A 68,856-nucleotide genomic window follows, 5' to 3' on the forward strand; every position below is an offset into this window, starting at 1 on the left:
CACTTAACACAAAACTACCCAGGATGTTTACCAAATTTCCTAGTTGGATGAATAAAAGAACAACATCAGAGATGTGACATAAGAAACAGAGCCATTGACTAATGATATATATCTTGGTTGACTCAGCTATGCCAAGGCCTGCCTGTACCTTTTCAGTTACCATATGCAAGTATCCAAGTAGCTTCTTAGCCAGATATCACCATTGCTGGCTCTCCCTCTGTGGCAAGAGACAACCATTAATGATGAAAGCCTCACAATGACTCACTTCTCCCTTCCACATATTCCTGTGAATAGCAAGCTCTAGAAGAAAAAACAGTGGACTGCCTCTCCCTGAAACCCCTTGGTAGTCTACTAGAGAGAGATCCTTGTCATCTTCTCTTACTCAGAATTTGCAGACCACTTCAAAGACAAAATGCATAAGTGCATCTCCACTCATGTTGGCTAGGCTGGTGTCCAGATCATCAATGCCTACTGGGAACTCTAGTGCCTGGAACATGGTATCTAGGTTTTATGTTGTTTTTCTAGTATGTATACAGTGGTCTGCCTGTTGTGAGCCACCATGTGGTTAATGAGAATTGAACTCTGGACCTCTGGAAGAGCAGCCAGAGCTCTTAACCACTGAGCCATCCCTCCAGCCCCCAGAACATGGCATCTAGCCTGATAGACAGATGCCAGTGACAAGACCATTAGGAGAGAAGATGACTCCTTCAACACCTTCTTCAGATGCTGGCAAACATGGGCCCCAGGCTATGTTTATAGACCTGGAACCCACAGTAATTGATGAAGTTCACACTGGTACCCACCTCCAGCTCTTCCACCCTGAGCTTCTCATCACAGGCAAGGAAGATGCTGTCAATAATTATGCCCATGGCCACTACACCATTGTCAAGGAAATAACTGATATCCTATCTTGGACAGCCACCTGACCAGTGCATAGATCTTGAGGGCTTCTTGGTTTTCCACAGCTTTGGTGGGGGAACTGGCTCTGTGTTCATCTCCCTGCTGATGGAGTGGCTCTCTGTTGATTATGCAAAGAAGTTCAAGCTGGAGTTCTCCATCTACCCAGTTCCCCAGGTTTCCATTGCTGTAGTTGAGACCTTCAATTCCATCCTCACCACCCACTCTACCCTAGAGCACTCTTATTGTGCCTTCGTGGTACACAAGGCCATCTATGACATCTGCCGTGGAACCTTGATATTGAGCATCCAACCTACACTAGCCTTAACTGCCTTATTTCGCCAGATTGTGTCTTCCATAACTGCTTCCCTCAGATTTGATGGATCCCTAAATGTTGGCCTGATAGAATTCCAGACCAACCTGGTACCCTACTCTGGAATCCACTTCCCTCTGGCCACATATGCCCCTGTCATCTCTGCGGAGAAAGCCTACCATAAATAGCTTACAATAGCAAAGATCACCAAAGCCTGCTTTGAGCCAGCCAACCAGATGGTGAAATGTGACCCTTTCCATGGTAAATGCATGGCTTTCTGCCTGCTGTACCATGCAGATGTTGTTCCCAAAAATGTCAAGACCAATCGCACCATCCAGTTTGTGTACTGGTGCCCCACAGGCTTCAAGGTTGGCACTAATTACCAGCCTCCCACTGTGGTATCTGGTGGAAACCTGGCCAAGGTCCAGAGAGCTGTGTGTTCACCTAGATCACAAGTTTGATCTGATGTATGTCCAAATTTGATCTGACGTATGCCAAGCATGCCTTTGTGCACTGGTATGTGGGTGCATGGAGGAGGGGGAGTTCTCTGAGACCCATGAGGACATGGCTGCCCTAGGGAAGGATTATGAGGAGGTTGGGGCAAATAGTGCAAAAGGAGATGGTAAGATGAAGAATATTAGGCCATTTGCAAAAATTCTACACTTCATTATCTTGTATTTGTCCTTGTATGTGTGTGTAACTGTCCTAAACTATCAATAAAAGTGTTTCTGGTTTAAAAAAAAAAAAAACAGTGAAGTAATGGTCAGAAATTAGAGCCATTTTCTCTACCTGTGCTACAATTTTTCAGAGAACAAGACTAGCTAGCTTTGAGAAGGATCAAATAGAATTTGAAAATCACCCTGCTTTATGTGGCAAGAGCTCTAAGAATATCAAACATTTCTTGCCATTTGCAAGCAAATGGGTCAGAAGATTCTTCCAAGATTATCTCTTCCAGAAAATGGCAGTTTCAAACCACAGAAAATGGATGTTACCAAGAAAAAGAACCTGCTTTAAGAAGACAAAACCAACTCTGAGATATCTGGGAGACAGAGGTGGGATGATTTTCCCCTCCCACATAAGGGAGTTCAAAACACAAGAGAAGCACATTTCAAGCAGAAAGCTCCTTCCAAAGCACAAATATTGGGAAAACAGACCAAGACACGAGTACATTCTAAACACAGCTGTGTTTGCCCACGCCTCCTGCCTGCTAGGCCATGTTTGATTTAACCTGGCAACTAAGGGGGAGGGGGAAGCAAAAGGCCTCCACCTACCCAACCTGTGACTTATCTTCTCCGATCATTATTGTTGATGTTACATATAGTGAATTGACCTCTTATTAAATGCCACAGCCAACAAATAGGCTTTAATAATCTTTTGAGTTTCGCAGTAAATGTGCTTTCAAATGGCTGTAATTTGTATTCATTCCAAGGACAGAGATGCCCAGCCACCTGCTCTGAGTGTGACAGAACGTTCCACCAGGGGATATTGCTGCCCTTCCCAACCCAACATAAAACATGTGAGTCACAATACATTCTAGGAGAATGTGTTCATTAGTTCTGGAAAACAGGGTGTAGGTTTGCCTAGCAGTTCAGAGAGGATAGTTTTTAGCTTCCAGAGTCACCTGAGATGAGGGACCACAGAAGTTGTCATCGAGTGTAAAGCCCCAGGTTATCATCGGAATAATGAGCAGGTGCCCAGGCTGGACTGGTTATCTTAGGCATACATCAGGAGGCTAGGGAACAGACAAGAGAATGCTTGTGGTACAGTATCAGCCCACCCCTAGTTAGGGCCCTGAGGGTAAAACCGGCTGAGCATCAGTATCCAATAGATAACAACAAAAGCCATTATCTCTCCCTGGCTGGGCTGCCAAGTGCAGGGGCCAGGATTGCCTGGTGTTTGCGGTTTCCATAGCAGCGCTGTTTTGTTCTAGCTGGCAAAGTACACAGAGAGGACAGGATCAACATTGCAGCAAATGACACGAACAACCTGAGTCCTGAGCCTTGGATCTCTCAGCAGGCTTTGCCCTTTTTGAGTCAGTGATGGGGGTGAAGATGGATGCTCTCCAAGAGATGACTGGAAACTAACAGCTCCTTCAATCAAGCTCAGCAGCTGGCTGAGCACTGCCATCCATCCAAGGCCACCACTCTGAGACTCTCTAACTCATTTCCCAAAACTCTGGAAGGTACTCAGTGTCATTAACATGGGAGAAAGCCCTGCACGGGCAGAAGAGCCCCACTGTTGTCTCGTACCTGGAATTTTTGAAGCCTTTCTCCTCTCTCAGCTGGCCAGGGAGGCTCCCTGAGTCCTGGTCACTGACGAAGAGCATGAGCATGATGGGTGGCAAGTGTGCCAGAGAGCAAAAGGGAAGGCCCCACAAGAACAGAGGATGCTCAGATCTGCTATTTGCTGGACATAGAAGTAGTTAGTACTTTGTGTTTGTTCCGATTTTGTTTTTCAAGAGAGGTTTTCTCTGTAGCCCTGGCTGTTCTGGAACTCACCATAGAGACCAGGTTGACCTTGAATTCAGAGATCTGTCAGCCTCTGCCTCCTGAGTGCTGGAATTAAAGGCCTGTGCCATCACACTTGGCTACATAAAGCTATTGTTGCTCCTGACTAAAAGGAGAAAATTCTTGGTCTCAGTCTTCGCATTACCCACATAATTCGCAACCAATCTAATTGGCTTCCATTTTACTTATGATCTATTGGACAGACATTAAACCTGTTATCTTAGAATAGAAAGTAGATTTAGCTCCAGCATCAAGGATGCCTGGAAATTTCTTAAATGTTAAAAAAATTACATTTTATTTAATTTGTGTGTGGGTATGCATGTGTGTAGTTCAGCAGATAGCTAAATTGATCCTCCTGTCCCTGCTTCCCCAGCACTGGCACTACAGGTATGTGCTACCACACTCAGAATTTTTTTGTTTGGCTTGTTTTGGGGTTTTTTCTGCCCCCCCCCCTCCACAAGGTTTCTTTATGTATCTTTGGAGCCTGTCCTGGAACTCTCCCTGTAGATCAGGCTAGCCTTGAACTCACAGAGATCTGCCTGCCTTTGTCTCTTCACTGCCCAGCCTCACACCCAGATTTTCACATGCGTGCAAGGGACCCATACCCAGGTCCTATACTGACCTTCTGAGACATCTCACCAGCCCCTACTTTAAGGATACCTAGTGATGTCCAGGCCTTCATTCTCTGTCATTGTCATCACTTCACACTGACCAATAAGACAAATTAAGAGGTTCCATTAAACTTTGCACTTGTGAAAAGTCATGTCAGATTAAGCTCCAAAGCCCAGCCACAAACTCAACCCACAAGTCTGGTAACTGCCTTTTTTCCTGATCATCTCTGACACCAAGGACTTACTGCAAAAAGACTGGGTGTCTGCCTCCTCCCTGTTCTAAGACAGGGCTGTTGTAATGTTACTTCAGCTTGTGGGTGAAGCTAGATACAGCCACAGAACTCAGAGCCATTCAGTGTGTGTGTGTGTGTGTGTGTGTGTGTGTGTGTTTTCAGGCTAACGACCTTAAGTGCTTTTTATTCTGGTAACAGAGACTGAATGCATGCATATATGTATGAATGTATGTTATGTATATGTATATATGCAGCTAGGTCTAAATGTCAAAATTAAAAGGGATTGGAAGACAGAGCTGATATGGAAGGAGTTGCAAAAATCCACTTTTTAAACCCAGCAAGGTAAACATTGGACAGATGTCTGAAGAATTGATTTTAGCTTTGATCAAAAGTCAGACTTCATTGATCTTTGTTTCTCCAAATCACGAGCAGTTGCCGGGCACACTATAGGTAATTATAATTATGTGTTGAATTAATGATGTGCCCTGAGCTCAGCATCAGAATAAAGGGTCTGGAATGTAGCTTAGCACCTGAGGCTCACACTGCTTGGCCTTTGACCCCTCCTGCAGAGTCCTGGGAATGAGTCCAGCCTCTAAGCACCCTGCTTTCATGGGTCCTTGTCCTGTTGCTGCAGCTGAGGCTAGACAAAAAGGCAGGTCATGCCTTGAGGGAGGAGAAGCAACTGTTTCTACCCTTTGTTCTGAGACTAGGCGAGGACTTATTTTTCCTAATTATGAATTGAAAACTGGGCTGCTTCTGTCCCTGCAATCCCTCAGGAAAAAACCTGCCGCCATCCACACCACTTCATGTTCATGTGCAGGTCTGGGTCTGAGTTTGCACAAAGCACATTCAAGATTGATTCAGTAGATAAAAATAAAGCCTAACAAAAAGTCTCTAACTTCCAGGCTTTGACAGTCCAATATTAGCCATCATGTAAGAGTTTAACAACTTCTGTGTACTACACTAAGCATGTTATTAACATCTAATTTATTCTTCATACTTATAAAATGTACAAAGTTCAGAGAGGCAAAGTAGCTTGCCCTGGTTCACACAGCTAGCAAGAGCCAGAGCCAAATTTGAAATGAGGTTTGGCCAACTGGATTCCAGCCGGGCTCTTTCCCGTTGTTACATTAGGCTGCCCCCTCCAGCCTAGGGCAAGAGACACTATTTGATGTAAAAATGACAAATGAGTCTGAAGAAGTGTTGCAACTGCCACTTTTAGACAGGCAGGAGGGGAAATAGTATTGGAAATGCTGGGAATTTTTTAAAATGTTTTTGGAAGGCTAAACATTTACGGGGGGAGTGGGGGACCTACAGGACCAGAATGAAACAACTTATTCTATCTGATACCCTACCGGTTCTCTTGAGAGGTAACTACTCTATCAGATCTTCAGGTATCTTCCAGCCTCCCTTTATGCAAATACAGTGCATATGAATGAATGTGTGTGAGAGAGAGTGTATGTGTATGTGAGTGAGTGAGTGTGTGTGTGGGTATGTGAGTATGTGTGTGAAAATGTGTATGTGTGTGTGTATGTGAAAATGTGTGTGTATGGATTTGTAAGTGTGTGTGTATGTGAGTGTGTGTGTGAAAATGTGTATGTGTGTGTATGTGTGTGTATATGTGTATGTGAAAATGTGTGTGTGTGTGGATTTGTAAGTGTGTGTGTACATTTGTAAGTGTGTGTGTGTGTTTAGACAGAGTCTCATGCAGCCAAGGCAGACTTTGAATTCACCATATAGCTGAGACTGGCCTTGATCCTCCTGCCAAGTGGAAGGATTATAGGCATGTGCCACCACACACATCTGAACACGTATTTATGTTCTTGTTTTTCACAAAATGTAATGCATTCCACTATTGTCCTATACCTTACTGTTTTTCCCCATTTGTACTTTCACTTAAACCAAAGTTCCCCCATGCCAATTCGCAGAGACTTTCATTATCTTCCATTCTACACTGTACTGCACCTCTGATGCCATTGTACTGATGCACTATAGCTTAATCTGTTCAAAAGTGATGAGCAGTGGATTAATTCTGACTTTTTGCCATTACATATTATATTAATATGCTATTCCGCAGGTACACCAGCATACCCATACAATAAACTTCATACGTGGGTGACTGGATAAAAACTGACTGTGTTTTGCTAAAGATGGCCATTGGCAGTTGCCCCCGTGAGAAAGGTACCAACAGGCATTTTGCTAGCAGTACAGTAGAGTGGCTGCTTCCCAGAGCAATTAGCAGCAAGAGTATGTCAAGGCTTAGAGAGGCTGTCATCCCTGAGCTAAACCACTTTCTTGACCCATGTGGTATTAATTTATATTAAGAGGCCTTGTATTTCCTTTTGAAGAACTCTGTTTTCATGAGCCTTGACCCCTTTCTTTTCTGTTCTGTAATTTTCCTTATTTTACAAAAAAGAAAAAAACAGCACTAAGGCTTAGAGAACAAGAAAGCATGCTTGGGACAGTTAATCTTACCTAGTAGGACTGGAACTGAAACCTAGGTCTGTCTCCTCTAGACCCTGAGAGTTTAACCACCAACATGTATATTCTTGTATTATTTATCCCTATTATTGTTTACGTTTTAGTTTTTGAGACAAAGTCAAAAATAGCCCAGGCTGATCTTGAACCCATCATGCAGCTGAGACTGGCCTTGAACACTTGATCCTCCAGTCTCCACCTTCCAAGAGCTAAGATTACAGACATGTGACACCATGCCCATGTTGTTTATCAACAGAAGTGGCCAATAGAGTCATCTGTTTAGAGAGGGTAAGGGGCCTGAGGGACACTAGGTAGAGAAAGTCATAGGTGACAATGTTTCCAAAACAAAGCAATCTGTGCAGGGGCAGGAATGGCCTGCAGCTCCTCCCCCTGGTTTTGCAGAGCCCATCTTCTGCATCTGCCCATCCTTCTCACTCTGATATACAACCAATCTAATCCTAAAGCTTGTTGCGATAACCTGTGTGAATTCAATTCCATTGCAATTCATTTTTTTTCTTCTGAGTTTTGAATTTATTCCAGATAGAAAGCAAGTCCTGTTGTAGGTGCTCTGACAATATGTCTTTGAGACCTTAGCTGAGGGTTAGGGATATGACCCAGTGGTGGAGTGCTTGCCTGGAAAGTAAACACAAGGCCCTGGGTTCTGTGCCCAGTAGTGAAGGCAAAACAGACCTTAGCTGATATTGATTAAACAGAAAATTTCTTTCAGCTCACCTTAGAAATCATCCCACTTTTGAAGAATATGAGAAGCAAAAGATGGGAGGAAATGGGAGCACAGTTTTTCCTGTTGTCTTTTTCTGTGCAACAATATCATCACGAAGTTAGGAGCCTAAAAGACTCTGGGCATGGTGTCACCACACTGTTCCGGTGGAGTTGCAAGGCTACATAGTGGGGGCATGTGGTGTACACCCACATCTAATCCTAGGACTTCAGAGGCTGGGGTATAAAGGTGGGGCATTCAAGGCCAGGCTGGGCTACATATTGAGACCATTTCTCCAAAACTTTAAGAGTTGACTGAGCCTTTGACCTCATCCCAATCTACCTAAGAAAGGTTCTACTTGCGGTAGACTGTTGCAGGATGCAGCTCCTGGTTACCACAGGACAAGAGGTGTCTCCCCGATTTCATGTACCCCACTGCTCTCACCATCTTCTCCCTCTTATCTCACAGGCATATAACAGGATTTAGTAGAGTGGTTCATAGGCTGTGGTCCAGCTACTCCAACAATGGCTGCCTCCCAACTGAAAGTCTAAGAATCCATTAGTTTTTCAGTACTAAAGGCTGATGTCTCAGCTGGTCTTCAGAATACATTGGAACCCTCAGAAAGCAAGCTTTCGTGCCACTGGAGAGAGAGCAAAGGCAAGCAGGCAAAGAGCAAAAGCTACGTTCTTCCGTGTCCTTTATATAAGCTGCCAAGGGAAGGTGTGGTCCACATTTAGGGTTGTGCCCAGTGAATTGGTTAATTCCAGATGTAGTCAAACTGACAACTAAGAATAGCTATCACAGCAAGTAAAGGTGCTTGCTGCCAAGCCAATCAACCTAAGTTCAATTCCTGAAACCTACATTGGGAGGAAATAACTGCTTTGAGCTGTCCTCTGACCTCCATGTGGGTGCTATGGGACACTCACAAACACAAGCACATAAACAATAAATTTGAACAGAGGATAGCTAAGACTACACAAAGGAACTCTGTCTCCAAAAAACAAAATTAATTAGTTTAACAGAGAGAACACCATTTGTCTTTCTGAGTCAAAGTAGCATCCATTTTCCTGCAAATGTAAATGTTGTGATTCTATTTTTCTTTACAGCTAAACAAAATAGACAGACAGACACACACACACACACACACACACACACACACATTGCATTTTATTTATCCATTCACCTGTTGGTTCCACTTTTTAGCCCTTGTGACCAAGGGCAGCAATAAACACAGATATGTATCTCTATGGTGTTTTAACTGAGTTGTTCTTCTGTTGTTATACACAGGTATGACATATAGTCACATGTAGTTCAATTTTTAGTTCCTGGAGAATCTCCACAGTGACTCTCATGGAAAGGATTGCCTCTTTGGTTTCAAAATATAAGGGGGTGGGTGGCAGTGGAGATGGATAGGGATGACATCCATCCCCTAGGTTTCCACAGGCTGCATTGCACTCTGGGAGCGGCTGAGGCAGAGCTACTCAGAGCACTCATTTTGTTGCACTCCTCCTCCTTCACCACTGACTTTAAAGACAACAGGAAGCCACACTGAAGAACTCTGTGAGGCAAGAGTCTGCAGCCAACAGAGATGATAAGGCTGATAGCTCTGGTCAAGAGTCAGCAAAGAACTCAGGAGGGTCCCGTGTTCAAAGTCCAAAGCCCACACAGTGAAAGGAGACAGCTAACTCCAAAGATGTCCTCTGACCTCCACACATATACACAAAATAATAACTAATCTTTAAAAACAAGAAAAGAAAGAAGAACTCTTGGAGAGGAGGTAGGGAACCAGCAAGAGATGGATAGTGCCAAAGGAGGAAGGCAGTGAGAGAGGGAAATGAGTAAGAAAATAAAGTCACACACACACACACACACACACACACACACACACACACACACACGAATCTATATATGCTCACTTAAAAAAATTTTAAAACGGGCTCCTCATCTAAATATCTAACTTTGTTGCTTGTGAGCTCTGCCTTCCAACAAACACCAGGCCGTGAAAGAACTCCAAAGGTGTCCCCTCCAATTCCAGTGACATACTGCTCCTTCCACCCATCTGAGACGTCACCAGAATAACCTTTCCCTTCTTATTCTTTCCAATACCCTATTCAGGATTACTTATGCATTTCCTAAGAAAACTGAAGCTTTCTCTAGAGATAACTTCCTGTCTTTCTGAGCCCTTACCAAACACCATTTAGCAGCCAAGATACACAGCAATCTTAGCTTTCCTGAGCATATATATGCCTTGCCCTCAGTTCAAGGCCTCTTTGACAAGTTTAGGTATTTGTTACAGCCACACCCCACTTTCTTGTTACTGATTTCACTTCTGGCTGCCTAGACTATCACAATGAAATTCCATTGCCTGGAGCCAGTGACATGGCTTAGCAAGTAAAGGTGCTTGTCTCCAAGCCTGATATCCTGAGTTCTATCCCCAGAGCCAACATGGAATGTAGTCGGATTTTCTTTTGGAGTGCCAGATCTCAAAGAGTAACAGAGACTTCTTCCTGAGTATGAAAGCTTGGCCTTAGCTTAGCTCTTACAGATTAAATTAACTGTTTACATGAATCTACATCCTGCCATATGGCTCATTACCTCTCCTCAGAATTGTATGCCCATTTCCTATGTGTCTCACTGGCAAATTCTTTGTCTCTCAGATTCTTCCCAAAGTGCCTATCTCTTCCTGGAAATCCCACCTGTTTTCTCCTACCTAGCTATTGGCCATTCATCTCTTTATTAAGCCAATCAGAAGGTGCCTCGGCAGAGACATAGCCTCACACTATACAAAAAGTTATCACACAACAACAGGAGAAGGAGAAGTGACTCCTGCAAGTTGTCCTCTGACCTACATATGTGCACCATGGCATGTGCCCATACACAGAGGAGACACACACACAGCAATATAAAAAAAAAAAATTTAAAAAACTAATAGACTGAGTAGTTAAGATAGCAGAGATACCTCTCCACAGATCTAGAAGACTGAAGTCTAAGATCAGAATGCCAGTCCCCTAACTTGTATACAGCCCCTTCATCTTCATATGAAAAAGAGAGCAAGCTTGGATCTATCTTAGTGTTCTATTGTTGTGAAGAAACACAATGACCATGGCTACTCTTATAAAGGAAAGCATTTAATTGGGGCTTGTTTACAGTTTCAGAAGTTTAGTCCATTATCATCATGTCAAGGAACATGGCAACACGTAGGCAGACATGGTGCTGGAGAACTAGCTAAGAGTTCTACACCTGGACCTGTGAGCAGCAGGAAGAGAAAGTCACTAGGCCTGGTTTGGTCTCTTGAAATCTCAAAGCCTACCCCAGTGACACACTTCCTTCAACAAGGACACACCTCCTAATCCTTCTAAGCAGGGCCACTCCCTGATGACTAAGCACTCAAATATATGAGCCCATGGGGGTCATTCTTACTCAACCCACCACATTCCACTCCTTAACCCCCATAGGCTTGTAGCCATATCATATTGTAAAACTGCATTCAGTCCAACTGCAAAAGTCCCCATAGTCTCTAACAATCTCAACAGGGTTTTAAAAGTCCAAAGTTCAAAGTCTCTTCTGAGACTCATGGCAATCTCACAACTATAACCCCTATAAATCAAAATCAAAAAGCAGATCATATGCTTCCACAATATACTGGCACTGGCACAGGACACACGTTACCATCCCAAAAGGGAGGAAAGGAAGCATAGTGAGGAAATACTGGGGCAAAACAAGACTGAAAACCAGAGGAGCAAACTCCAAACTCTGCATCTCCATGTCTGCTGTCAGAGAACTGTCTAACTCCTTTCAGCTTTGTTGACTAACAACATGCTCCTCCCTCTCTCTCTCTCTCTCTCTCTCTCTCTCTCTCTCTCTCTCTCTCTCTCTCTCTCTCTCTCTCTCTCCGATCCCTGTTAGCAGTTCACCCTGGCAGGTGTCCCACCACTCTGGCACCTCCAACATCCTGGGGTCTCCAAGGCAACCCAGGCTTCACCTTCACAGCTTCACATAATAGCCTCTCGGGGACTCCATGCAGACACCCCTGACACATGCCTGGCCTCAGATGCTTTCCTTAGCTATGATGAGAGATTCCCCCAACCCCTTTATTGTATCCATGAATGTAGAGCTGGAATCACGTGGCCAAGGCTGCCAAGTTCTACCGCTTACTGGGGCTGGAATTTGCCCCACCCATGTTCAAACACATTTTCACCCGTTTTCTGTTTTTGATGGTTTCTTCCAGTGCTTAAGTTTTTCTTTACTTTCTCTTCACACGTTGGAGGCTTCGCTAGATGAGGTATTGACTGAGGTCACCTCTCCTTGTATTCCACTTAGCATCGGGCTTTTCTTTAAACTTTTTATCCCCTTGAGCACTGGACTTGGCCCCATTAGACTTCTTGGTGTTCCTTTCCTCTTCCTATTGTACATTTGTGTTTTTCCTTGCTCAACTTTCTCCTTTTTATTATAGATCTGCATAAGAGTGGCCATTAATAACTACATGGTAGAGTCAATACTAGACTGTCTTCAACTCTCCTCTCCAATGCCATTAATCCAAAACTCTCAAATTCAGCCTCAGGCAGATTTTTTTGGACAAAAAGGTGGCAGAAAACAGCCACCTTTTTTGTCAAAATGTCACAAGGATGATCTTTAAGTCACTTATTAATATTCTTCTCCTCTGAAGCCTCTTCAGCCAGGCCATCTTAATCTACATTGCTCTCAGCACCACTGTCTTCCACATTCCTACTAGTATGGTGTTACGAGTAGGTTTTCCCCGCCACTGGTCTGGTCCCAATTAACACACAGAGATGCTGTATTAGATATAATTCTGTTGGCCAGGTGCTAGTTTCTTATTGGCTAGCCCCGTCTTAATTATTAACCCATTTCTATTAATCTAAGTATTTCCACGTGGTCTCATCTTACCTGAGAGTGGGCCCGGACCTCTGTTCTCCAGTCTCTCCAATATGGACCATATCTTAGTTAGAGTTTCCATTGCTGTGAAGACACATCATGACCACAGCAAATTTTATAAAGGAGAACATTTAATTGGGTGGACTACAGTTCAGAAGTGTAGTCCACTAGCATCATGGTGCAATATGGTGGCATGAAGGCAGACATGGTGCTGGAGAAGGAGATGAAAATTCTACAACTTGATCTGAAGGCAACAGGAAGTGAACTGAGGCACTGGGTGTACCCTGAACATAGGAAACCTCAAAGCATACACCCACAGTTACACATTTCCCCCAAAAAGGCCATACATACTCCAACAAAGCCACATCTCCTAATAGTGCTGCTCCTTATGATATTATGGGGGGGGGCAATTACATTCAAACTACCACAGACCATGAAGCCAAGCTTAAAGCATTCAACTGCTTTCCTAATCCAAAACTTCAAAGTCCGAATTCTACCAACAAGCAGCATGGTCAGTCTTGTCACAGTAATACCCCACTCCTGGTACCAATGTCTGTCTTAGTGTTCTATTGCTATAGACACCATGACCATGGCAACTCTTACAAATCCCTTCTTCATATAGGTACATAAAGCCCCCACACTCCTCATTTCACCTAAGCCTAATTGCCTCCAGCTAGTGTTGGGATAGGGTTTCAGTGTATCTACCTCAAGGTCTATGTGATGAAAGCTTGGTACACCATATTTATTAGGTGGTAAGAGAACCTAAAAAGTGTTCCTTGGGCCACTGTAGTGTGATTACTTGGCTTGTTCCCATATCCCTATCTGCACCAGGAGGCAATGTACCCAAGAAGCCACCCTCCATACAAAACCTGCATTGTGCCAGTGGGACTCTCAGCCACTGAAACTGAGCTAAATAGACCTCTTCTATCATCATACATGGCCTGTGTCAGTATTTTCTTATAGCAACAAAAAGCAACCTACTATACTTCCAAAACTCTGTTTACAAATATTACCTCATGCATGAAGAGACTCAACACAGTGTTCTGGGGAAATAAAGACATGTTTTCTCTTGCAATTCTGGAGGTTGGTAGGCCAAGATCAAGCTGTTTTTCTCCTTGCCTTGAAGATGGCTACCCTCATACTCTGTTCTCAGAGAAAAACCCTTTTCCACATCTGGCATCTCTTCCTCACCTTCAAATAATACTGGCCTATTGAACGTTGAGCATGAAGCCTATAATGCAGGTGACTGGACAGGAAGATGGTGAGTCTAAGACCATCTGAGGCTACATAATTAATTAAATCAAGACCAGCCTGGTCCTAATGAATTCCAAACCAACATGGGCTACTGAATGCATCCCTGTTTCAAAAACCCTTAAGAGGAGGAGGAAGAGGACTAGCTGTGCTGGATTAGGGTACCATCCTTAGGACCTCATTTAACCTTAATTATACCCCCCCCATGATGGCTCTATTTTGGGGAGAAAGGTATTGCTGGAAATTGAGGCTTCAAAGTCCCAATTCCTCTGTCATTGCATACACCCCAGGCCTGACCCTCTGTCATGGCACACACTCCAGGCCTGTTTAAATACTGTCACATCAGCAGGTAGAGCTTCTACATACAGATTTTGAGAGACAGTTCAATCCCTAACAATGGCATGCCTTCACCAGACACAATGACATCACCAGGCATCAAGACACCATGAGCACTTGAAGGGCCCTTCTGGTTTGCCTGTTTCTTGTCATACCCACCATCACTAGGTGCTTTTATCCTGAATACATTCACAGGGCCTGCATATACATGTGTATCTGCGTGTGGTACAAGCTCCAAGGCCTTGTAACAGAGATGATGTATCCCCACTGAAGAGAAATGACAGTCAGAGCAAGAAGAAGGAGCCAATTTGTCACTTAATGCAGAGCCTGCTCGTTCTGCAGCAGGCGCCTCATACTGGGACTGATTACAAACAAGATGACATTTCCCTGTGGGCTGCCTCACGCATTATTATAAATAAACACCACTCCCTTTAGCATCTGCACGGCTATCGAGAACAGATTCTCCTCTTGTTGCCTTAGGTGCACAGTAAATATCCCGGGGACCACAATGGCCTTCTTCAGTGTATAAGAAAGGGGTATTGTTTCACATGAGACAATTTCATAAAGTGAGACTGTCACACAACTCATGAGAACAGAAAACATACACAGAGTTGGAATGACGCTAGGAATTCATTTCCAAGAAATGTTAGCTTTAAACTGTGCTGGGAGTTCTGTTCCAAAGGCTTAGGCAGCTGGATACAGGCCTGGAGACTTGTGATCCCAACACTCAGAAGGACCACACGTTCCAGGCTTGGGATCCATAGTGATACCTCGCCAAAGAAGAAGAAAGCAGGAGAAGGAATAAGAAAGAGAAGAAAGAACTACACAGCCTATAGTTCAACAGATGTTTGGAGTTTGTTTTGGTTTGTTTTTTCTTTTTTAAGTATTTTTTTTTTAATTTATTTCTCATCAGCCCAAGAGAGAATCAGTGTTTTCTGGAAGTGTTTCCTGAAAATCACAGTGGGATTTTCAAGATGGAAATAAATCTGTTAAATTTTTTGAATATCTCTCTGGCCTTGCCCTGACTGTTCCAAATCTATCATCTTATAAGTTTCAAATAAATACGTTATTTTAACCAACGAAATATAGAGCAACTGACTTCTATTTATTTCCTTATGCTTTCCTTCGGTGCAAGGGTGAATTTGATCTGCCTGTGGAATTTTTTTTCATTTCAGTATCTATTCACTCATTTTCTATCTGCCCTTCCCCCACTTCTCCATGCTTTTTTGTCTTTTCGATCTTTCCCTCCTACATAAACCTGGGCGAGTTTGCCATCTGTCTGTTTCAGGCGTGACGTGAGTGCCCCCTGCTGTCAAGAATGGTGAACAGCTCCACAGCCAGGCAGGTTCCAACCAATTCGGCAGATAAGAAAAAAACTACATCTCTAGGCAAACACTGAAAGGATTGTTAAAATGAATAATTTATTAAATCGCGATAGTTTATTGACCGGCCTTTCATTATTTGCTTTTCAGTTATTAAACATACCCGTGAAGCTTCTGGGTGTCAGCCCTTGGCCCACTCCAAGCTTTTTTCCCAGGCAGGGATGTTTCCAGCCCCTTGTTTCTCTCTACCCAAGACATTTTCGATCTCTTTTGTCAGGTCGGGGTCAAACTACAGTTGTTCCATGATGACTTTATCAATTCTCAGTTGATAGACTCTAAATGAAAAACTGCCCGCTGCTGCCTCACAGCCACTTAAGAAGGGGGTTATCTATGTAATGTTCTGTCAATCGAGCAGGGTCTGTGACAGACACAGGGAGTCAAGTGAAATAGGGAAAAGATGTTTGTAATGCCTTTTATTAGTTAGTCCCTGTCCCCCACATCAAAGACTAGCTGACATCCATCCTGGACTATCCTTCCAAATCAAAAAGCAAAGGGAAGGAATGCGTGCATGCATGCCTGTGTGGGCACATTTCCCTTCTGAAGGAAGGAAGTCAGCAATATGTGCTTTAGATAATTAATTACACTAATCTGTGCCTTTCACCTTGAGGTAGGTCAAGGTCAAAAGCAGCAGGCTACAATGGGAAGGGCACATCCCAAGAAGAAAATCTCCAGATTTGAAGGGAATATGCTAGTCTGTACCAGGGAGTCCTTGATTCTAAAGGACAAACTTTTGTTTAGTTTGGTTTTAATACAATATGTTCTGACCCTACTTTCCCTCTCTCCCAGCTCTTCCCAGCTCCTCAATTTTACAAAGCAGGACTTCAGAAAGGTGTGTGTGTGTGTGTGTGTGTGTGTGTGTGTGTGTGTGTGTCACCCAAAAAATAATAACTAAGCCTCAAGGCAAAGAACAGAGAAGAGATTAATAAATTTCATTCTACAAACCCAAATTTTAAAACAAACCAGACCAAGTGAGAAGGTTCAGTGGGTAAATGTGCAAATGCCTCAAGAGTTCACAGCGAAAGGAAGGAACCAGCTTCTCTGGTTTTCACATTCAAACCCAAATCCCATCACAAACAATAACAATAAATAATGTTTAAAGAGGAAAGAGAAATCCCAGTTGGTAACGATGGTACTGAAGCTATTCACAAACATAAGTCTCTCTCTCTCTCTCTCTCTCTGTGTGTGTGTGTGTGTGTGTGTGTGTGTGTGTGTGTGTGTGTGTGTGATAAGTCAGTTGAGTCATCAGGGATCTACACCGGTATGAAAAAAATATATTATCATATATTTGAAAAAGTTAATGGTAAATAAAATTAGAAATGTCATCAAATTATATTCCCTCTCTCAAATTAAATATGACTTTCAAGTACAGGTTACACTTTGGCATTTTTCTTTCTTAACACTGAGCATTTACATGCTTTGCATGCAGAAAGCTCAGGAAAAATGCAGAATGGGACCAGGAAAAGATCTTTCCAATGAGAACTTCTGTCCATCCTGCAGTCTGCCTGCTACATGCACCTCTGATGTCTAGGAATGAGGCTGGACATCTTTGTGGGCTGAATGCCATGTCACAATGACAAAAGGTTGGACAGCCTTGGCTTACACCAAATAGTCCAGAAAGTTCGTAAGAGAAAACTCATTTTAGTAGCCAAGAGCCCTGATTCACTTGAAGTGAATCTGATGCTCTGGCTTGGGTTCCAGTTGTGGTTTCTCCACATGTCATATGTGAAGCTTTAATTTCCTTGTTGGTAAATGAAGCTGGTGTTTCTTCCTTTATAAAATTAAAAGGGGGTCCATCCAGCCATGCATATAAATATCTAACACAATTAGTGCCATCAACCATGTGTGATACAAGTGCAGAGCTTTCTACCTTCATTCCTTTCTCTCTGTCCCAGAAGCCATCATGCTCAGGAAAGGGGGAGTTCTGGCCACACATGGCAATGCACACCTTTAATTCCAGCACAAGGAAGGCAGAAGCATATGGATCTCTGTGAGTTCAAAGCCAGCCTGATTTATATAGCATGTTCCAGGCCAACCAGTCTACACAGTGAGACCCTGCCTCAAAAATAGCTGGGGGGGTGGGGGCCTAGAGGACAGAGATCCTAACACTAAAGAGGATAGAGGAAATAATCATTACCTCCTAGGCCATGGATTTCTCCTGATTAACCATTTGCCTTCCAATGTTTGCAGTGAGCTGGTGAGTTCTCTCTAAAAGGCCAAGGCAGGTACTCAAATTGCCTTCACTGATCACTCCCTGCCCCCACCCCACAAGAGCTAGGGATGGAAGCCAAGGCTTCTCTCATTCTGGGCAAGCATAACTCCAGCCCTGCAGTCAGTGGGTTTTGTTTTTGGATTTGTTTTTGTTGTTGTTGTTGTTGTTTTTGTTTGTTTTTTTGGATTTGTTGTTGTTGTTATTGTTGTTGTTTTGGTTGGGGTTTTTTTTTTTTTTTTTTTTTTTTTGGCCTTTTTTTTCTGTCAAATAGCTCCCCACTAGGGAATTCTTCACTAATATTGGTTTCTATCTGTTCAAGCTAATAAAACAAGAAATAAAGTGAAGGAACTTAAATGCTAAGTTAGAAACCATTATAACAGAATTGTTCTAATCTTAGCATTGCACTACAATTGAAACTTTTAGTCTTTCCATTAAGCTCTAACAATGACTAATAATTACCCAAGTAACAACAAGCAACACAGACAGCTAGTTTTTAAATGGTCAATGCAATGGTGAAGGTGTGTGCATAAGATTATGCAAGTAGCAAAGAGGAACCCTGTCCTGGTTGAAGGGCTGAAAGGGAAGAAGGAAGCAAGTCAACCTTCCCTAGAGACCCAGCTGAGCCCTGAATCTTCCTCTTCCTCTTCCTCTTCCTTCAGCTCAGCCCTCCTCTTAACTTGTAATAAGTCTGGGCATGAATATGTCCAAACCTGAGGAAGGGATTATAAGGGAGACCCCCCCCCCAAAAAAAAAAAACCACACTTCAAAGAGCACATTGTTACACATCTAAGAACCAAAGTCACCTGCAAGCAAAGTAAGTGATGGAAACAATCAGGCTTGAGACAATTTGTTATTACTTCAAAGCAGCGCAGGATTAAAGGAGAAGAGTGAGACAGAGGTGGGAAGAGGGCGACAAGGGGGAGGCACAGATGAGGAAAGAAGAGCAGGAAGGAAGACTGAACTAGTAGCCCACATAGAAACCCCACATGCACATTTATACAGAGACTTTCACTTCCCATAATGAATCTGTCCGCCCTGATCAGAATTGACAGGGAGCAAATCACCATGAACCCCAGCACTTCTCATGATTTGTATCAGAGGAATGGAGGACATTTATGCTGATAAGTGCTTTGAAATTTCCTGAGCGATGATGCTAAGTGCAAGATGTTGCTATTATGTCCCCTGCGTCCTTCCTCGGTCCTTCAGGAGACTTTCGGATGTTGGAAAAGGTATTGTAATGATGTGGGGTCAAGGAAAATAGTAGGCAAATGTTGGTACAGACATCCACAAACAATACCCATGTCATCTTTTCAAAACTACATTTCACTCACTCCACAGCAGAGGAATTTTTGATAAGCTTGGAGAGAGTGCAGTAATGCAATTGTCTGGCAGAGGCTGCTTTCTTCCCCGCCCTCTATAGGGATCTATTAAGGAAGCAGGAAATGGAAAAAGAGGCAGTGCGTGTGATGGATGTCACTTAACATTACTTCTTATGAAGTTCTTCTGCAAAGGCCCTTGGTATAGGCAGACATAGAACAAGGTAAGCACATAGATAAACGATCACCCAGCATTCCGGGGTTATTTGCCTCAGCCCTTTTTGTGAACTTGCTGGGACTTGGTGAGGTTGCAAGAGAGATTCTAGAGAGAGTATAATATGATCTTGTCACAGTGCCAATATGTGGAACATAACAAAATAACAACAACAAAAAGAAAAAAAAAGATTTGTGGCTTTTGTCTGCAAGATCTGATGGATTAGAGTGTTAGATTCTTCACTGTTGGTAGGGGAAAATGAAGGCTCCAATCCCCCAAGCCTTTGTGACTGTTTCATTGCACTTTTATGGATGCTTTTGTTCTGATCTGGAGAGTCAGTAAGGCTCAGACCCTCCACAGGCCAGTAATGAAGCTATGAGAAGCCACATATGGCCATGCTTATAATAAACCGTGCTGATCCACATGTCACCAGGGAGGGTGTTTAGTAACAAAACAAACTCCCAAACAAGTGATCACAGTGCCTTATGCTTGCACAGTGTCTTTTTGTCTAGAAGCTTCTCCAAGCATTTTACAAACTTGTATAAAGGGTCCCTCACCAGTCATTGGGATGCAGTTGCATCTAGGGCAGAATAAAGGCAAAGGCTTTGCCAGAAAATGAAGATGCTTTCAAGAAAAGTTACTTTGTAGGCTAGTGAGATGGCTCCTTGGCTCCTCCTGCCAAGCCTAACAATCTGAATTCCATCCCCAGGACGCACTTGGTTAAAGGACAGAATTGACTCCTGCAAGCACACAGATGGCCCACACAATACATACACACAAGTGTGTGTGTGTGTATGTGTGTGTGTGTGTGTGTGTGTGTGTGTGTGTAAACAGGATTTCTTTGTGTAGCCCTGGCTGTCCTGGAACTCACTCTGTAAGCCAAGCTGGCCTTGAACTCACAGAAATCCACCTGCCTCTGCCTCTGCCTCCTGAGTGCTGGGATTAAAAGTGTGTGCCATCACTGCCCAGCTTAATATAATTTTTTTATGTTAAAGAAAAAGGCTATTTTGCAAGTGTAGCTATAAAATCTTCTAATTTTTCTTTTTCAGGTGGTGGGGGGAAGGATTTCAGCTAGTAGACACAGAGCACAGGACTGATGTCCTAAGGAACAGCATTAAAGAACTGCCACACACTCTTCACCCATCAGGCTGGGTGACGGAGGCCACATTTTCCTGGAGACTAAGACGGTTGGATGTGTCATCTGTGGAAGCCCCAGACTCTTTTTCAGGCCAGCTAGCAGAATCAGTCTCCTCAGAATCTACGCTTAACCCACAGGGCCTAGCCACCAGCAAAACCTAGTACAGAAATTCTCCACAGGGCTAGCTTTGTGTCTGAACCTACAGGAGAGTTCTGGCTAAACAGGGGCTTCAAGGCCCATATGGGCTACGCAAGACACAGGCTTGAAAAAAAAACAAACAAAATAAAATAATAATAAATCTCCTCATGACTTCCAGCAGCATCCCTCAAGTCAGTATGAATAAAGAGTATAGCCTAGAGTCCTGATTTCTTAACTTAAGACAACCGTTCTCTGTAGATTTGCCTCAAACTCTTAAAAATCCTAACTCGGCCTCCTAAATCCTAAGACTACAGTTATACGCAACCACGCCATTTACCAAACCTGTTCAGGCTCCTAATTGAAATGTCATTGTCCTAGTTTTGCTCACTGTCCTAAAAACGGTGTCTAAAGTCCCCTCTCCTCAAAAGCAAGGTCTAACGTAGGCTTGATCCTTCCACTAAGAGCTGTGTCTACAGTTCTTGTTAAACTCTGGCAAGACCTCATGTCCACGACACACTAATATGCAGGCTTATTCTCCGCATTCTGTCCTGGTGGCAGTAATTATTATAGACCCCAGCCAAGACTCACTCCCTTATCAGTCTTTCCAATAATTCTCACCTGCAAAAGAGGCAGTTTTATCCTTCTTCCTGGCAGAGATTTTGAAGCCAAGAACTCCAGTGAATTCTCACCTGACAGAGTTTACTGCATTTTTCTGAATATACTGCAAGACATTTATTAGTAGACTATGAAGTATTTATAATGGTAATTAAAACTAAGCTATCACGAATGGAGTAAAGGCAGAGTCAGAGGTAATGCTGTTACTTTTTATTGTGTATTTGCTCTTCCTGTAATCTAATATAAAAACTCCTTCACTAAGTTGCTAAGACATTTATCTTAAGGCTGGTGTTACACAAATCTTTTTCCCACAAGTAAGACTCATAACATACCCAAAGTCACTATTAAAAGAGTTCCAAGGCAGCAATGCAGAGAACTGTGTGTCTGTGTGCTGCTGGCAGATACAAATATAAATTTTCTGTAAGACAAAAAGAAGGCAAGCCAGGCAATGGTGGCACAGGCATTTAATCCCAGCACTCGGGAAGCAGAGGCCAAAGGATCTCTGTGAGTTCAAGTTCAGCCTGGTCTACAAAGCTTTTTCTAGCCAAGGCTACACAAAGAAACCCAGTCTCAAAAAAAAAGAAGGAAGGAAGGAAGGAAGGAAGGAAGAAAGAAAGGAAGGAAGGGGAGGAGAAAGAGGAGGAGGAATGAGGGAGTTATTCATGACCCTAGCTTGGTAGCATACACCTTTAATCCCTGAATTTGAGAGACTGAGGCAGGGGGATCACCATAAATTCAAATACAGCCCATAATACAAAGTAAATTCCTGGCCATCAATCTGGGACACAGAATGAGGCTTTAAATTTATTCTTTTTAGTCTAGGTATGTAGATGCCCCTCATCAAAAGAATGGATAAAGAAAATGTGGTACATATATACAATGGAGTACTACTCAGCAGCTTTTTTAAAAATGACATCTTGAAATTCGCAGACAAATGGATGGAACTAGGGAAAACCTTCCTGAGTGAGGTAACCCAGACACAGAAAGACAAACACGGTATCTACTCACTTATAAGTGGATATTAGACATAGAGTAAACAATAACCAGCCTACAATCCACAACCCCAGAGAAGCTAGGAAACAAGGAGGACCCTAAGAGAGACACACATAGACCCCCCAAGAAGGGGAAAGGGACAAGATCTCTTGAGTAAATTGGGAGAGTAAATTGGGGGAAGGAGAAGGGAGGGAGGAGAGAAAGAAGGGGAGAAGGTAAGGGGGAGGAGAGCATGAGGGATCAGGAAGATCCAGTTGGGGGAAGGACAGAGAAGGACAGCAAGGAAAGAGATACCTTGATAGAGGGAGATAGTATGTGATTAACGAGAAACCCAGTACTAGAGAAATTCCCAGGAATCCACAAGGATGACACCAGCTAAGAATCTAAGCAATATTGGAGAGGCTACCTTAAATGCCCTTCCCCTATAATGAGATTGATCACTACCTTAAATGCCATCATAGAGCCTTTATCCAGTAGCTGATGGAAGCAGAAGCAGAGATCCACAGCTCAACACTGAGCTGAACTCCTAGAATCCAGTTGTAGAGAGGGAGGAGTGATAATATGAGCAAAGGGGTCAAAACCATATAGGGGAAACCCACAGAAACAGCTGACCTGGGAGCTCACTGATTCCAGACTGACAGCTGAGGAACCTGCATAAGACCAATCTAAGCCCTCTGAACGTGGGTGACAGTCTGGGGGGGGGGGGCCTGGGCAGTCTATGAGGTGTTATGAGTACTTTCCCACCAGCCTGGTCCCAGAATCACATCAGTCCCAAAATAACATAGAGACTCTTATTAGTTATAAATCTGTTGGCCAATGGCTAGAGCTTGTTATTGGCTAGCTCTATCTTAAATATTAACCCACTTCTATCAATCTAAGTGTTTCCACATGGTCTTATCTTACCAGAGAAAGGGTTCAGACCTCTTACCTCTCTCTTGTCCTACATCTTGACTCCTCTCTAGTACATCTCCCAGAATACTCTTTGTCTCCTAGCCCCACCTGTCTTGCTTTCCTATAGGGCAACAGTGCTTTATTCATTAACCGATAAGAGAAACATATTTACAGAATGACATCTCCCATCAATGGGACTATGTCAGTGGAATCTGTATTTGTCCTTAGTACATGAACTGGCTTTTTGGAACCCATTTCCTGTGGAGGGAGCTCTTGCTCAGCCTATATACATGGGGGAGGGCCTCGGTCCTGCCCAAATGATGTGACAGACTTTGATGATCCCGCATGGGAGGCCTCACCCTCTCTGAAGAGTGGATACGGAGTGGATGGGATAGGGAGATGGTGGGAGGAGTAGGAGGATGGGAGGGACAGAAAACTTGGACTGGTATGTAAAATAATATTGTTTTTAGGTTTTAAAAAATAAATAATTAAAAAATTAAAGTTAAAACAACTATTAAAAATGCAAAAGGAAGACATAAGGTTTAGAACTGAGTATGATGACACAGGCCTACAATCCCAGCACTTAGACCAAAGGTGGAGAAGCTAAAGTTCAAGGCTATCCCAGGCTTCATAGTGAGACAAGAGATGGATGGGTGGTGAGAGGTGGGGGAGGGAGGAGGGAAAGATTGGGATCAGTAAAAAGCAATTTGTTCTTACTAAAGATTGAGACACACCTGAGTGGTCTAAATTCAAAGCACTTAATGACCCCAAGTCAGTGGGATGTGTGAGCACACACGCAAGCCTGCATTGGAGTGCACACTTGCAGCTACAGAACAGACCTCAAGGGTTATTCCAGCTTGTCTGCCACACACACCTCTGTAACAGGCATAGCTAGCCTAGAGACCCCCAACAAGCAGAGCCACAACCAGGTTCTTCTGACAACACTGGAGGCGAGTTTAATTTAAGTTGATTTTAAGTCTCTTCCATTGGCCTCTGGTATAAAGACAGCAGGCTCATCATCCATGAAACACTTACTGTTGCTTTTGTCATCAAAATCCTGCAAATAAAGAATTTCCTCTCTGAAAGGGTTATTCTTTGGGTTTGTTTCTCCTTTGCACTCCATTTGGAAGATTCACATATAGCTTTTCTGATGGAAAATGCCAGTTAATGGAGAAAAACAAGGGGTCCCCTTTGGGCTGGTGGTGAGAGTCCCAGGTGGCAGCTTTCCCCTGTGGCTTCGTGGGTGGCTGAGGAAACCTGGAGGGCATGCCTTCTTTCAGCACCGCTTATACACCTGCCTGTATTCCAGGCTTTAGAGCAGCCGGGGAAAGGTTGCCACCAACTTTATTCCTCTTTGCTGTGATGGTTTTTGAAGGGTCTCTTTTTCCCAAAGAAATAATGAATGCCTCTTTGCAAACTGTCGGGGAAAACATTCTGTTTGGAGGTAATTGAAAATATGTTTTTGCAGTCGCTTCTGAACCATTTTCCAAACAGCTTTCCTTTCTAATTAACTCACAATGCTTAGCTCCGTGATTCACCGGGTAGACAGTGACATCTAGTGTGTACAGACAGAGTTGGGAGAGCGCCTTAGACACAGGTTTATAAGAACTACCAAAACGATATCTCCATTCCAATGCAGGGGATCATGGGGGGAAATGGAAATTTGGCATCATATAGGTTCGTAAGCACTTGAAATTATCAAAAGAATGTTTTCTCTTTAGACACTTAGAAAAGTCTGGATGTTTTAAAGTACATTTTAGCCCAGCATCCCTATCACCCCAGCACTTGGGAGATAAAAGGCAGGAGGTGCAGAAGTTCAAGGCCAGCGGCTACACTGGGGAATTCAAAGCCAGCCTAGGCTACATAAGAACTCTGCTTCAAAACACAAACAAAAAGAGCCACATCTTGTCTAAAGAAATAAATGACCTAAAAAAACAGTAGTTTGGGGATAAAACGAAGCCATTACACTTGAGAGATGAAATATAACTTTTCCCTGAGCTCAGAAAGGAAGTTTCACTTAAAAGTGAAAATGAAAAGGATTGTGGGTGATCAGCTGCCCCTGGATGTTACAGGAATTTCCAAGCTTTGCAGATATACAGAGAAAACCTTTAGTCGGGGGCTGGACACCTAGTTCAATTGATAGAGTATTTGCCTAGCATGCACAAAGCCACATAAACCAGCCCTGACAATACAGACCTTCAGTTGAACACTACAGGAGTAGAAACGGGAGAGTCTGAAGTTCAAGGTCATGCTTGGCAACATAGGGAGTTCAAGGTCAGCTTTGGCTACATGAGACCCAAACTTTTAAAAAAGGAAAAAAAAAAATCATTCTGGAACTGACCTGGACATTTCTTCCCCGACAGCACCAAAGGCTCTGTGCAGGCTACAGAGGCAGAAAAGACATCAATGGTCTTATCCGGCAGTGACTGCCGGGCAGGGTGTGCCCACTTGGTGCAACAGTACAATGAATGCTCTGGGGATAGCCAACTGCTTTCTGACGACAAGAGAAAATTCATGCCTGATTCTGTAAAGTGGTCTAAAGGCCATGGCTGGGGAGGTTGTAGGCCCGTGTGGAGAACCTAAGAGTGGTGTTTTGCTAAAAGTCAAACTGATTTCTTAATAATTATGATCATAACTTTAGACAGTGCTGGTCTCAACCTTTGTCAGAGTAGCTTAGTTTTACAATAGGCAGCAGTTAATTGCTGGGTGCTCAGCCCTAAACAGAACACCAATATCATTCAAGACATTGTGGAACATTGTGGAAGAGGGAGTAGAGAGAAAGTTAGAGCCAGGACATGGGGAGGGTGCTGTGAATGGCTGTCTTCCCCCCATTATACTCATTACCTCACAGCAACTACCTGGACAACACTTGCATAAGACTGAGCCCATACACCCTTTGTCATGTATGAAGGAAGTACATGAAAAGTTAGCTGAAGGACAGTTAATGGCCACTGTTAGAGACTTTTTCCTCTGGGGGTAAAGCCGGTAATCCAGTAAAGAAGCCTGTAAGCGTGTGCACGCAACCATCATAATTAAACCTAGTTCTCAGTAAAATTGAATTTTGAAGATCTATTTTCTTTGTATGTGTCTGTGATTGTGTGAGTGAATGCCACCTATACAAGGGTCCCTAAGGAGGCCAGAGATGCCAGATCCCTTGGAGATGAAATTCCAGGTGGTTGTGAGCCACCTGACCTGGGCGTAGGGAATCGAACCCTGGTATTCTGGATTAACAGCAAGTGCTTTTAACCATCTCTGACCATGTCCCACTCCCCATTAAATTAAGTATATATTTTACTCATATATATATATATGTGTGTGTGTGTGTGTATGTGTGTGTATGTGTGTATACATATATATATATACATATATATATGTATGTATATATATATATATATATATATATATATATGCACTATCACTGCCACTTAGCAAGCACAAATGACCAACACAGGACATACGTACTATGGTGAATCATGGCAACCCCTTGCTTCCATGGGAGGTACACAGAGAAGGGGATCTTACAAAAACATAAAAATAAAAATGTAAGAACTTTTTGGGTGAGATGGATCAAATTACACACAAAGCCTAGCAGAATGACACACTTCTTTTTTTTTTCTTTTTTTTTTTTCTTATTTTACATATGCATCCCAGTTCCCTCTCCCTCCCTCCCTCTCTCCCTCCCATGCCCCACCACCACCCTCCCATCCCATTCTCCCCCACACTCCACAGAAAGGGTAGTACCTTCCAGGAGGGGTCAACAAAATCTGTCAAGACATTTGAGTAGGGACTAGGCCCTCCCTCCTGCCTCTAGGTTAAGGGAGTATCCCTCCATGGGAAATGTGCTCCCAAAGTCCTTTTGTGCACCAGGGATACATCCTGGTTCCAATGTCTGAGGTCCCTGAGGCTGCCCAGGTCTTCTAACTGAGACCCATGTTCAGGGGGTCTGAGTAGGTCCAATGCTGGTTTCCCAGCTATCAGTCTGGGGGGTCCATTAACTCCTCCTTGTTCAGGTCAGCTGTCTCTGTGGGTTTCTGTAGCCTGGTCTTATCCTCCCTCTCTGCATCTGGATTCCAGTTCAGCTCAGTGTTTAGCTGTAGGTGTTTGCTTCTGTTTCTATCGATGAAGGCTCTATGATGGTGGATAAGTTAGTCATCAATCTCATTATCAGGGAAGAGCATTTATGGTAGCCTTTCCACTGTTGCTCAAATTGTTAGTTGGGGTCAGTCTTGTAGGTCTCTGAACATTTCTCTAGAATCAGTTTTCTCTTAAACCTATAATGGCTCACTCTCTTATGGTATCTCTCTCTCTCTCTCTCTCTCTCTCTCTCTCTCTCTCTCTCTTTCTCTTGTCTACTCCTCTCCTGATTCAATCTTCCCAAAACAACCCTATACAATGAGGGAACTTCAGGAGGCATCACCATCCCCGACTTCAAGCTCTACTATAGAGCTAAAGTCCTGAAAACAGCTTGGTATTGGCACAAAACTAGACAGGTAGACCAATGGAATCGAATAAAAAATCCTGGTATTCACCCACACATCTACGAACACCTGGTTTTTGACAAAACAGCTAAAAATATACAATGGAAAGAAGAAAGCATCTTCAACAAATGGTGCTGGCACAACTGGATGATGGTGTGTAGAAGATTGCAGATAGACCCATGTCTATCACCATGCACAAAACTCAAGTCCAAATGGATCAAAGACCTCAACATAAATCCAGCCACACTGAACCTCTTAGAAGAGGAAGTGAGAGGTACCCTTGAACAAATTGATACAGGAGACCATTTCCTGAACATAACTCCAGTAGCACAGACACTGAGATCAACAATTAATAAATGGGACATCCTCAAACTTAGAAGCTTCTATAAGGCAAAGGACACAGTTGACAAGACCAAAGAGCAGCCCACAGACTAGGAAAAGATCTTCACTAACCCTACATCTGACAGAGGGCTAATCTCCAAAATATACAAAGAACTCAAGAAACTAGTCAACAAAACACCAAATAACCCTATTAAAAATGGGGTACAGAACTGAAGAGAGAATTCTCAATAAAGGAAATCAAAAAGTCTGAAAGGCACTTAAGAAAGTGCTCAACATCCTTAGCTAACAGGGAAATGCAAATAAAAACAACTCTGAGATACCATCTTATTCCTCCCAGAATGGCTAAAATTAGAAACAACCAATGGCAACTTATGCTAGAGAGGATATGGAGAAAGGGCAACACTCCTCCACTGCTGGTGGGAGTGAAAACTTGTACAGCCATTTTGGAGATCAGTATGGCAATTCTTCAGGAAAATGGGAATTAGTCTACTATAGGACCCAGCAATCCCTCTCTTAGGCATGTACCCAAATGATCCACATTCATTCAACAAAGACATCTGTTCATAGCAGCACAACCTGAAAGCAACCTAGATGCCCCTCAACTGAAGAATGGATAACGAAGACATGGCACATTTATACAATGGAATACTACGCTGCAGAATAAAAACAATGGAATCTTGAAATTTGTAGGCAAATGGGTGGAACTTGAAGGAACCATCCTGAATGAAGTAACCCAGTCACAAAAAGAATATGTATTCACTCATATATGGATTTTAGACATAGAGCAAAGGATCACCAGCCTATAATTCACACTACCAGATACAAGGAGGATTCTAAGAGATTCATACAAGGTCCCTCACAGAAGGGGAAAGGAACAAGATCTTCTGAGCATATTAGGTGGGGGGGGCAGTGAGTAGAGAGCAAGCTAGGAGAAAGAGGAGGAGGAGAGGAAAGCATGTGGGACAAGGAAGATTGAGTCAGGGGAGGGATAGAAGAGAGAAAGAATGGCACACTCATACAGAAGGCTAAGGTGCTGTACTGATTTGGTTTTTGTTTATTTCTTTCTGTCAGTTTGATACAAGTTAGGGTCATCTAGGAAGGAAGAGCCTCAACTGAGAAAATAGTTGTGAGATTGGCCTGTAGGCAAGTCTGTAGGGCATTTTCTTGACTGATGATTGATGTGGGAGGGTCCAGAAATTGTGAGCAATGTCATCCCTAGGCAGATGGTCCTGGGGTTATAAGAAAACAGGTGCACAAAGCTGTGAGGAGCAAGCCAGGAAGCAGTATTCCTCTACAGACTGTTTCAGTTCCTGTCTCCAGGTTCCTGCCTTGAGTTCCTGACCTGACTTCCCTCAATGAGAGACTGTGATCAACAATGTATAAGCCAAATAAATCTTTCCTCTCCAAATTGCTTTTGGTTAGAATATTATATCACAACAATGGAAAGCAAATTAGGACAGGCAGGGAACCTGAGTTTCAGGCCAGCATGGGCTACATAATGAAAACTGTCTTAGAACAAGCCAGGCATGAAGGCTCAAGCCTAGCACTTACCAGGCTGACGCAGGATGCTCTCCAGCCTAGACCATTTAGTGAATTTCAGATTAGCCTGGGCCACAATTGCAACCCTGCTTCAATAAAAAATAAAATAATAATACTTTTTAAAAAACCATGTGTGAATAGAAAGAAAAGGAATTTGGGGTAAGGAAAATCTCCCACATACGCAAGCATGCTTCACTCAGAAGATGGGATCATGGGTATCATATCACACAGTCCCTTCCTTAAATGTCTACAGAGAATCCCTGGAGGGACCTTTGGTGCCTGTGACATGGCTATATGGTTTTATTCCATAGCCTGCTGGGCTGCTAAAAGAACATGAAGGCAAAAAAAGATTAGTAGTTAGCAGTCACCTATGACAACTAAAGAGGCAGGGCGGCTGTGTCACTGTCATAGTACAGGACTGGACAAGGCCATTACAGTTATGGCAGAGCAGAGCCATCCATCTCTGTCCTCATCCATCACTGAGTGAGCTCTATGCAGGAGTTTCTCCCACCTTCAGACTGAAGGGGAAAGGGTTCTTCATAGTGAAAATCATTGTCTATGACCTAATCTGTCCTGCTCCTGGAAAAAGACTTTCTAAACAGACATATCAATAGCCAGGCCGCCTCTGCTTGCTGAAGTCAAGACTCCTGGCTTAAAACACTCCTGTTCTAAATACTGTAGTGACTTGTGGGTGGAAGGGTAAATTGGAAAACTCACTGATAGGTCACTGAGATGGCTCACCGGGTAAAACGTGCTTGCTGCACAACCCTGGTGATCTGAGCTGGGACCATGGGACCCCTGTAAAAGGGAAAGGAGAGAACCAATATAAAATGAAATAAATCTAAAAGAAAAAACTGGCAAGAATCACTGCAGACCAAAGGGAACACTTTTACACCACTGGTGGCAATGTAAACTAGACTAGCCACTGTGGAAATTAGTAAGGAGGGTTGTCTTCCATATGACCCAGTTACCCATGGCATGCCCATGGCATACATCTCAGAGGTGTTTGCACCTCGGTGTTCATGATTAGTCATTTGTATGCAAAACCCAGACTTGCCCCTTCACTCATTCATTTTGTTAGCAGGCAAACTTAAGTATTAATAATGATCAACAGAATGATAGGACTCTTCATCCTTGATAAGAGTGCACTACAACTGGTTTAGGCGGGCTTTGGAAAAGATGAACTATATTATAAAGTAAATTTCACTAAAGCATAATACTGAAAATATGATGTTTAATCTGATGGCGTGTCACTGAGTATATCAACCACACTCTAGGAGTAGCTGACCAGCACAAAACAAACTCAATTCTATTTTTGTGGAGTTTGTTGTTGTTGTTGTGTATGGTATTTTCTTGTCTTATTGGTCTTTGGCTTATTCGGTTTTTTTTTTTTTCTTCAGTTTTTGTTTTAGTGCTTTTGTGTAGGGGGTGTTTAACTTTGAAAGAGAGAGAAAGAACATGGAGTTGGGCGTGCAGGATAGCAGGGAGAACCTGAGAGCAGTGAGAGGAGGAAAATCACGGCCAAGTATGTTATATAAAACAACATTTTTCAAGGCCAAGCAATGGTGGTGCACACCTTTAATCCCAGCCCCTGGAAGGCAGAGGCGGGCAGATCTCTGAGTTTGAGGCCAGCCTGGTCTGCAGAGCGAGTTCTAGGACAGCCAGGGATACACAGAGAAATCCTTATTGGGGGAGGGGGTAAATTTTAAAAGAACAAAGGTTAGAGAGAACAGTTCTGCTGCCTAGGCTTCTTGATTTCCCTAGTAAACCCACTTCTGTTTTAATGAGAGCCACTCTGAATGAAGTTCTGCTGGTCATGTAAGAAATGCCTTCATTCTCACAGGGTACTGGGCCTAATCCAAGTGTGACCACATTCTAGACTCTGAGAATTCTGGAAGGTTCTTAAATGCATGCTGGAGAAAGTCAAGGGTGGGCTTAGCCTGGGGGAAATGAGAAGGACACTGACCCATAAGAAACCAGCCGTGTCACTAGCTGTAACAAACTGCATCAGCCGGGATTTTACCAGACAGATTTATCAGACTGAAAGAGAGATTTATTGCAAGGACTTGGCTTACGTAACTGTGGATCAGCTAAGCAGGTCCAAAATCCATAGGGCAGGTGGCAGGCTGGAAGCTGGGATCTCATGGAAACTGCAGTTCTGCTTTTTAAAGCAGATTCAAGCCAGTCCCTTCCAGATCAGTGACTGTCATTCCCAGTCCTCCATATTTACAAAATTGCCTCACAGCGATGCCTAAGTTAATGCGGGGCTGAACAAATACTGATTACAGTCTAGTTGAGTTGGCCACCAAAAAAAAAAAAAAAAAAAAAAAAAAAAAATGATTAACAAATTACTAGTGTTGCTCAGTGTGCTAACAAGCAGATGGCAAAGATGAAAACTAACTACCTTTGACCTAGTTTGGCTAGCAAAGCACAGAATAGAGAGTTCTGCTGCAGGGGTGGGGTGAGGGGTGGAGAAGCTTCGTGCAACCTGAGTCAGGAACCCACCTGTGCTGCTTCCTTGGACTTCCTATGTCTTAATTGCATCAACAGTGAAATGTGGAAAATAACAGGACCTGCCTCACATCAGCTGTGACACTGAAGTGGCAAAGTGCAGAGGACACTAGAAACACAGCAGGTACCTAAGTATCAACAGACATCACTGACATTACCTGGTATGACTCTTGGGGGGATGGGTAGAGTTAATCCTGGAGTGGTAGCATGTGCCGGGCATAAGAAATAGAAAGTAAAAAGGCACAAAGGCTTACCTGTTATGCCTGAAGAACAGCCAATGAAGCCAGGACACACACTGGTGAGAAGGAACCAGGTTGGATCAGTCGGTTCCAGTCAGTCTGCAAGACACTGCTGGATGCCGTGGAAAAGAACAACTTGTTCTGCAGCAAGAAGGGGTAATAAGGCTTTCCTTAAACACACACACACACACACACACACACACACACACACACAAATCACAATCAAATCCTCAAATACATGGAATCCCAGACTTCAGCTACCTAGGAGCATCAATGAATATGACTTCATCTCTAAGGCACTGAGTGTCTGCTCTGTGAGTCTGTCCTCCCACACACGTCATCCCTACACAGCTATGGAGGATTGGTTCTGAGACCTCCCAAAATCCTGGGATACCCAAGTCCCTCTTATGAATAGTGGCCTATTACATGGCTCAGCCAGGAGAGGGCTATCACAGCAAACAAGAAGCCCCGGTTTCCTTCCTCGCTTCCCATAAAGTGGGCAGCCCACACATGTTATCCTAGGACTTCAGTCTCATCCTCAGCTACACAGTGAGACTGAAGCCAGCCAGGAACACATGGGACTCTGTCTCAATAGAAAGTAGGTGAGGAGCTATTGATATCCGATAGCTCCTGGGGGAGACAAAGACAGTTTTCTGTAAGAGTGTGACCACCATACAGTGGATGGCCCCATACCCATGGATATATGGGTATCAGAAAATTGGACTCTGTGGTTTATTGTTTTATAAAAAGGGCATGAAGTTGAGAGGGGCAGGAAGTGGATCTGGCAGGAGTTGAGGGATGGGCATGACTATATCACATTGTATGCAATTCTCAAAGAGTAAATTATATTTAAAAAACTAATAAAATAAAAGGGCTTGCATATAACCTACAAACATCCACCTGTGTTCACTTTATGTGTGGGGTGCTTTACCTACAGGTACATCTGTGTGCCACACATGTGCCTGGTGCCCCTGGAGGCCAGAATAATGCACCAGATCTCTCAGATCTAGAGTTCGAGAGACTTGTGAGCTGTCATGTGGGTGCTGGAAATTGAACCCAGGTCCACTAGAAGAGCAACCAGCGTTCTTAACCACTCTCCAGCCCAACCTGTGTTCTTTAAATCACCTCTAGATTGCTATAATACATAACATAATATAAATGTTCGTTGAGTTGTTATATGCTCTATTATTTCAGAAACAATAAGGGGAAAAGTCTATATAGGTTAATACAAATACTTTGTCAAATGTTTTCCATGCTATTTGTTGAAACCACAGGTGTGGGATATTAGCATGTCCAAGCATTTCCTAGAGGCATTAGGTGAGTTTCCCAATCAATCTTGGTAGTAGTTTACTGACACCATCATAGATGGGGCAGGACCCTAAACATAATCCTGAATGCAAGACCTAACACCACTTCAGTCCTTCATGCAGGACCAGGACAGCTAAGCCATACAAAACCATCTGATTACAGATAAGTAAAATCATTGCATGAACAAAGATAACTGATTGTCCTCACAAATCCATTCTCTCTGGTCATATAACAGTGTTATAATGTACAGACTGCGTTTCCAAGCCCTTCTCTTGTAGATGAAGCCATATAATTTGTAACCAATACAATATAGGCCTAAGTGATATACATTCTTCTGGGCTCAGACCTTAGAAAAGTCACATGTGTACTTACTCCCTATTCTATGCCCCTCTTTCCTCAACCAATAATACTTCTTTTTGTTTTTTTCAGACAGGGTTTCTTTGTGTAGCCTTGGCTGTGCTAGAACTCTCTGTAGACAAGGCTGGTCTTGAACTCACAGAGATCTGTTACAAGCACTTTCCCACCAGCCTGGTCCCATCAGCCCCAAATAATACGCAGAGAAAGTGTATTAGATGTAAAGCTGTTGGCCTGTTACTAGCATTCTTTATTGAGTAGCTCTGTCTTATATATCAATCCATGTCTATCAATCTAAGTGTTTCCACATGGTCTTATCTTACTGGAGAGAGGGTTCGGACCTCTTCTCTCATATCTTAACTCCTCTCTACTACATCTCCTTGTCTCCTTGTCTCCAAGACCTGCCTATCTTGCTTTCCTATTGGCCAACAGGATTTTTTATTCATTAACCAATAAGAGAAACATGTATACAGAATGACCTCTCCCATCAGAGATCCTCCTGCCTCTGCCTCCTGAGTACTGGGATTAAAAGCATGCACCACCGCCAGCAGCTTTTTTTTTTTTTAATACAGTGTAGCATGCACAGCAGGCTGCCCTTAAACTCACTGTACACCTGAGGATGACCTTAAACCACTGATCCTCCTGCCTCCTACTGCTGGAATTACAGATGTGCACCACCAGGCCCAGCTCAACTTTCTACACAAAACAAAACAATGGATATAATTAAAATCACAGGTAGGGAGATGCAAATGACCTTCTCCCAGAAACACCCAAGTCCCTGCTGCTGCCTCAGCAACAACTCTCAAGACCTATGAGTCCTAAGGTGCCTGAGATACCTGTGACTGCTGTAAGGGGACTGGAATACCTGTGGCTGTGGCTGTTGTCAGGGGACTGAGATGAGAAGATGGGGATGAGACAGGACTTAGAGAGGAGAGACCAGAAATTGCAGCTGAGATGAGGCCAATGCAAACAGAGTCCAGTGTGAACCAGGTATGGTTCACCTATGATGGTTCAACCCTATCATCCCAGCATTCAGGAGGCTGAGGAGGAGGATCAAGAAATTGTGCCAGAGCCTGGTAATGGTGGTGCATGCTTTTAATTCCAGCACCTGGGAGGCGGAGGTGGGTGAATCTCTGAGTTTGAGGCCAGCCTGTGCTGTGGAATAATCTTTTTTGTACACTATGAATATGTGTCACTTGACTGGCTTAATAAAAAAGCTGAATAGTCAATAGCTAGGCAGGATTTTTGGGGCAGAGAGAATGCTGGCAAGAAGGGCAGAGAAGCCAGACAAATGAAGAATGAGTAGGACACACAAAATGGGATAGAGATAAAAGCCAGATGGGTTAGTTTAAGTTATAAGAGCTAGCTAAAAACAAGACTAAGCTATTGGCTGAGCATTCATAATTAATAAGAGGTCTCTGTGTGTCATGATTTGGGAGCTGGCTGGAGGGACAGAGAAAGACTGGCTACAAACCTGTTCCAGGACAGTCAGGGTTACACAGAGGAACTCTGTCTCAAAAAAACAAACAAGCAAATCAAAGAATTTGAGCCAGTCTGAGCTACATAGCCAGACCCTGTCTCAAAAAAGAAAAAAGGAAAAAAAAAAAAAAGAAAGAAAGAAACCAGTGAGATGGCTCATCATCAGAATAATGGCACTGGTGGCCAAGCCTAACAGTCTTGAGTTTGATCCCCTGAACCCATGAGATGGAAGGAGAAAACAGTCTCCCACAAGATGTCTTCTGACCTCCACATGTCCACTATAGCAAGTGTGTGTGTGTGTGTGTGTGTGTGTGCGCACACACACACACACCATAAATAAATGTGCCCCAGTTTGCTTCTCTGTTGCTGTAATAAAGTATTCCAGCCAAAAACAACTTTGGAAGGACAGAGTGATTTAGCTTATGTGTTCTCATCACAGTCTATCACTGAGGGAAGCCCCTGACAAGAGCTGAAAGCAGGAGCAGAGGCAGGGACCACCGGAAAAACTTCTTACTGGCTTGCTCCCCAAGACTTGCTCAACCCATTTTCACACAAGGGGCAGGGTCCTCCTACAGCTATCACATCTGGGTAATGCCTCCACATACTTGCTTACAGAACAAAGGGACCTCCTCAGTTGAACTTCCCTCGCATCAAACTGACAAACGTATATATGCATATACACATACATATCATCAGACATCATGGCTGGTCAACGTAGTAAGTTACCTCAACTGCAGCACTGAGTCGATTAGAGTCAGGGCTCCCTGCTCACCACTTACTAGCACTTGACTAATCCTTTCAAAGCAGGCACACCTGGATATTTATTCTTGCTTTTATCGTAATTTAAAATCAGCACCACCAAGCAGCAACACAGTGTTTGTAACACCAGGATAATGTCAGGACACTCAAGTGTAGCTCTGCTTCTACTCTAACTAACACACTCAGCTCCCTCTCCTCCACCACCCAACATTCCACTCACCCTCTCCCACACCCACCCCACTCCCCAGCTCATGAATAACCAGATTTTAGGACTTGATTAAAAAGAAACACTGTACATTCATATCCCTCTAAGGATGATTTGGAGTAATCTGTCATAGACCAAAATAAAGAAGTTTAAAAATCAAATTCAAGATATATGTTAGGAATCATAACAATAGAATTTGATGCTGGCCCCTTATCACGGTAATCACATGCACACTGTAGTAAAATGATTAAACAGAAAAGATAACATGGTGTAGCCCAATAATTGAATGTTGTAAAGTTTCCCTTCTGACTTAAAGAGTGGAATGGACTATAAAGACATGGCTCAGACGTTAAAAGCACTAGCTGCTCTTCCAGAGGTCCTGAGTGCAATTCCCAGCAATCACACGGTGGCTCACAACCATCTATAATGAGATCTGGTGTCCTCTTCTGGCCTGCAGATGTACAGGCAGGCAAAACACTGTATACATAATAAATAAATAAATCTTAAAAAAAATAAAATAGTGGACTGAGTGTGGACAAGATGGTCCAGTGAGTAAAGATGTTGTCCCCAGTCCTGACAACCTGAGCTTGGTCCCTAGAGCCCATACTGTAGAAGTGAGAATTGATTGCTACAAGTTATACTCTGGCCTCCACATGAATGCCATGAACAAAAAAACGTAATATTTTCTAAACAAGGTTTCTCTGTGTAACAGTTCTAGCTGTCCAGGAATTCACTTAGTAGACCAGGCTGGCCTCGAACTCACACAGATCTTACTGCATCTGCCTCCTGAGTGCTTGGATTAAATTTGTGTGCCACCACTGAGCAATTTTAATTTTTTTGTTTGTTTTGGTTTTTTTGAGACAGGGTTTCTCTGTATTGTGTTGGAGCCTGTCATGGAACTCCCTCAATAGACCAGGCTGGCCTCAAGCTCACAGAAATCTGCCTACCTTTGCCTCCCAAGAGCTGGGATTAAAGGCGTTTGTCACCAATGCCCAGCAAGCAATTAATTGTTTTAATAAAATATTTTTTAAGCAGCATGAGAGGAAAGATCCAGATATCATAAGAGAGGAAGTGGTGAGACAGGAAAGCAAAGGCCACTCAGGAAATGAACAGCAATACGGTTTATATATAATTGTCAGGAAGAGCTGTAGAGATGGCTTATGGTTAAAAGCATTGACTGCTCTTCCAGAGGATCCTGGTTCAATTCCCAGCACCCACATGGCAGCTCACAACTGTCTGTAACTCCATGATCCAACAGGCTCATACAGACATACATACAGGCAAAATACCAATAAAATAAAAATAAATTAATTTTTAAGAAAAGACTGCTAGGCATTACAAATACCTATCTTCTCTAGCAGAAAGCCCAGATTTACACAATATCCTTTTGAAAACCAGATAGAATTTTAAAGAGGATAAAGGGACCTAGTGTCCAGCCACATTGATCCCAGCCACCTTCAGTTTCTATTTTGTTTGTATCCTACGATTTCAAACACAGAGCTGCATGATCAAAGAGATTGATTGCATGTCCCCAAAATTCATATGTTGCATGCCTTACCTCCCCCATGGCTATATTCATGTAGGATTAGAAACTTTGTAAAAACCTTGCTACACAGAGAAAAAGAAATAGAGAGAGTAAGAGAGACTTCTTGACTACCTTGCATGGAAAGGCCATCCAGAAACACAATCACATGGAAGTGTGATTATATTTTAGACTCCAGATTATAAAAAAAATATTTTTGCTGCTTAACCCACCCAGCTTGTGGCATTCTGTTATGGCAGAACTCAAGGAGATGTTGTTTGTGATTGAAGCTAAGACAGGATCATTTGCAACACATCCCATTATTTTATAAATCACAGAACACTGAAATTAAATAATGTGCCATTAAGGACTGGGGGCATAGTTCATTTGGTGGAGTGCTTGCCTAGCATGCACAAAGCTGAGTTCCATCTTCAGTGTGATATAAAGTAGGCATGGTGGCTCAGGCCTATAAGCTGAACACTCAGGGAAGAAGGCACAGAAGGATCAGAAATGCAGGGTCACATTCAGCTACAGAGTAAGTTCAAGGGTAGTGTAGGTCACGTGAGACTTTCTCTCAAAAAAGAAAGTCACTAACTAGTTAGAGCTAGTTAGAGATCTTTAAACATGAAAAATGTACATCATACAATAGATGAAATAAAAGGCTAGAGAGATGACTTAGCCACTAAGAGCACTGCTGCCCTCGCAGAAGACCTGGATTTGATTCCTAACACCCACATGATGGCTCACAACCATCTATAACTTCAGTTCTAGGGCATCTGCTCACCTCCACGGGCATAGGCAAAACACTCATATAAATAAAATAAATGTCTTTTAAAAATTGGCTGAAAAAGAATGGACTGATGAAAAGTTAAATTTCCTTGGAAGTATAGAGGCTTCAGATCAGGGAAATGGGTTTAGGTGGTTTGCTCCATAGCCAGGATCAAGGCCTCTGTAGACCAGGCTGGCCTCAAACCCACAGAGATCTGCCTGTCTCTACCTTCTGAGTGGTTAGATTAAAGATGTGCACCTGGATAAGGAAAAGAAATTTAAACAAAACTCTGCTCATAATTTTATCCCTCGGTTGGGCCTGAAGGCTCTCATGTGTAGTCCCAACATTTTAAGTGATCCTGGGTCCAAGGAAAACCTCAGCTACATGGTGAGTCCTGCCCTAAACTGGACTATACAAAAAGATCCCATTAGAAAGAGCCCTCATCTAGTAGCTAATGAGAACAGAAGCAGACACCCGCAGCTAAACACTGAGCTGAACTCCTGGAATCCAGTTGCAGAGAGGGAGGAGTGATAACAAAAGAGGTCAAGACCAGGCTGGAGAAAGCCACAGAGATAGCTGACCTGAACAAGGGGAAGCTCATGGATCCCCAGACTGATAGCTGGGAAACCAGCATTATACTGACTCAGACCCCCTTAATGTGGGTCTCAGTTAGAAAACCTGGGCAGACTAAGGGACTTCTGAATCCCTGGTGCACAAAAGGACTTTGGGAGCACATTCCCCATGAAGGGATACTCCCTTAGCCTAGAGGTGAAAGGGGGAGGGGGCGGGAGAGGGCTAGACCCTACTCCAAATGACTTGACAGATTTTGACTTCCCTCCTAGAAGGCATCATCCTCCCTGTGCAGTGGGGGGTGTGGAGGGGGGGAAGGGGAGGTCCGGGAGCATGGGAGGGAGGGAGAGGAAACTGGAATCAATATGTAAAATTAAAAAAATAATAAAAAAAAAAGAAGAGGAGGAGGGGAAGAAGAAGGAAGAAGAGAAGAAGGAAAGAAGCCAATCCTGCCTGGTCATAGGAAGTGAATAAAGGCAGAAGCAAAAGAATCAGAGGTCTAGCCTCAGCTTCAGAGTGAACTCAAGACTAGGCTGGGCTTCGTAGTGAGACCCTGTTTCAAAAACACAAAAAGGAAAAAAGAAAAAAAAAAGGAAAGAAGGAAGGGAGGGAGGGAGAGGGGGATGGAAGGATGAAAGGAAGGAAGGAAGGAAGGAAGGAAGATCCCGACAAACTTGCTCACAGGACAATCTAATGGAGGCAATTCCTCAGCTGAGGTTCCTTCTTCCCAGGCAACTCTAATTTGTATTAAACTGACAAAAACCTAACCATGCCAGAGTCCCTAAATCCCCACCCCACCCCATTCAGCTAAGAAGACTCTCCAAAGTCTTTGGTCCCACTCAAAAGCACGTCAGAGGTCTCCACTCTCAATGCTGTTAGTGTCTCCAGGGGATGCGGAAAAGCTGGGCATCTTGTCTCGGGCCTTTAATCCCAGCACCCAAGAAGCAGAGACAGGCAGATCTCTGTGAGTTAGAGGCCAACCTGGTCTACAGAGTGAGTTCCAGGACAGCCAGAGCTATATAGTGAGACCATGTCTCAGACAGAAAGAGAGAGAAAGAGAGAGAGAGGAAAGAGTTGCAAGTTTGAAGTCATAATGAAATCCATTCTTCAGTGTACTAGGTTTAATAAATTAATAATAAAATAAATTTATCTTATAAATAATAAAGCAGCCCTTCTCAGACATTTTAGAAAAGGTAAACAATATATCAGTGTTACAGGACTGGAGAGATCAGAGGTTTTAAAAGCACTGGCTACTCTTCCAGAGGTCCTGAGTTCAATTCCCAGCAATCACATGCAGGCTCACAACCATCTGTAATGAAATCTGGTGCCCCCTTCTGGTCTGCAGGGACACATGCAGGCAGAATACTGGATATATAATAAACAAATAAAATCTTTTAAAAAACAAAAACAGTGCATCAGTCTTATAAAGCCAATATTGGACCCTGACACACAAATTTAATGAACCCCTACTCCTGTAGGTTCATAAGTGGATCCAGTTTGGAACAAACCCCAGTGTGGTGATCTTCATTGTCCAGCATTCTTCACTGGGTCTCCCTGGCCAGTACTGGCCTCCTCTCCAGACTGGAGGGACGCTTTGCCTCACTCCACACTTGGAGACCCTGAGAAAGAAACAACTCTTCAGAGCCTTGCTCATAGTTAGACCCATAACAGTTGGGTCTCAGGAGGGAGCACATGGCAAGAATAGACATGAAGAAGCAACTTCGAGACCAGGAGGCTCCTGGCTCTGTCCTCCAAGATGAGATCATTGCACTTCTATTTTCCCAGTGAGTCAACAACTGCCCACACAGGTAAGGGACAACAGGAAACATCAGAGCGCAATACATCTCACCGTTCACTGAGACTGAAAATGAAAGCCAGACTTGGTGGCTCACACCTATAATTCCAGTACTTTATTACTGAGGGAAAAGGATTGCTATGAGTTTAAGAGTAGCATGGGCTGCATAGGAAGACCCTGTATCAACAGGAAACAGGAAGTGAGGGAGGGGAGAGAGACAGAGAGAGAGAGAGAGAGAGAGAGAATATACAGTGACATAAGAATAGAGATGGCTCCATGGATAAGAGCACCTGCTGCTCTTGCAGGTGACCCAGGTACCCAGCATCCACACATAGCAGCTAACAACTATCTGTAACTCCAGCTTGAGAGGATCAGAAGCCCTCTCTTGGTCTTCTCAGGCACTAGGCACACACAGTACACAAACACACGTGTAGCAAAAATTCACACACATAAAATAAAATTTTCACTTAAAAATTCTTTTTCATATAAAATAAATTCAGGGGCTGGAGAAATCACTCATCAGTACTGTTCTTGCAGAGGACCCAGGCTCAGTCCCCAACACCCATGTCAGGTGGCCCACAGCAGTCTACAACTCTAATGCATGGTCTGCTTAGCATCTTGCTCCAGGAGATCTGACATCTTCTTCTGGACTCTTCAGGCACCTGTACTCATGTACACATACACACATAATTTAAAAATAAATAGATAAATTCAGGAATAAGCATGCCAAGTTAGGATAGTGTTTCCACCAAGTTGTCAGGGGCTCAGCTCAGCCATTCTAGTCAGTAGGGCTCATCCTCAAGATCCGATGTGGGTAATGAGCCTGGCCACTACCAGAGGAAATGACACTTCCAGAGAGATGCCTATATTTCTATTTACATCTCAGAGGCCAAAATTAGTCACGGATTTACTCCCAAAAGATAGAAAGAATGTCTTCTTTTCATTGGGTGACAACATGTCTTGCCAATGAGCAGGAAGAGGATGAAATGTGGGCGGCATTGGACTATCTCAGCCACAAATCATCACACCAAAATATGGGAATAGCAAAGCAAGATCCTGACGCAGTGGCCTCCTAGTCACCCACCTGATGACTCACTCCCACCCACAGCTTGTCAGCACAACTGACTTTCTAAGAGCCATGCAACTTGCAGAGTGCTAAAATAGTCACAGCTTTAAACGGTATGCTCTTGAATGCAAAGAGTCTACTTAGCATTTAGCAGGCTGTGTAAGTATCCAAATTACATGTTTCACACAAAAATTACTGTCTCTGTCAAGCACTAAAGGTAAACGCACTTAGACATCAACTGTAACTTCAGAAAGATTATTTCTGGCTCGTAGAAGTGCAGAACATTCTTCTTCGCATTTTTTTCATTCTTTTCTGTGGGTAAGATTCTTTCTATGTGTACACTGTGGTTCTGTACTCAGAGAAAACAATGACTGCAGGAGCCCAGCCTTTTAACTGCATCATTCACCCATTAGTGAAGGGAGTCAGTCAGCCACAACCCACAGAACCTGAGGGGAGAGGTAATCAGGAGATCTAATTGCTGTCTGCCTGTCTATCATCTGTCTTTACTTACTGGGACAAGGCTTCATTCTGTGGTCTGGGCTGGCCTTTCAGCAATACGTATGCCTTAGGCTCACAAGAGCTGGGATTACAGGTATACATTCGATCTTTGGGCATAGAAATAGTTTGTTTTCCAAGGGGGTTAAGGTTTTGGGGATTTTTTGTTTGTTTGTTTTGTTTTGTTTTTTAATTGTTATTGTTTGAGAGATTGTAGCTCTTGTTTTGGACAGGATGTCATGTAGTCTATGTTGACCTGAACCTCACAGTCATCCTCCTTCCTCAGTTGGGGGTGGGGGGGGGAGGCAGGGGAGGTGATGGAAATAACAGTGTGTGCCATCACAGCCAGCTTCTGAAATGACATTTCACCCTCGCTCTGTTCCACTTCCTTCTGGCCACTGTCTTTGGGTTAAATGACACTATAAATCTTACATCATGACCTTTTTTAACATTTCCAAACTATGCTTTGTAGTTTGCACAGAATCCAAGAATAAATATAACCCACAAACAGTTTTAAGAATAGCCATGGAGTTCCGATCTGCCGCTGCAATTTTAAGTGAGTCAGAGGGAGGAGGAAGCTCAACAAGTGAGACTTGTTAAGGAAAACGGAATGCTTCTCTTCCCAGAAGTCCTGTGAAGGAATTCCCCCCTGCATCTGTGACCTGGTCATCTTCCAGGGAATTCTCTGCAGCTGAAAATGAGCCCACAAGACTGGAGACTGCTGACATTCTGGGTGCTGATCTCTGCTGTCACCAGCACCACCCAGCCCTTCCCTGGCTCACCCGAGTCTCCCAGATGAAGGGTTGGTTCAAGACAAACATCATGAGGCCCTAGCTTCCTTTTCCAGAGGGGAAACACCACGCTGCTTTTTCTACCAAAAAAAAAAAAAAAAAAAAAAAAAGGATGTTTACTGAAAAACAATTATTCTTGTTTTTCCTTTTGCTGCTCCTAGCCTCTAGCCAAAAGGCTGACAACCAGTTTAAGCATACCAACCTTACTGAGAAAATACTCAAAGATACATGTATAAAAAGTATAGCCAGGTGGGGTGATGCATGCCTTTAATGTCAGCACTCAAGAGGCAGAGGCAAGCAGATCCCTGTGCTTTCAAGGCCAGCCTGCTCTACAGAGTAAGTTCCAGGACAGTCAGGGATGTTACATAGAGAAACCCCATCTTGGGGGGGAAAAAAGTAGCAATAGGGGCTGGAAAGATAGCTCACTGGTTAAGAGCACATACTGTTCATCTAGAGGACCCAAATTTGGTGGCCAGCACCACAATGGGTACCTCACAACTGCCCATAACGCCAGCTCCATGGAATCCAACACCTCTGACCTCCATGAGCACTTGGACTCATAGTTAAAATAATAAATAAATCTTTAAAATAAAATAATAGTAACTCCATACACAAAGCTTGGCTTGGTCTTGTTTCCTACAGACAAAATATGCTTAGACGAGACAGAAGGCACCACTATTTTTTTTTTTTTTTGCAGAAAAATAAAGACATCTCTAATAAGCAAATATGCATCAGGCTCTAATCCAAATCCAGCCTGCAAGTATATATATATATATATATGCATCGTGTGAATGCCTGGTACCCATGGAAGTCAAAAGAGGCCATCAGAGCCCCTGGAAGTGGAGATACAGGTGGTTGTAAGTCACCATGTGGGTGCTGGGAACTGGACCTGGGTCCTCTGCAAGAACAGCAAATCTTCTAAACTTCAGCCATATCTCCAGACCCTTCTTTTCCTTTTTTAAGATTTTTTTTAAATGTGTCTGTGTCTGTGTGGGTACATGCCACATAAGTGCAGGTGCCTGAGGAGGCCAGCAAATCCCCTGGTGTTAGAGTGACAAGTGTTTGTGAGCCACCCAATATGGGTGCTGGGAACAGAACTCAGGTCTTCTGGAAGAGCGGCAAGAGCTCCTAATCACTGAGTTATCTTTTCATCTCCACCATTTTCAAGTTAAATAATGTTAAGTATATTCATACTGGGCAGTGGTGGCATGTGGTGGCCCACACCTTTAATCCCAGCACCTAGGAGACAGAAGCAGGTGGATCTCTATGAGTTCAACGTCAGCCTAGTCTACAAAGTGAGTTCCAGGACAGCCAGGGCTGTTACACAGAGAAACCCTGTCTTGAAAAACCAAAAAATTGTTAAGTATATTCACAACATTTGACATTTTTACCATCTACTTCCAACTTTTCACCTTGCATACCTGATACTCTATATACATTAACCACTTACTGTCCCCATTACCTTCACTAAGCTCTGGAAACCACCATTCTATTCCACTCTCTGCCTCCGCCTCTGACTGCCCTAGGTACCTCTTTATTGAGTGGGACCGTGTACAGTCTGTCCTTTCTGAATGGTTATTTCCCAAGATTATCCATGTTGTAACACATGTTGGAATTCCTTTCAATGTTAGTAAAATTCTTTAGTATGTATACATAGTTGTTTATCCATTCACCCACTGTTCTAACTGTAGGTAGATCCTTGCATTTATTTGATGTGTGTGAATGCCTGTAGGAAAGAAAACCTTCCGTCATCAGTTCTGCCATTCTTCCGTGTGGCTCTTAGTGTGAGACTGAGGTCACCAGACTTGTCAACAGATGCCTTTCCAGCTGACCTCTCTCTCCAGCCCTGTGCATATTCTCTTTTCATTTAAAATAAATATGTGTCACTGGGTATGTTGACACACACCCTTAATCCTAACACTGAAGATGCACAGGCAGGCAGATGTCTACGGGTGCAAGGCCAGCCTGGTTTACATATTTTGTGGGATATGATGTAGTGGTCTCTTGCCAGTAGAGGCAGCTCAACGTGGTATTGTAAAGAGACAGTCATTTAACTGTGAACTTGCAAGGAACACCCCACAACAGCCCACACTTCCCTTTGTGTCTTTTCTATTCTGGAATTGTTTAATCAGTTCATATGTGTGTGGTGAGAGCTGTCATTTCATTTTTCAACTGCTCTTTGCATCTTCTGTGTTGTAGGCAGAGTCCTCCAGCTTGGGAAGAAGTAAAACCCTTGAATGAGCAAGCTTTGGTTACTTCCCTTCCCCAGGGGAACAAAGCCACAGATTCAGCTACACTGCAGGACCTCTGTGTGACAGAGGAATAAGGGAAGTGCTAGTTAAACCCACTAAAGGAAGGATACCTGTACAAGTGGGTCAAGGGACCTCTGCCCCCCAACCCTCAGTGATCACACCTAACCCACGCATAGAAAAATCCCAGCACTAAGGGCAGAGGCAGAGGCAGAAGGATCTCAGAGTCTGAAACCAGCCTGATCTACAAAGAGAGTTCCAGGACAGCCAAGGCTACACAGAGAAACTTTTGTCTCGAGAAACAAAAAAAAAAAAAACAGCAACAGCAAGAAACGAAAAATATTAAAAAGCCCAAGGTCATTCCCCAGATACATATTGAATTTGAGGCCAGCCTGTGTTACAAACAACCCTGTCTCCATCAAGCTGGTAGCACTTGAGGGTGGGAGGAGACAGGGTCACTCTATGAAGTCCTGGCTATCCTGGAACTCTCTAGGTAGAGCAAGCTGGCCTCAAAGTCACAGAGATCCACCTGCCTCTGCCTCTCCAGTAATAGGATTAACAGCGTGCACCACTATGTCCAGCACGGTCTGTACTCTGTAAAGGCCATCCCTTCCCTAAGCCAGCGGTGTGCAGGGTGGATTAGAATAAGAACAGAAGGAAAAGACAGGGAAAAAACAGGAAGATCCCTACAGCTCAGTGAGTCTTTGTCCTGACGAAACAATAACCAGAAATCTGGTTAATTCAGTTAAGAAAACCATCTACATTTCTGTACTTTGGCACATTCAAGCTAGAAGGTGTGTGTGTGCTAGCACACGCACACGCTCGAGAGAGTGCATGAGAGACACACAGAGACAGAGACACAACGAGAGACAGAGACTGCTCACTATGTAGTCCTCAAGCTCTTGATTTTTCCACCTCCACCTCACCAAGCTGGTACAACAGGTGTGCAGCACCACACCCAGCTTGCCCTTTTCTGCTTCCTAAATATTCTGTGCTGATTTTTTTTTTCTTTCAGTAACTGGGAACAGTATTTTAAGAAAGAAAACATGGTGCGGTTTGTTATCCCTAGCTCTTTGCTGTATTTAATTTTGTTCAGTTGATTATGTTGTGAATCAGGAGAGCACAAAGTAACAAAGTAAAGGGATCCTTCAAAACTCAGTTGCTAGGAGGAAACAGAACTCAGAGGTGCAGCACTCCCCTACAGATCCAAGCTCAGGATTGGATCCCCAGTATCACACAAGAAAAGGAGGGGGGGAGAAGAGGAAGAGAAGAGGAAAAGGGGAGGAGGGTTCAAGTCTTCTCTGCCCAGGCCTCCAGAACAGAGCCACAACAGTAGACAGATTGGTTCCCTTTCTGGTGCATGATAAAACACACACACACACACAAAAAAAAAATAATGATAATAATAAATAAATAAAATGCTCACTGCACATGCTAAACAACCTGAGTTGCATCCCAGGACCCATAGGGAGAGAGAAAAAACTGACTCCCGTGGTTGTCCTCTGATCTTCATGATCTTGTGCGCGCACACACCCTTATGACACTGTTTTTGAAATGCCTGCCTTAGTGGTACCTCCCCCACCCATTCTCCTAATTCAGTTCTGTCATCCTAAACAACTACTAATATATTTCCTGTCTCTATGGATTTGCTGATTTGAGACATTTCAGTTAAATAGAATTGTGTAATATGTGACTTTTGTGTGTAACTTCTCCCACCTAGCATAATGTTTTCAAGGCTCATTCATATTATAATACATAGTGCTTTTTGGGGTCAGCTTAATAATGTCCTATTATAAGGACAATGCACATTTTCTATTCACTAACTGACAGACATTTGAACTCTTTCTGTTTTTGAGCTATTATGAATAATATTTCTGTGAATGTTTAGTATACATTTTTTGGTGTGGATATGTTTTGTTTCTCATGAGTATTTTGCCCAGGAGTAGAATTGCTAGATCACATATATAGGGTTTATTATTATTATTATTATTATTATTATTATTATTATTATTATTATATTTTTAGCTATGTTGTGTGGGGTGAGTATGGCTCTGCAGATGAATTCAGTGTTAGAGGAGGTCAGAAGAGGACATCAGATCCCCTGGAACTGCAATTATAGGCAGTTGTGAGATGCTGGGAACTGCACGGGGGTCTGCAGTACACACTCTTAACTACTAAGCCCAACTCCCCAACCCCATATTTCTACAGTATTCCTTTGTCCACTTTCTAATGACTGTCTGTGCGGTCATTTCTGAAGCTAGTTAATTTCTCACTCAGTAAGGTCTGAATTCCATACAACCCTAAGTTAACGCAGCTTCTCTTGTGGCTTTCAATGCCAAAAAGAAAGCAGCTAATGTGCCAAAGCCATCTGCCCAAGAAAACAGGTTTGGTCACAGAGAAAGCAGCAGCACTCCACAGTGGGGGTGACCTCATGCCTCCCACAATTGCACACAAAAGGAAGCAAATGTCAGTCCACCCTCCCTCCTGCCTCTAAGGAAGGGAATTGGACCCAAACCCTCTTCCCCTGTGAAGGAGGCACAGTTTTGCTTTTTTTTTTTTTAGACAGAGTCTCAAGTAGCCCAAGCTAATGCAGGATTCCAAATACAGCCAAGGGTGACCTTGAACTCCTGATCCCCTTGCTTGCCTTGCCAAATGCTGGGCTTCAACTCCGAGTTTTTGTGCATGCTAGGCAAGGACTTTAACAACTGAGCTACATCCTCGGCTCCCAAAAAGACTTTTCAAGGAGGAAACTCAGAATCTCAGAACTGGCAGCTCAGAGCTTGATGAGTATATGTAAAGTTTGAATGGTTCTTACCCACAGTTTATGAGTCAACACTGAGCAGTGGCAATCACAAAGGAAGGACTCAACACCTTCCAGCCAAAGGTCAAGGTGGCACTGTTGGAAAGAAAGCAAACAAAAGTTCTTAATGCAGCCAATGCTGAGGTAAGAAAGAGTTATGAATAACCTAACCCATGTATCTGCAGATCCCAGAATGCCTCCTCCTCTAGCAGCCAATATAATAAGGCCAAAGTTACAGACAGTACCGAAAGCTCCAGGCTGGACAGAACCAACTGACCTCTGGTCGATAGTAAATGCTGTCAAGGTACTTGACAACGCAGGGAGTGAGATTTATAACTCAATATTGTTCTAGCAATATTTCACCAATTCTGCCAGCCCTATGTGATTAGAAATAGGTCCTGCTATGTGTCTTAGCTCACTCCCAGAATCTTTAGATGTATAGGAAATGGGGAAATGGGGTGTCGAGGGAGCAGACATACCTGGAGAGGGGTGTTATGAAGCTTGAGCTAGGAGAGAGATTAATGTTACAGTGTTATAGAACAAAAACCTCCAAGGTTCGCAAGACAATGGCCTGTCTCCCTTAATGGAAGCTTGTAACCTACAAAAATGCCTAAGCAGAAACAAGGAACTTGACATTAAAAGCTGGAGATATTCTGGATATTCTGGAGAAATCACTCAAAGAACTATTTCAGGACAATGACGATGTGGCTCAGGAGAGTGCTTGCTTGCCTAGCACACTCAAAGCCCTGGGTCCATTTCCGGCATAAATAAACCAGGGGTGGTGGTACACACATGTAAGCCCAGCTCTCAGGAGGTAGAAGCAGGGGATCAGAAGTCCAAGGTCACCTTCACCTATGGAGAAGTCTGAGGCCAATCTTGGCTACATAAGGCCCTGTCTCAAAAAAGAAAAAGAAAGAAAGAAGAAAAAAGCAAGCAAAGAAGGAAGAAGGGAAGAAGGACAGGGCAGGAGGGAAAGAAGAAAAAAAGGGAAGAAATGCTATTTTTGAAGAAATATTTCTGAGGAATGGACGCATATGTGGGTTTTCATTTCCGTGTATGAAACAGATGAGATGTTCTGTCTTTACCTTGGAGAAGGTCCAAGGCAGTAACTGTGCTGACCCCAGACCCTGGTCACTTTCAAGAGTGACAGTCTCATCCACAGCAGGGTGCCTATGAGTGGCTTTGGGCTACCACTTGAGAGGAATCTCAGATTCGCTGTTGCTTTGTTTTGATCTTGCTTTGCTTTTGTTGGAAACTGAGCCCAGGACCTTGTACAAGCCAAGCAACACTGAGCTTCACTTGAAGCCCAGACCAGTCAGCATTGGCTGTCTGGTTTCTGGCACACTCAGCAGAAGGCCTGGATGTCAGGCATCCATCAATAGAGCAGGCACCAAGATATGGTCCCTTCACCATAGAAACTTTGAGACTTCTGTTTAGTCTCCAGTCTACTCAGCTCTGGTCCTCAGATAAACCAACCCTCAGGCATCCTTCTGTCCAAAGCTCCCCTAGGCTTTTAGTCTTCCAGTGAACACTTTATCAAAGCCACAGGGGTAGTAAATTACATCCCTGCTCTGTAGTTCCCTGATATTGGGCATCACTATGCTTGCAGATAGGCTCCATACCACCTCTTCATTCTGAGCTCTATAATGCGACCATCTAGATGTCCCCAAGAGACCCTTTCTTTAGCCAGGTGCTGTCCCTGTCTCCTGTCCTAGTTTCGCCTTACCTCTTGGCTAGCTGCCTAGAACTTGACTGAGGTTACTGCAGTGCCTCTCCAGGCACCAGAAATCCAAAGGTACAGAAGTCCACTGGGCAACTGGCCTCTGACCTTGTACTTCTGGGTCTCAGTTACATCACTTGAATTTCTCTGCCCTCCATCCTTTCTCCAGCCCAGGACCAAGCATTCTGAAGAGAGGGAAAATGTTGGGGCTCTCCAGGGGAACCAACCAAAAGGAGACATAGCAGAATCTCCAAAGAGATTTGCTAGGAGACATCAGCTCTTACAAGTGTGGAGAGTAAGACGTCCCACAGTCTGCTGCCTCCAAGCTGGAGGCCCAGGGACCTCAGCACTGTAGCTTCAATCCAAACTTAGGGAGGAGAGTGAAAAGGAGGGGAAGAGAGTGGGGAGGAGGAGAGGGGAGGGTAGGGGAGGGGGAAAGTAATGTCTAACCTTACAGGGGCATCTAGAATGCAAACACAAACTCCCTTTTCAATCCTCCTCAGAACTCATAGAACTGAGGCTTACCACATCCTGTATCAGGAGCATGGTTTACAGCTCACAGTGGATTCTACCAGACAATTTTCTGCATACATGTACATGCAGATGTTGTTTTTGTTTGGTTTTGGCTTTGGGTTTGTTGTTGTTGTTGGTTTTTTTTGTTGTTGTTGTTTTGTTTTGTTTTGTTTTTTTTGAGACAGGGTTTCCCTGGGTATCCCTGGCTGTCCTGGAACTCACTCTGTAGCCCAGGCTGGCCTCTGACTCAGAGATCTGCCTGCCTCTGCCCCCCACCCCAAGAATCCCCCTGCTTCTGTCCCAGCCCCTCACCCCCCACACACACCTCACCACCACCCGCACCTGCTGGGGCTAAGGTATGTGCCACCACCACCCAGCTGTATAAGTGTTTTGAATGCTGTTTTGTTGTGCTTTTTTTTTAAATTTATTGTGTATGTGTATGTGAAAATGAGTGTGCAATGGGACAAGTGTGGCAGTCAAAGGACAACTTGTGAAAGTCAGTTCTCTCCTTCCTCTATGTGGGTTCTGAGAACTGAACTCAGGTCATCAAGCTCCGTAGCAAGCTTCCCTTGCTGCCCCATCTCACCAGCCCCTGGTTCATATATATATCATATATTAGATTACACAAAACATTGTACTTCAGTTGGCTTGCTGTTGTTGGCACAGCCTTGTTCTATTTAGCAATCACAGGTTATCACTGTTCTATCAGTTCAACTTTGTTTCAGGCTTCTGTCTTTGCAAGCACACGGCAATGAGCAGCACATCCATTGAATGGGTAGAAGTGCATTCTGGTAGGTCATTCTATTTGCCAATTTTAAAAAGACAGAGTGGGGGGCCGTGTTGAGACAAGGTCTCACTATAAAGTCGTAGTCCCTTGGCTAGCCCATCACATCTAGCTTGCTTTCTGAAAGATGTCATCAAGTTACTGCCTAAAAGATTGCAACCATGAATGCTCCCAGCACTGAATGTGATGATAGTTTTTTGTTTGTTTATTTTGTTTTGTTTTCCATTTGGGGATGAAACAGCATATTGCTGTATTTATTTGCATTTCCTGTTGTAAGAGACTCTCCAGGGTCTTGCAGGGAGAATCCAGGACCAGGCTACCTCAGGCACCAAAGGCATGGTGTCAAAAGTATTGAGAGCAACCAGGATTTGTATGTGGAGATATAGAATTCTCTGTGCATCTTCCATGGTTATTATCATGTGTAGTTGCCATACATTATTTTAAAGGAAAGCTGCCGGTGAAGATAGCGTTATGTAATGACTAGAACTGGGAGCCTTGAGTGAGTCCAGAAGGTCACCCAAGCCACCTTTGCTTGCTTAATAGTGACGTAAGAGTTGTTTTGAAATACCCCCAGTGACCTTTAAAACTGAACTCAGTTTTTGCTTCTACACTTCAGTCCCACACCAGGCCTCTGCTGATGTGTCAAACAGTGCTAACTAGTGCACTTCATGTGAATGTGTGAGGAAGCCTTACGCTGTTCACTAAAAACTCATCCTAGTCATTTACATTGATACGTAATTTTTTATTTCACCCTTAATTTTTTTCAGGCACAATTGCTTGGGCCACTTCCAATTAGTATAATTCAAAAAAGAAAGATTTAATAAAGGTCATTTGGAAACCAACCAGAATATAAATGAAAAGCAATTTTTAAATGGTATTGGAAAATATGAAAAAAGAAATTTACCTTTTTTCTTAAGCAGTATCTACCCATGTGGTGGGCTTGTCTGGACTATCTATCTTTCTGGGTGAGTCTTACAGGTGTGTGTCACCATACCATCTATAAAAACTTTATTATAAAAAAAACCTGCAATAAAAAAATAATTACACCCCAGTGGGTGGTGGTTTTGGCAGTGCATGCCTTTAATCCCAGAACTTGGGAGGCAGAGACAGGGGGATCTCTGGTCTACAGAGCTAGTTCCAGAGCTGTTACACAGATAAACTCTATCTCAGAAAAAAAATGACACCCCAAAATTAACCAAACCCTAAATCTATACATCTCAGTGAACTCCAAGCAGTACAGCTTCACATTGAATTTCACACTTCCATCATTTTAATTACATTTTTTAATTTTTATTATTATCATATGTAGGTATGTTGTATGGGTGGGTAGGTGCACAGGCCATGGCACACATGTGCAAGTCTAAGGACAACTTTGTGTAGGTGTCTCTCTCTTTCTACTCAGGCTCTGAGGATAGAGCTCAAGTTGTCAGGCTTATGTGGCAAGTGTTTCACACACTGAGCCAGCCATCTGGCCTGAACTAAATCTTTTGTTTGTTTGTTTGTTTTTGGAGACAGGGTTTCTCTCTGGCTTTGGAAGCTGTCCTGAAACTAGCTCTTATAGATCAGGCTGGCGCCTCTGCCTCCCAAGTGCTGGGATTAAAGGTGTGTGCCACCAGTGCCTAGAGACTGAACTAAATTTTTATGTTATTCAACAGTTCGTATTTACCAGAAGGATGGCAAGAGTGGCATGGGAGGCTTTGCCAAAGAGACAGCTGACACGTGGCCCATGAGGCTGGATGTTCTTGAGAAAACAGAATGTGCTGAGAGATCCTGAAACAGGTTTAAGACAGAACAGTAGGAAAAATGATTGAGAAGTCAGTATTATTATATCCAGGAGACCTGGTAACCATTTTAAAATTTTTACTGCATACTTTTAGGAATTTCTTAAACTACAAGGAAAATTTGATCTAAAAAATAAGAAGACCATTTATTATATTACAAAATCATGGTTCAGCCAAAAACTAAAGCCTATCAAAAAACCCAGGGCTGGAGAGAACTGTGTTCAGCAGCTCTTGCAGGGGGTCTGGGTTTAGTTCCTGCACTCATATCTAGCAGTTCAGAACAGATCCAGCCGCAGGATCTTCTCCCTTCCTGCACTCATGTGAACCCACAGCAAACCCTGTCTCAAAAACAAAAACAAAAGAAAAGAAGAAAAAGGAAACAGAAAATCCAGAGAAGTGAATGAGTTGTTCAGAGATTACAAAAAAAATATATTCAAAGATAATAAAAAATAAGAATACATTTTTTTTCCTTTTTGTTTGTGTTTTTCGAGACAGAGTCTCACTATGCAGTTGGCCTCAGACTCCCAGAGCTCCACCTGCCTCTACCTCCTGAATGCCAGGATTAAAGGAGAGCACCACCATGTCCCAGCAAAGTGTGGTGGTATGAAAACATAATCACAGTGTTTTGGAGGATGAAGCAGGAGCATGGTGAGTTTGAGACTAGTTTGGGCTATTGTAATAAGACTTTGTCTCAGTTTTGTTGTTGTTGTTCAGTTTTTGGTTTTGCTTTTTCAAGATTGGGTTTTGTTTTGCTTTGTTTTGTTTTGTTTTGCTTTGCTTTGCTTTGTTTTGTTTTGTTTTGTTTTCTCTGTGTAATCCTGGCTGTCCTGGAACTCACTCTATAGACCAGGCTAGCCTCAAACTCAAGAGACCACCTGCCTCTGCCTTACAAGCACTGGGATGAAAGGCATGTGCCACCACCATCCTGTTCTCTAAAAATAGATTTTAAATTAAATTATATAGATGTTACATGTTCGTTATAAGAATTTTTAATTTTAAAAAATTTCATGGCTGTGTATGAATGTTTGTCTGTATGTGTCTGTGCACCGTAGAGGGCATCACCCCAGAAGTGCAGTTACAAGTGGCTGTGAGCCATTATGTGGGGGATGAACATCCATCCTGGGTCCTCTTGCAAGAGCAGCCAGTGCTCTAACCACTGGCCCCTATTTGAGATTTTTAAGCTTGGGGGAATAAGAGCCTATGTTGTTCCAAGCCCCACTATCTAGCAAGCAAGGCAGAATGCGCTTTTGCAGATAGGGAAACACAATGAATGCTCCCTTAGCTGCCTAACAGGGCAGAGGCTCTAGCCCAGCTGCTGATGCCACCATGTTTCCAAGGACACAGCATTAGCCTGAGAAGCCTGACTCAGCATCAACATGTATGCTGCTGATGCCGTACCTCAGTTACCACACAACCTTCAATGAGCTAAGCCAGTCCTTCCTGTCTCCCTAGAGACACACGGCAGCAATTTCTGACCTCCAAACAGTATTGCTTATCACAGAACAGCTTCACAATTCATCAGTTAGCAGTCAAACCCTGGGTTTTTAATGAAAAATTAACCTAAATGCTGAACTAGTGGATAAGTCATTGCATCTATTACTGATAGACCTCCATATTGAATGGCAAAGACTAATTCTTTCTCGAGAAAACACTAATCACAAACAATATCCTGACATGTAACTTAGCTTTAGTGGCTTTAGTGTTAGGGGTTTTCCTTGATTTTGTTTCTTTTTGTTTTAAACAGGGTCTCGTGTAGCCCACAATAGCCTTGAGTTCATTACATAGCTGAAACTTCTGATCCTCCTACCTCCACCTCCTGAGTGCTGAAGTTACTTACAGGTGTGTTCTACCATGCTCCGGTTTATGCAGTGTTGGGATGGAATCCAGTCCCACTGCATAACTGGGAAGCTCCGCAACTGAGCAACACTCTGAGTCCAGGGTTTTCATCGTTAGCTGGTTGGCTAGGTTAGCGGCACTGAGGGTTGAACCAGGACTCACACATGCTGGGAAAGTGCTCATCTCCAGTTGATGACTTTTTTTTTTTTTTTTTGAAACAGGGTCTTACTATGTTGCCCAGGCTAGCCCTGAACTCACTTTGTAGCCCATGAAGGCCTTGAATTTATAATCCTCCTGCCTCAGCCTCCTGAATAGCTGGGATAACCTATCTCACACCTGTGTCAGACCTAGTTTTTTATTTTAAAAGATTCAACTTTCATATTCTCCCAGGTCAATGACTACTAGCCAGCAAATCATAAAACTCATTTCCAGGATTCAAAAACCCAGTCAGATTTTGATTTAAAAGCCAATAAATATGGAAAACCTGGCGAGGCAGCCCACACTTGTAATCCCACCACTCTGGAGGCAGAGGCAGGAGAAGCAGGAGTTAAAGTCCAGCCAAGGATACACACCAAGTGTGAGTCCAACCTAGGTTACATGAGACCCTGTTTCAAAGCAAAAAAGCAAAACCAAAACTATCAATATGAAACTCTTGCACAGTAGATCAAACCAGTAATCAGTGTACTCAGGAAGGTGAGGCAGGGGAATCACAAGTTTGAAGCCAATCTGGGATATAAAGTAAGTGCCTTTCTCAAAAAGAAAATCAAATTTAAAAGTTTAGTAAAAGAAGTTTGCCGATCACTGAGCACAGTGTCAGGTAGCATCTACCTGTGATCCTAGAAGCCAGGAGGCTGAGGCGGGAAGGTCAAGTGCTTAAAGCCATCCTGGCCACAAAGTAAGAACATATCAGGTACAGAGAGGTTAGATGACAATGAACCATACATCCTGCACATCCCATTTGTGCCTTGATTGGCCGGTCTGTGGACAGCACAAGCTACACAGCCTCAAATGGCAGTCTACAGATGGATTTCTGCCTCCTGGTACAAAGGAGATGGCCGTATACTCCATGTTACACCAAATGACTTACCAGACAAGGAAAAGGAGTGAGCCAACCTGCCATCTCTAAACCATATTTGACACTCCTGACATTACTAGGGGAATCAGACATCATCCCAAAAGGGAAGGTTGAAACTGGAGATTTCCTGATCCCCACAGTTTGTCCAAAGTGAGACCACTTGAGAAGTAAATGAAAGGACTGCCCAACGGGCTGTTGAGATTTCAGTCAGCAGAGCCTTGTGCATGCTCCTCTAGGTGCATTTAACAAACAGGAGCTGGAACCTGACACCCTGGGGAGGTTTGGGCTGTGTGTCCCCAGCTTTAGGGAAGGCAATCTCTGGGGGCATGTTATCCACAGAGCAGGCAGCCAGCCTGAGTGCTTCCTGTGCAGAAAGGTCAGCCCCCAGTGCTGGTGAGAGCTGCACAAGATCTTATTGCCGTTCACGGTTATTTCCCCATCATCCCTCCCTAGAGGTACAGCTTGACTAGAGCCTGGACTATGTGAGAGCCGTAATTTGCAAGATTTATGGAAAATGATTTTTCAGAAATGTGCTCTCAATTTTTATTGGGCAAATTCCTCTTTCCCTGGTAAGTGCTAGAGCATATGGGACAGGTAAATGTCTTAATGGACAGCATAAAAGTAACATTTTTTTTTTCCTGCCCAAGTGGATGACTCACACATAGGGCTTCTAATCCCATTTTTTACTACAGCAAATGTTCAGTACAAAGCAAAGAGAGGGGGAACTCCCACCCTCCAACCTGGCCATCTTCACAGCTCAGTAACGGCTGGGTCATTTCACAGATCCAAACCACTGCTTCTGGCACATCCTTCCTTGGGGAAACAAACTTTTATTGCATTTCTCTCCTCCAGGTGTTAGCCTCCTTCCTGTCTCTTATATTATATACATCAGACTTGTGCCTTTCTAAGATCTAATACAATAAGATGAAAATAGCCAATGGCAGTCTCTCTCGGTTCGGGAAGGAAAGATTAATGGCAAAAACAGTCACAGGAGAGAACAATGTAGGTAAACATCACACAAATGAACACAAATGGGACTGCTTGCTCCTCAGAATTGGAATGATTACATCCATTGTTAACTTTGGCTTCTATGACACGACACAGCTAAATAACCACCTTGGAATTGGTCAGTGGTCAGCCTGAAGTTAGAATACAGGCAATACAATCCATTTAGCCATATCCACTTATTAAGCAGCTATAGTGTTTTATTTAAAGAAGGCTTGTCTTAGTAAGACATGGTGTCGTATAGCTCAGGCTGACCTCAAACTCTCACCATGTAGCTGAGAATGACCTTGAACTCCCGATCCTCTGTCTCTACCTCCCAAGTGCATTGCCACCACTCCCAGCCAATGGCCCATTCTTAGACATCTTTGAGTCGACAGTAAGTGTGGATTAAATGGCCTTCTATCACTTATCATCTCTTGACATTTAGCAATGCCCTTGTCATTTTTTTTTATTTTATATAACCAAGTCCATTTAAATGAAAACAAACATTTATAGACAATATTTGGGAATTTGGGCGTTGTTCTTTCCAAACTACTTCCTGCTGGTAAAGGGCGCTGTCATGGGGGATTCGAAGAATATTCAGAAATCCTGGCTGTAGTCTGTAAGGCTGCTTTGTCCAGCTGTTTTGAATGTAGGATCACCTGGTACTCTGTTTCAGGTGGTCTGGCTTGATCAAACCACATTAGTCTGGAAGGATTTTATAACACAACTATCCCTGCATGTTTGTCTTCTCAGCTAACCACAGAACAAGAGAATGGAGGAAATGGTAGCTACAGTCCTCCTTTGAGTGTCCATGCTGCTGCTGACTAGATAAATGACAGCATGTGTTCAATAGAATAATTCAACCTCACAGGATGGACAAAATGAGCTCTACTCTAAGGCCCATGCTGAGCATCAACAGGAAAGACTGGTCATTTGTGAGCAGTTGTAAAGTTAAAGTAACACTTCCTTCTGTCCCTCTGTCCCTCTCTTCCTCCTCCCCCCTCCTTCTCCCTCTCATTTTTTTTTGTGTGTGGGGGGGTGTTCAAAACAGGGTTTCTCTGTGTAGCCCTTACTGTCTAGGAATTTGCTTTGTAGACCAGGCTGGTCTCAAATTCACAGAGATCCACCTGCCTCTGCCTCCCCAAGTGCTGGGACTAAAGGCACACGCCACCATGGCCTGCCTCTCCTCTCATTTGAGACAGGGTCTCATGTAACTTAGGCTGGCCTCAAACTTAGTCTGTCTTCAACAGTGAAATAATTCGGGGCTCCTTAAAAATTGCCCTTAGGGTCAGCTAGATGGCTCCACAGAAAAGAGTACTTGCTGCTAAGCCCAAAAACCTGGGCTCAATCCCCAGGATCCACATACTAGAAGGAGAAAACCAACTCACCATCTACTGCAACTAGCTGCTCCCTTCATCCAAAAAACAAAAGAGGAGCCAGAGCACACTTGGGAGGCAGAGGCAGGCAGATCTCTGTGAATTCGAGGACATCCTGGACTATTACACAGACAAACCCAGTCTCAAAAGACAAAACAACAAAAAAAAAAAAAAAGAAAAGAAAGGAAGGAAGGAAGGAAGAGGGTTGGGGATATAGCTCAGTAGTTGAGACCTTGCCCAGCACGAATGTAGTCCTAAATTGAGTCTTCAGCAGTGGCACACATCTATGTTCCCAGCACTTGAGAAATGAGGGTCAGACAATCAGAAGTTCAAAGCCAACCTCAGCTTCATAGTGAACTCAACTACATAGGACAAGGCCTCAAAAAAAAAAAAATGCCCACATTATAATAACCCAAAAGTAAAAGTGAAATCAGTGTACTAATATCAGAACTGTCCCTTTGACTACCTCAGCTGCTGCTGTGTGTCTTTCAAAAGCAGTTCACAAAATCCTGTCTCCTCAAGCCTGCTGTGTGCAAAGACAAGGACCTCAGCTTCACCACGGAGCCCTCATCCCGTGCCTGTGTCTGCCTCCTTATACCTGTGCGAAACTGAGATCTTGAAGGACCTTCACCCTCCTTCTGGGTGTGAAACCCAGTTAGTCCCAGCAACAAATCTCACTCCTCAGTTCTCATCAGCCCCTGTTTCCTGAAGCTCAAGAATGGAATCTTGGCTGAGTGTACCACTGCATTCCTTTAGTTCCAGTAGGGAGATCTCTATGAGTTCAAGACTAGTCTGGTCAACACACCAAGTTCCAGGATAGCTAAAGTTACATAGAGAGACTATCTCAAAAAAAAAAAAAAAAAAAAAAAAAAAAACAAAGAACAAACAAAACAAGAATAGAATCTTTAGAATTGGGGAGAAATTCTAAATGTTTTGGTTTTCAAGACAGTTTCTCTATGTAGCTCTGGCTATCCTGGAATTCACTCTATGAATTATTCGCTGGCTTCAAACTCAGAGATCCATTAGCCTGCTGTGAGAGCCAAAGTTACATTTTAAGTTTTAATTACTATGCCTAAGACATCCATGAAACAAAAATGCCTCTGATCTGCAAGACCCTTGCCCAAGCACAGATAGTTCATGAAATGCTGGAAGTTATTGTTTACAGGAGGTAATAGCCACAAGTTTTCTTTTCTTTTTTTTTCCAGAATGTCTTTTATTTATTTTCTTTTTTTATTAATTTATTTTATTTTATTTTATATAACAAAGTCCAATTAAATGAAAACAAACATTTATAGACAATATTTGGGAATTTGGGCGTTGTTCTTTCCAAACTACTTCCTGCTGGTAAGGGGCGCTGTCATGGGGAATTCGAAGAAGATTCAGATATCCTGGCTGTAGTCTGTAAGGCTGTTTTGTCCAGCTGTTTTGAATGTAGGATCACCTTGTACTCTGTTTCAGGTGGTCTGGCTTGATCAAACCACATTAGTCTGGAAGGAATCCACATCTTTTCATTTTCTGTTAGCCACAAGTTTTCACTCCCCTAAACAAGTTTGTTTGACTCAACTGCACCAGACATGCTTGATCACATAGGGGTGGCAGCAGGCAGGAAATAAGTCAGGATGCATGCTTGCCCTGATTGGGCCTGAAGGGAAATGCAATGAACTATGGGTTTTCTTTCTTAAACATTTGCCATGCTTGATTGGGACCATTTCCCAGGAACCTGGGTATGGACCAGGCCAGAGCCCATCCACCTGGCCAACATTTAACTAAAACTTGCTTCAAATTTGGCTTTAAACTATGATAGTAGTCTTGTTCTTAGTGGGTGGAATTAGCACTGCCTTTGCCTCCTGAGTGCTGAGATTAAAGGTGAGCACCGCCACAGCCCAGCAAAATCATCTCTTTTTCTTGATCCTGATATTGTTTGATCTTGAAGCGAAGACTTGGATCAACTTTGTGTGCTTTGACCCCTTTCACCATGGGATGGGTTCCTTCCTTGCCAGGAGCCTTCCCAAGGACTGTTGCATTTTGAATCATGAATGTATCCCCAAAGAACCATGTGGTAAAGTCTTGGTCTCCAGCCTTTGGGGTTATAGGAAGTGGTGAGACCTTTGGAAGGTAGGACTTAGTGGAAGGCTAAGTCAAGTGGGAGAGGTCCTAGGCAAGTGCTCTACCACTGAGCTATACTCCCAACCTTATTTTTAAGGATAACTGCTAGATAAGATCCAAGTTCCTTCATATCTCTCTACAATTGCTTATTGTTATGAGATTAGATGCGCGCGCGCATGCATGCACACACACAGACACACGTGCACATGTGTTCCTGCCAGTTTATGCTCAAAGCAACAAGGCTCAGGAGAAGAGCACCTGCCTAGCATGCATGAGGCCTTTAGTATAATTCCTAGTGTGAGAGAGAGACAGAGACAGGGAGGTTTTCATGGCCATAGCTATGAACAGTCTCTGAAGAATCTAGCTGAGCTTGAATGTGTTAGCAGTCATTATCATTGTACTCACATGATTCCTAGAACAGAAGCACAGATGGAAAGTATCAGCCTAGAATCTAACACAACCAGTTTGCATATTGGCTCTGACAACCATCAAATTTAGTTTCCCTGTCCATTTACCTGCACAATCTCTATCACTTAGCAATGTTATGAAAAGTAATCCAAAGTCGGCCAGCCAGTAGAATAGTGCAGCTGTGACAGATGTTCAATAGATATGAACTCTCTTCTTATCATTTTTCCACCTGTTAGAGAACCTGCTATAGTCAAAGATTAAGCTGCATGTGACAGCACACACCTATAATCTTAACACTTGAAAGGGGGAAGAAGAAGGATTTCTATGAGCTGGAGACAGCTCGGACTACTTAATGAGTTCCAGGAGAGCCTGGGCTCAGAGTAAGGCCCTGTCTCAAAAAGGGGCTTGAAGGCTGAAGAACAGGCTCAGCGGATGAGAATGCTTACTGCTCTCCAGAGGCCCTGTGTTCTGAGTTAGCTTCCCAGGACCCATGTCAGACAGTCCACAACTGCCTATAACTCCAGATCCAGAACCCTCCCTCGGCCTCTGTGGACACCTGCACATAGATGGCAGACACACATACACACACATAAGTAAAAAATGTTTTTCTAAAGAAAAGCTATGCTGCATCCTTAAAGCTGTGAATTATTAAACCGCCCATGCCAGCAGTGAGATAATTGAGTTGGTGGTCAGGGAGACTTTAGATACCCCAAACACAACACAAAACTCTTTATCAGCACTGTGGGTGCAGCTCAGTGAGGAGGGGACCAGCCTATCTTACCAGAAAACCCTGGTTCAAACCTAGGATGGCCTAGAATGAGAAGGTAGAGGCACATAGGTCTTGAATGTAATCCTTGACACTCAAGAGATGGAAGCTGAAGGATGAGGACTTCATATTCTTGCTTGACTTTAGCTGGCTAAAGACCCAGCTGTGAGGGTTACAGTAGACCCTGCCTCAGAACAACAGAAGAAAAATAGACCCTAGATTATAAGTCCTTATTGTTGACAGGACACACCTTACTGTGCTGGAAGCCTCAAATTCATAATGCCAGACACTCCATAGACTGCTGGGAGAGAAAGGCTACCAGTGGTCTCAGTTGTAAGCTTTATAAACTGCAATACTGTCCTACCAGGCAGGATATATCTACATACTCAATAGTAGCATGATTGTTGTGGCATGACCAGGCTGCTATAGAACAATCTTTGTACACTGTAAATATACTACTGTCATTGGTTAATAAAAGAGATGACTGGTCATGGCTGAGCAGATAGAGATTAGGTATCACTTGCAGACAAAAAGAGACAATGAAGGAAAAGAAAGTCTCCGGAGCCATCAGGACATGCAGAGGAAGAAGATGAACTTGCCATACTAAGAAAAGGTACTGAGATACGTGGCAGAGCATAGATAAGAAATATGAGTTAAGTTATAAAAACTAGTGAGTAACAGCCCTAAGCAGCTGAGCATTTATAATTAATAATAAGTCTTTGTGTGGTTATCTGGGAGACCAAGGTCCCAACAAAAACCTGTGCCTACACCAGCCTCTCTCCACAGTACTGTAAATCCACTCAAAAGTTCATGGTGAGGAAGCTAATTGGACCTGGGAGGGGAGACCTAATTCTGGTATGTAGCTAAACTGACATAGTGTTGAACCCACCTTCCAAATACATAGACAACACTCTCAGCCACAGTCAGTCAGAGAAGGCTCTCTCTCCAGGAAACTACAGTGAAGGCAGAAATGCACGGCTGCTGTGCATGGATGAGTACTCAGCCACATTTATACCACCCCTTCCAAGATTTAGGGAACACTGTGTACTAAGGAGATGGAATGATCGTAAGAACTCTAAGACAGGCACAAGGACTACAAAATGCCATCTTCTTGACAATATACAGCCAATGCAACCAGGAGCCCTCATCAACTACAGATGACTACACTGGGCCTGCACCGGAACAGGCCAAGCAGGATGAGGGAGAAGCTTGGGGAGCCCCATTCCTCACTGATGAACTATTTCCTACAGATAGAGTAGGGAAAGTGGGCGTCATTGCCTCCAAGTGTGTACCCACTGGTGAGGCCACTAGGTTCCAAAGCATAGTCCACAGGCAGTGGTCACAGAGATGGCAGTGACTAAAATAAATAGGTCACACCACTGAAGTCACCAATCTAGGAGAGTGGTATGGGTCATATTCAATCACTTTGTGAACCCAGCGTCTGCATTTGCATTAATTAAATATAATGAACCTTGGGTCAGGAGGCTGCATTAGCAAAGAGTTGACAGGAAGTAATCTTAGAGCCTCAAAGGGCATCCGGGAGAGATAGACACCTGAAGTAGTAGGGTGGGGTTTGGAGTGGCACAGCTTTTTCTGGTTTGGTAAATCAGAAGCACTGCTCTTCCATGAATGCTAGCAAGGAGGAAGGGTTAGCTAGTTAAAACCTCTCTGAGCTCGAAGGTCCCACCCCAGCCTTTCAGTCTCCAGTCTTATTCATAATTAGAATGATTTAGTTAAAGTTACCTTTAGCCACAGCTACAGGGCTGGTGCCTGAGGGAGCAGAATGCTTGCCAGGCTGCTGCCTGGAGTTGTAATTGCGGGCTGAGATAGCAGTAGATTAAGGGGCAGCCACTGTGCTGCCGTTAAGATAAGAGAGGGTAGAAGGATAGTAATCATAGTGTATCGTATGCATGTATGAAACTACAAACAACTTTAATTTTTTTTAAAAGGAGTAAAGGGGGAGGGTAGTGGGTAGGGGCCTTATATAACCTTGTGCTTTTTTACAAACTAGGGGGAAAAGGCTGTTCCCTAAAAAAGTGTTTAACCTCTAGCCGGACGGTGGTGGCACATGCCTTTGACCCAGCACTCAGGAGGCAGAGGCATGTGGATCTTTGTGAGTTCAAGGCCAGCCTGGTCTATAAAACTACACAGAGAAACCCTGTCTTGAAAAATCGGGAAAAAAACAGTATGTATTTTGTTAAAAGTCTCAATGTTCCTAGATTTTATTTTGTTTTGAGAAAAGGGAATAGGGGAGTGAGCTTTTTGGGGTGTGCGTGTGTACAGCACATTTGCAGGTATACATGTGAAATTACATATATGCAGAAGTAAAAGGACAATCTTGTAGACTCAGCTCTCTCTTGGAATGCACTCCCATGATGCTAGGCTTACATGACATGCTTTGACCCTCTGAGCCAATTTACCAACCCACTCTTACAATTTATTTTTTGTGTGTTTGTGTATGATGTGTGGCTTAGTGTGTTCTGTCACACATATGCAGGTTAGAAGATAAAGGTATGGGTTCCAGGGATAGAACTGTGTCACAAGCTTGCATGGTAAGTTCCTTTACCTGCTGAGATATCTATCTCAACGGCCTTGCTCTAGGAATTTATTACTATTATCTTATTAAATCCATAAAACTGAGGCTGGAGACACATCTCAGTGGTGAAAAGCTCTTGCTGATCTTGCAGAGAGGACCTGGATTCAGTGCTCAGCATCCACATGGTGGCTTACAAACATCTGTAACTCCAGTTCCAGGGGATCTAGCCCTCTCTTCTGACCTCCATAGGCACCAAGCATGACATGAACACAGAGCACTCATATACACAAAATAAAAACAAATAAACTTTTTTGTTTGTTTGTTTGAGACAGGGCTTCTTCTCTGTGTGGCTTTGGCTGTCCTAGAACTTGATCTATAGACAAGGCTGGCCTTGAACTCACAGAAAACTACCTGCCTCTGCCTCCTGAGTGCTGGGATTAAAGGCATTGGACACCACTCCCCGACTCAAAATAAGCCTTAAAAAAAATGTAAAATAATCCCTGACATTATGTTCATTATTAATTAGCTATTCATTCCTTCTGATATCAAAGAGGGACACTCTTATCCCTCAGTTTGAAAATGCTTCCAGTTCAACAAGCCTACCTTAGGTAAAGGGATGAAAAACTGATATTTATTTATTTCTTCCTTGCTACCTGCAAAGACTGTAGAGAGCTGGGTGACTAAGTACACGGGCTGAGAGACCCCACCACTGAACCAGCTGTGATCATGGGCAGCTAATGGAGTCAAGTTTGTTTGTTGCTGTTTGTTTTAGGATTTTCATTAGTTTTAGCGCGCGCATACACACGTGCACGCGCGCACACACACACACACACACACACACACACACACACAAGTCCATGGAGGCTAGAGGTATGTCTGATCCCCTGGAGCAGGAAAAGTAGTTGCAAGTAGCTGTGAGCTACTTGCTGTGGGTGCTGAGAACTGAACTCTACAAGAGCAGCAAGAACTCTCCAGTGCTGGGCCTTTTCTCCAGACATGTGAAACTCAGCAGGTTTCCCACCTGCCACTAGACCCTTCCTCTACAGCATCCTGCTATTTTCTAAGAGACTGAAACTGGCCCTGATTAAAGAAATAAACATAACTGGAGGTGGTGGCACATGCCTTTAACCTCGGCTCTCAAAAGGCAGAGGCAGATGAATCTCTGTGAGTTTGAGGCCAGCCTGGTCTATAGAACAAGTTCCAGGACAGCCAGAGCTATACAAAGAAACCCTGTCTTGGAGGAAAAGGAAGGATGGGAGGGAGGGAAGGAGGGAGGGAGGGAGAATGAATGGGGAGGAGGAGGGGGAGGAGGAAATGTGAGATGGTTATCAGACCTTTACTAAGGCTTGGTTGATTTCAGCTTGCCTCCATGTTTGTCTAAATCTAAGCCACACAATGAATTCTAGAGCTCCCTTTCATTTCGATTGAATTCTAGCCAGTTCCTGCTAACTGAACCCTGCAGCCACCAGGCAGCGGAAAGACAGCCTTTCATCCTAAAAGCTGCCTTGCTGCTTGAGAAATACAAGTGGGAAAGAACTGGTGTTTGCTGAATGCCAAGACAGTGTGCTAAGCACTGTACTTTTGGATTTAATTCTCTTGGCATGGTAGGTTCTCTTTGACAGGTTTTCCAGGTGAAGGAATGAAAGTTCAGACCCATCGTATCAGTCCTCCAAAGGGAGCATCAGCTCTGCCCCTCTATGCCTCCTTAAGAATCTGGCATCTCTTCATAACATCTTTTCAGCTGTCCTAATTAAATGCTAGCTAAAGCTTAGGTCCTTGTGTCTGGCAAGCTCTTCATGTCTTGGGGAACAAAACAGAAAACTTTTCTTTTAATGTTTTTTGGTTTTTCAAGACAGGGTTTTTCTGTATAGCTTTGGAGCCCGTCCCAGAACTCACTCTGTAGCCTCAAACTCATAGAAATCTGCCTGCCTCTGCCTCCACAATGCTGGGATTAAGGTTTGTGATACCACTACCCGGCTTAATTTTTTTTAATTGTATGCACATTGGTGTTTTGCCTGCATTTATGTCTGGGTGAAAGTGTTGGGTTCCCCCACACACACACCTGGATCTGGAGTTTACAGGAAGCTGTGAGCTGCCATGTGGGTGCTAGGAATTAAACCTGAGTCCTCTGGTAGTCAGTGGTCTTAACCACTGAGCCATCTCTCCAGCCCCTCAAAAAAGAAAATTTAACTATTGCTCTCCTGGATTCTCCCATGGGAAATCATGCTGTGATTGACTTAGATCCTAGTGCCAGATTTAACCACTTACACTGGCCAGGTGGTGCACACCTTTGATCCCAGCAGAGACAGGTGAATCTCTGTGAATTTAAAGCCAGCCTGGTCTACATAGTGAATTCCAAGACAGCCAGACCTACATAATGAGAAGTTATCACAAAAAAAAATCCACTAAAATTAAGCAATAATAATCACTTACATGGAATTTTGCTAAGGAAATGTCAGCATGACTTCCCTCACACACTGGCAAATAGCAGGTCCCTTTGACACAATTAGAAGTCTCCTCAGAAACACCTGTGATGAACTGACACCCTTCCTAGATTTCAGAGGGAGAGAAGCAAGAAAAAAAAAGGGGGGGCTGTTGGACAATTCAAAGTACTACCAAACCAAAAAGCTATGAGAATAAGGCTTGAGCTGTTGGGTTTTTTGTTTTCTTTTAATTGAATGTTTTATTTTGAGCTAACTATAGATTTACAGGCAAGTGTAAGACTATTACAAATAAAAGGGCGGGGAAAAAATATAAGAAATACTACAGAGTGCTCCTAAGATCCCAAGTACTTTTTGCCCAATTTCCCCCAGTGGTAATTTCTTGCAAAATGGTATCACAGGGGACTGGAAGATGGCTCAATGTGTAAAGTGATTGTTGCACAACTGTGAGGCCCTACGCCTGACTCCTCAACACCTCTGTAAAAAGCCAGCAGGGCACCTCTATAACTCCAGTGCTGGGGAGGCATTGTCTTAGGGTTCCTATTGTTGTGAAGAGACACCATAATCACGAAACTCTTATAAAGGAAAACATTTAATTTTGGCTGACTTACAGTTCAGAGGTACAGTCCATTATCATCATGACAGGAAACGTGGTGGCACACAGACAGGTATTGTGCTGGAGAAGGAGAAGAGAGTTCTGCACCTGGATTCTCAGGCAGCAGGAAGAGATAGACACTTTTGAGACCTCAAAACCCACCTACTCCAACAAGGCCATGCCTCCTAATAGTGCCACTCCCTATGGGTCTATGAGAGCCATTTCTATTCAAACCACTACATGCAGTAACCGGTGGATCCCAGGAGATGCTGGGCAGCCTGTTCAGCTAAAATTGCAAACTCCAAGTTCAGTGAGAGATCCTGTCTCAAACCTCAAGATTGAGAGCACAGAGGAACGTATCTGAAGTTGACCTATAGCCTCTACATATACATCCAGGTGAGAGCTCACCCATACATGCACATACACACACAAACTCTCATGTACACACTGAAATAAAGACTAAAATAAATATATAAGTAAATACCACTAGGAAAAATGGCTCAGCAATTAAGAGCTGGCTATTCTTGCAGAGGACCCTGGATGGATTTGACACCCACATGGCTGCTCACAACCTCCTGTAACCCCAGTCCCAGGAGAGTCAATGCCGTCTTCTGCCCTCCTTGAATACCAAATATATAATGTAGTGCACAGACACACATGTAGACAAAACACCCACACATATAAAGTAAAAAAAAAATTAAATTTCACTCAAACCAGCCTACCAGTGCAGGCTACATGAGATTCTGAAAATGGTGAGGTTAGGGCAGTCATGGTAGTACACACATGTGACTACAGCATTCCAGAAGCTGTAGCTGGAAGACTACAATGAGGACTGTAGTAGTGAGTTTACAGCTGCCATAGGTTACATGCTGAGACCTTGCTTCAACAGAGAAAGAGTAGGGAGAGAGAATGAAGGAGAAAGAAATGCAACTGAAATATGACACAGTGACAGGGGTATGGACTTTGGTATTTGAGACAGAGTTTCACTATGTGGACCTGGCCTGAAGTTCACTATGTAGACTGAGTACAGGGATTATAGGAGTAAGCCGCCTTTCCCAGCTTTCTTCTCCATTTAACAATGATTCCCTTGTTGGCTATAGTTCTCACTGTGACAGACACCTGACAAAAGCAATTAAAAGGAAGGGTTTATTTGAGCTCACAATTTGAAAGTACACTCCATCCTGGTGGAGGAGGCATGGTGGCATGTGCTTGGGTATTTGGAGAGTATCATGACTCAGGAATAAGAGGCTGATGGCTCCTTTTGGTGTGTCTGAAAACTAGCCTAAATAAGAAAATAAAATTGGCCAGGTGGTGGTGGCAGATGCCTTTAATCCCAGCATTCTCGAGGCAGAGACAGGCAGATTGCTGGGTTGGAAGCCAGCCTGGTCTACACAAAGAGTTTCAGGACAGCCATGATTACACAAAGAACCCTGTCTCAAAAAAACAAAAAGTCAAAAAACAAATTAAAAAGAGCCAGGCAGTGGTGGCTTTAGTCTTTAATCCCAGCACTCAGGAGGCAGAGGAAGGG

The 68,856-nt window shown here is 43.5% G+C and overlaps 1 pseudogene; it reads left to right on the forward strand.

Moving 5' to 3' along the window:
- The first annotated feature begins 698 nt into the window (after window positions 1-698).
- LOC127216310 (tubulin alpha-1C chain-like) lies at window positions 699-53,195 on the forward strand (annotated as a pseudogene).
- Window positions 53,196-68,856: the final 15,661 nt, after the last annotated feature.

The sequence above is a fragment of the Phodopus roborovskii genome, unplaced genomic scaffold, assembly GCF_943737965.1.
Source record: "Phodopus roborovskii unplaced genomic scaffold, PHOROB, whole genome shotgun sequence".
Taxonomy (NCBI): domain Eukaryota; kingdom Metazoa; phylum Chordata; class Mammalia; order Rodentia; family Cricetidae; genus Phodopus; species Phodopus roborovskii.